Genomic DNA, 72,089 nt, shown 5'->3' on the forward strand with positions numbered 1-72,089 from the left:
AATGTAGAACCTGGAATAGATATAGCCCTTGGTTCACTCCAGACCTGTCTGCCCTTGACCAGCACAAAAACATCCTGTGGCGTTCTGCCTTAGCATCGAATAGCCCCCGTGATATGCAACTTTTCAGGGAAGTTAGGAACCAATATACACAGGCAGTTAGGAAAGCTAAGGCTAGCTTTTTTAAACAGAAATTTTCATCCTGCAGTACAAACTCAAAAAAGTTCTGGGACACTGTAAAGTCCATGGAGAATAAGAGCACCTCATCCCAGCTACCCACTGCTCTGAGGCTAGGAAACATTGTTACAACCGACAAATCCACTATAATTGAGAATTTCAATAAGAATTTCTCTACAGCTGGCCATGCTTTCCACCTGGCTACCCCTACCCCGGTCAACTGCCCGGCACCCTCCACAGCAACCCGCCCAAGCCCCCACCATTTCTCATTCACCCATATCCAGATAGCTAATGTTCTGAAAGAGCTGCAAAATCTGGACCCCTACAAATCAGCCGTGCTAGACAATCTGAACCCTCTCTTTCTTAAATTATCTGCCAAAATTGTTGCAACCCCTATTACTAGCCTGTTCAACCTCTCTTTCATATCGTCTGAGATTCCCAAAGATTGGAAAGCTGCCGCGGTCATCCCCCTCTTCAAAGGGGGAGACACTCTAGACCCAAACTGCTACAGACCTATATCTATCCTACCCTGCATCTCTAAGGTCTTCGAAAGCCAGGTTAACAAACAGATTACTGACCATTTTGAATCACATCGTACCTTCTCCACTATGCAATCTGGTTTCTGAGCTGGTCATGAGTGCACCTCAGCCACGCTCAAGGTCCTTAACGATATCATAACCGCCATCGATAAGAGACATTACTGTGCAGCTGTATTCATCGACCTGGCCAAGGCTTTCGACTGTCAATCACCACATTCTTATTGGCAGACTCAACAGCCTTGGTTTCTCAAATTATTGCCTCGCCTGGTTCACCAACTACTTCTCTGATAGAGCTCAGTGTGTCAAATCGGAGGGCCTGTTGTCTGGACCTCTGGTAGTCTCTATGGGGATGCCACAGGGTTCAATTCTCGGGCCGACTCTGTTCTCTGTATACATCAATGATGTCCCTCTTGCTGCTGGTGATTCTCTAATCCACTTCTACGCGACGACACCATTCTGTATACTTCTGGCCCTTCTTTGGACACTGTGTTAACTAACCTCCAGACGAGCTTCAATGCCATACAACTCTCCTTCCGTGGCCTCCAACTGCTCTTAAACGCAAATAAAACTAAATGCATGCTATTCAACCGATCATTGCCCGCACCTGCCCGCCCATCCAGCATCACTACTCTGGACGGCTCTGACTTAGAATACGTGGATAACTACAAATACCTAGGTGTCTGGCTAGACTGTAAACTCTCCTTCCAGACTCACATTAAGCATCTCCAATCAAAAATTAAATCTAGAATCGGCTTCCTATTTCGCAACAAATCTTCCTTCACTCATGCTGCCAATTATACCCTCGTAAAACTGACCATCCTACCGATCCTTGACTTCGGCGATGCCATCTATAAAATAGCCTCCAACACTCTACTCAGCAAACTGGATGTAGTCTATCACAGTGCCAGCCGTTTTGTCACCAAAGCCCCATATACTACCCACCACTGCGACCTGTACGCTCTCGTTGGCTGGCCCTCGCTTCATACTCGTCGCCAAACCCATTGGCGACAGGTTATCTACAAGTCTCTGCTAGGTAAAGCCCCACCCTATCTCAGCTCGCTGGTCACCATAGCGGCACCCACTCGTAGCACACGCTCTAGCAGGTATATCTCACTGGTCACCCCCAAAGCCAATTCCTCCTTTGGTCGCCTTTCCTTACAGTTCTCTGCTGCCACTGACTGGAACGAACTGCAAAAATCACTGAAACTGGAGATTCCCATCTCCCTCACTAGCTTTAAGAACCAGCTGTCAGAGCAGCTCACAGATCACTGCACCTGTTCATAGCCCATCTGTATACAGCCCATCTATCTACCTCATTCCCATACTGTATTTATTTATTTTGCTCCTTTCGCACCACAGTATCTCTACTTGCACATCCATCTTTTGCACATCTACCATTCCAGTGTTTAATTACCATATTGTAATTACTTCGCCACCATGGCCTATTTATTGCCCTAACTCCCTTATTTGACCTTATTTGCACTCACTGTATATAGACATTTTTCCTTTTTTTTCCTACTGTATTATTGAGTGTATGTTTTGTTCATTCCATGTGTAACTCTGTGTTGTTGTATGTGTCAAACTGCTATGCTTTATCTTGGCCAGGTCGCAGTTGCAAATGAGAACTTGTTCTCAACTAGCTTACCTGGTTAAATAAAGGTGAAAAAAAAAGCTAAGCGTCAGTATAGATACAAAGTAGAGTCGCAATTCAACAGCTCAGACAAGAGAGGTATGTGGCAGGGTCTACAGTCAATCACGGACTACAAAAAGAAAACCAGCCCGTCGCGGACCCCGATGTCTTGCTCCCAGACAAACTAAACCGCTTATTTGCTTGCTTTGAGGACAATACAGTGCCACCGACATGGCCCGCTACCAAAACATGCGGGCTCTCCTTCACCGCAGCCAACGTGAGTATAACATTTAAACGTGTTAACCCTCGCAAGGCTGCCGGCCCAAATGGTATCCCTAGCCTCGTCCTCAGAGCATGCGCAGACCAGCTGGCTGGTGTGTTTACGGACATATTCAATCAATCCCTATCCCAGTCTGCTGTTCCCACATGCTTCAAGAGGGCCACCATTGTTCCTGTTCCCAAGAAAACTAAGGTAACTGAGCTAAACGACTATCGCCCCGTAGCACTCACTTCCGTCATCATGAAGTGCTTTGAGAGACTAGTCAAGGATCATATCACCTCCACCCTACGTGACACCCTAGACCCACTCCAATTTGCTTACCGCCCAAATAGGTCCACAGACGACGCAATCGCAATCACACTGCCCGAAACCATCTAGACAAGAGGAATACCCATTGGGGGAAGTAAGCCAATTGTGTAAGAATGCTGTTCATCAACTACAGCTCAGCATTTAACGCCATAGTACCCTCCAAACTCGTCATTAAGCTCGAGACTCTGGGTCTCGACCCCGCCCTGTGCAACTGGGTCCTGGACTTTCTGACGGGACACCCCCAGATGGTGGGGGTAGGAAAACAACATCTCCACCCCGCTGATCCTCAACACTGGGGCCCCACAAGGGTGCGTTCTCTGCCCTCTCCTGTACTCCCTGTTCACCCATGACTGCGTGGCCATGAACGCCTCCAACTCAATCATCAAGTTTGCAGACGACACTACAGTGGTAGGCATGATTACCAACGACGACGACACGGCCTACAGGGAGGAGGTGAGGGCCCTCGGAGTGTGGTGTCAGGAAAATAACCTCACACTCAACGTCAACAAAACAAAGGAGATGATCGTGGACTTCGGGAAACAGCAGAGCGAGCACCCCCCGATCCACATCGATGGGACAGTAGTGGAGAAGATGGAAAGTTTTAAGTTCCTCGGTGTACACATCACAGAAAAACTGAAATGGTCCACCCACACAGACAGCGTAGTGAAGAAGGCGCAACAGCACCTCTTCAACCTCAGGAGGTTTAAGAAATTTGGCTTGTCAACAAAAACACACAAACTTTTACAGATGCACAATCGAGAGCATCCTGTCGGGCTGTATCACCACCTGGTACGGCAACTGCTCCGCCCACAACCGTAAGACTCTCCAGAGGGTAGTGAGGTCTGCACAACCCTTCACTGGGGGCAAACTACCTGTTCTCCAGGACACCTACACCACCCGATGTCACAGGAAGGCCAAAAAGATCATCAAGGACAACACCCCCCGAGCCACTGCCTATTCACCCCGGCTATCATCCAGAACGCGAGGTAAGTACAGGTGCATCAAAGCTTGGACCGAGAGACTGAAAAACAGCTTCTATCTCAAGGTCATCAGACTATTAAACAGCCATCACTAACATTGAGTGGAAGCTGCCAACATACTGACTCAAATCTCTAGCCACTTAATAATAAAAAAATTGCATGTAATAAATGTATCACTAGTCACTTTAAAAAAATTCCACTTTATATAATGATTACATACCCTACATTACTCATCTCATATGTGTATACTGTACTCTATACCATCTACTGCATCTTACCTATGCCATTCGGCCATCGCTCATCAATATATTTATATGTACATATTCATATTCATTAATTTACACTTGTGTGTATAAGGTAGTTGTTGTGAAATTGTTAGATTAGTTGTTAGATATTACTGCATGGTCGGAACTAGCATTTCGCTATACTCGCATTAACATTGTCACACCCTGGTCAAAGTATTTTGTGTTTATCTTTATTTATTTGGTCAGGCCAGGGTGTGGCATGGGTTTTTGTATGTGGTGTGTATGTATGGGGATTGTAGCTAGTGGGGTGTTCTAGCTAAGTCTATGGCTGTCTGAAGTGGTTCTCAATCAGAGGCAGGTGTTTATCGTTGTCTCTGATTGGGAACCATATTTAGGCAGCCATATTCTTTGAGTTTGTCGTGGGTGATTGTCCTTAGTGTCCTTAGTGTCATTGTTCTGTGTTAGGTTACACAAGTATAGGCTGTTTCGGTTTTCGTTAAGTTTATTGTTTTGGTAGTGTTTAGTGTGTTACTTCATTAAACATGGATTGCAATAGACACGCCGCATTTTGGTCCGACTCTCCTTCTCATATAGAAAACCGTTACAGAATCACCCACCACAAAGGGACCAAGCAGCGTGTCAACAGGCAAGAACAGCCCAAAGTGGAGTACAGTATGGACTATACTTCTTGGGAGGAGATAGACAGGTGGGCGGTCGACCCAGGGAGCGTGCCGGAGCCCGCCTGGGATTCGATGGAGCAGTGCGCGGAAGGATATAGGAGAATGGAGTTTGCGAAGCAAGCAAGGCGGCGCGGACGGAGGCCCCATAGTCAGCCCCAAAAATTTCTTGGGGGGGGGCTCAGGGAGAGTGTGGCAGAGTCAGGAGCCAGACCTGAGCCAACTCTCCCTGTTTATCGTGAGGAGCCGGTGTTGGAGGTGAGCGAAACAGAGACTGTGAAGGAGTTAATGGGGAAATTGGAGGAGAGAGAAATGAGGGAGTTGCTGTGTTGGTGTTTTAAACATGGAATTCGCCCGACGGAGCGTGTCGGGGATTTGATGGCACCTGGGTCAGCGCTCCATACTCGTCCTGAGGTGCGTGTTAGTCGGCTGGTGAAGATGGTGCCAGTCTCACGTACCAGGCCTCCTGTGCACCTCCCTAGCCTTGCACGTCCTGTGCCAGCACCGCTCTCAAGATCTCCAGTACGCCTTCACGGTCTAACCCATCCTGTGCCACCTCCACACCCCAGCCCTCCGGTAGCAGCTCCCCGCACCAGGCTTCCTGTGCGTGTCCTCGGCCCAGTACCACCAGTGCCAGCACCACGCATCAGGCCTACAGTGCGCCTCGCCTGTCCAGCGCTGTCGGAGTCTCCCGCCTGTTTAGCGCTGTTAGAGCCTTCCTTCTCTACAGCGCTGCCGGAGTCTCCCGCCTGTTCAGAACTGCCAGTTAGCATAGAGCTGCCAGTTAGCATAGAGCTGCCAGTTAGCATAGAGCTGCCAGTTAGCATAGAGCTGCCAGTTAGCAAGGAGCTGCCAGTCTGCAAGGAGCTGCCAGAGCTGCCTGTCTGCAGGATGCCGCCAAAGCTGCCTGTCTGCAAGGAGCCGCCAGAGCTGCCAGTCTGCAAGGAGCCGCCAGAGCTGCCAGTCAGCATGGAGCCGCCAGGGCCGCCAGTCAGCATGGAGCAGCCAGGGCCGCCAGTCAGCATGGAGCAGCCAGGGCCGCCAGTCAGCATGGAGCAGCCAGGGCCGCCAGTCAGCATGGAGCAGCCAGGGCCGCCAGTCAGCATGGAGCAGCCAGGGCCGCCAGTCAGCATGGAGCAGCCAGTCAGCATGGAGCAGCCAGTCAGCATGGAGCAGCCAGAGCTGCCAGTCAGCATGGAGCAGCCAGTCAGCATGGAGCAGCCAGAGCTGCCAGTCAGCATGGAGCAGCCAGTCAGCATGGAGCAGCCAGAGCTGCCAGTCATCATGGAGCAGCCAGTCAGCATGGAGCAGCCAGAGCTGCCAGTCGACCAGACTCTCCCAGAGCTGCCAGTCGACCAGACTCTCCCAGATCTGCCAGTCGACCAGACTCTCCCAGATCTGCCAGTCGACCAGACTCTCCCAGATCTGCCAGTCGACCAGACTCTCCCAGATCTGCCAGTCGACCAGACTCTCCCAGATCTGCCAGTCGACCAGACTCTCCCAGATCTGCCAGTCGACCAGACTCTTCCAGATCTGCCAGTCGACCAGACTCTTCCAGATCTGCCAGTCGACCAGACTCTTCCAGATCTGCCAGTCGACCAGACTCTTCCAGATCTGCCAGTCGACCAGACTCTTCCAGTTCTGCCAGTCGACCAGACTCTTCCAGATCTGCCAGTCGACCAGGATCTGCCAGTCGACCAGGATCTGCCAGTCAGCCAGGATCTGGTAGATTCATCATCCTGCCTGAGCTTCCTCTCACTCCTGAGCTTCCTCTCACTCCTGAGCTTCCTCTCACTCCTGAGCTTCCCCTCAGTCCCGAGCTGCCTCAGTCCCGAGCTGCCCCTCAGTCCCGATCTGCTCCTCAGTCCAGTGGGGTTCTGGGTGAGGACTACTAGGCCATGGTCGGCGGCGAGGGTGGACTATCCAGGGACGCGAGGAGAAGGGACTAAGACATTGATTGAGTGGGGTCCACGTCCCGCGCCGGAGCCGCCACCATGGACAGACGCCCACCCGGACCCTCCCTATTGTTATGAGGTGCGTTCGGGAGTCCGCACCTTAGGGGGGGGGTTCTGTCACACCCTGGTCAAAGTATTTTGTGTTTATCTTTATTTATTTGGTCAGGCCAGGGTGTGGCATGGGTTTTTGTATGTGGTGTGTATGTATGGGGATTGTAGCTAGTGGGGTGTTCTAGCTAAGTCTATGGCTGTCTGAAGTGGTTCTCAATCAGAGGCAGGTGTTTATCGTTGTCTCTGATTGGGAACCATATTTAGGCAGCCATATTCTTTGAGTTTGTCGTGGGTGATTGTCCTTAGTGTCCTTAGTGTCATTGTTCTGTGTTAGGTTACACAAGTATAGGCTGTTTCGGTTTTCGTTAAGTTTATTGTTTTGGTAGTGTTTAGTGTGTTACTTCATTAAACATGGATTGCAATAGACACGCCGCATTTTGGTCCGACTCTCCTTCTCATATAGAAAACCGTTACAAACATCTGCTAACCATGTGTATGTGACCAATGACATTTCATTTGAATCTCCCAACCTCATAACTAGCTACCAAGAAGCCATTTCAGGCTATCAATCAAGTTACAGTAGCTAGCTTGTCTATCTTAGCTGGCATACCAGCTAGCAAGGTTGGTAGACTTTAGAAAAGCAAGCAACAACTAAATGAAATGAATAAGACTCACATTCCTTTCAATATTTTACCCAGATTTTAGCAGAGATGCAGAAAAGCACAGCTGGTTTCTTAAAAAAAAAACACCAGTCAGGAGGATAGAGACAGCTCAGAAAAATACACATATTATTTTTTTTTTTTTTTTTACATAGGAGCGTAATGATTATTTCTCTAGATTGCAGGAAAAATCTGTTTCAGGTGTTAGAAACAGACCCATTTGCGACCAAGCTTCAACTTCCTAACTGATGTCTTGAGATGTTGCTTCAATATATCCACATAATTTTCCTGCCTCATGATGCCATCTATTTTGTGAAGTGCACCAGTCCCTCCTGCAGCAAAGCACCCCCACAACATGATGCTGCCACCCCCGTGCTTCACGGTTGGGAGGGTGTTCTTCGGCTTGCAAGCCTCCCCCTTTATTCTCCAAACTTAACGATGGTCATTATGGCCAAACAGTTCTATTTTTGTTTCATCAGACCAGAGGACATTTCTCCAAAAAGTACGATCTTTGTCCCCATGTGCAGTTGCAAACCGTAGTCTGGCTTTTTTATGGCGGTTTTGGAGCAGTGGCTTCTTCCTTGCTGAGCAGCCTTTCAGGTTATGTCAATATAGGACTTGATTTACTGTGGATATAGATACTTTTGTACCTGTTTCCTCCAGCAGCTTCACAAGGTTCTTTGCTGTTGTTCTGGGATTGATTTGCACTTTTCGCACCAAAGTACGTTCATCTCTAGGAGACAGAACACGTCTCCTTCTGACCCACTGGAATTGTGATACATTGAATTGAAGTGAAATAATCTGTCTGTAAACAATTGTTGGAAAAATTACTTGTGTCATTCACAATGTAGATGTTAACCGACTTGCCAAAACTATAGTTTGTTAACAAGAAATTTGTGGAGTGGTTGAAAAACAAGTTTTAATGACTCCATCCTAAGTGTATGTAAACTTCCAACTTCAACTGTATAAAGCCTGTTTTACATCAGCAGATGTCACAACGTGCTTATACAGAAACCCAGCCTAAAACGCCAAACAGCAAGCGATGCAGATGTAGAAGCTCGGTGGCTAGGAAAACTCCCTAGAAAGGCAGGAATCTAGAAAGGAACCAGGCTCTGAGGTGTGGTCAATCCTCTTCTGGCTGTGCCGGGTGGAGATTCTAAGACTACACTCTAAGAAAAAAAGGTGCTATGTAGAACCTAAAAGGGTTCTTCGGCTGTCTCCATTGGAGAACCCTTTGAAGAACTATTTTTGGTTCCAGGTAGAACTCCAGGTAGAACTTTGGACAGCCAAAGAACGCAAGCAGAACAGCTGAAACTTGAGCAGCAGCATAACAAGTTTGACTGGGGACTGGGACAGCCAGGAGTCATCAGGCCAGGTAGTCCTGAGGCATGGTCCTAGGGCGAGAGAGAGATATGGGAGAATTAGAGGGAGCATACTTAAGATCACACAGGACACCAGATAAGACAGGATAATTTCACCAGATATGACAGACTGACCCTAGACCCCTGGCACATAGACTTTTGCAGCGTAGATACTGGAGGCTGAGATAAGGTGGATCGGGCCACTGTGGCCTTGTCTGACGATACCCCGGACAGGGCCAACCAGGAAGGATATAACCCCACCCACTTCCCACAGCTTCCACACCACCAGATGGATATCAACAGACCACCAACTTACTACCCTGAGACAAGTCCAAACAGGAAGATCACATCAGTGACTCAACACACTCAAGTTAAGTATAGCAACAACAACAAAAAACTGTCACGACGCACTAAGGACATCATGAAAGAGCACTAGTAAGCCAGTGACTGAGGTCACGTAATAGGGTCAGAGGCAGAGAATCCCAGTGGAGAGAGGGGAGCCAGGCCAGGCAAAGACAGCAAGGGTGGTTTTGTCTCATCACATACTCTATGATCTATCCCGTTGCCTAGTCACTTTATCCCTACCGATATGTACCTATCTACCTCCATTACCTCGTACCCCTGCACATGGACTCGGTACCTGTACCCTGCGTATACAGCCAAGTTATCATTACTCATTGTGCATTTATTCCTTGTGTTATTATCTTTCTATAACTGATCTATCCTTTGTGTTATTTTTTACTATTTCTGTTTCTGTTTTCTGCATTGTTGGGAAGGGCCTGTAAGTAAGCATTTCACTGTTAGTCTACACCTGTTGTGACAAATTCAATTTTATTTGATCTATTTATTTTGAAAGAGAAAATATTCGGTCTAATAGGTTGTTAACTTAGTAGAGAGAAAACATTACACAATACAGGATCTGGAAAGGAGCCTAGCCTACTTGGCAACTGGCCTTTTATCCTTGTTCAAATGAAGGTTATAATGTCAGACAGTTGGGGAGTGGAATGAGATGGTTTGGCGATTATGTGTGAAAGACACACACACACACACACACACATACATGCAGCCTATAGGAAGAGGGATGTGACAGGCTACTGCCTACTAAAATAATGAAGTTGCCCCTGCCAATATCAGTCATTATCTTTGGGTAGGTTAACACTAAATAAAAAGCCAACCCCCCCAATTTCAATTTCAGCAATAGCATCTAATTTTAGCCAAAATGTGTGATTTCACTTCGCCCTTGGCTTTCTCGTTGATCGTCTGTTTAATTTCGATAACAATAGCTATAGCCAAAGAGGTGCTATAGACTAGCGCTCTACGCCCGTGTCTCTCTTTCAATGCGTTTCACTTGGAAGAGATAAGAGAGGCACATTCTCTCGGCCGCCACATCATCCTCCTCTCAGCAGTAGCTCGACCCTCATCCGTGAAAGTGAACTGCATAGACAGAGTAGGTTAGTATGGAAAGAGAGGCTATACAGGCACGCCTGGTGCTCACATGGATGACGTATATCGCGCAGTGGAAAGTCGTGGGTGGATTCGGTTCAGTCAGTCAAGCTAGTTAATGCTGGCAACAGCAGCGGCATTGTGCTAGCTATGAAGCAAAGGTGTGTTTATATCGATGGGGAAATATGGTATTGGCCACCATCTCTAATTTGTTCCATCCCACTTGATAGCAGCCTACACGATAAATTATTTGTAATAGGCTATTGATAGTAATCATCTGGATGTCACCGGGATAATCTATACTGGTCAATGCTAGGGAGAGTTTGTGCTGCAAACCAACAACACAGCAACACGGGTCACCGTGTCCTTAGCTCCTACTTGCTGCAGTAAATAGAGGGAAGTACTGCAGCTTTACTGAACAAAAATATCAAAGCAACATGTAGTTGTTGGTCCCATGTTTCATTGGTCGCCAAAAAATATCCCATAAATGTTCCAAAAGCTTATTTATCTCAAATGTTGTGCACAAATGTGTTTACACCCCTGTTAGTGAGCCTGACAGGCGTGGCATATCAAGGAGCTGATTAAACGGCACGATCATTACACAGGTGCATCTTGTGCTAGGGACAATAAAAGGCCACTCTTAAAATATGAAGTTTTGTCACACAACAATGCCACAGATGTCTCAAATTTTGAGGGAGCATGCAATTGTCATGCTGACTGCAGGAATGTCCACCAGAGCTGTTGCCAGATAATGTCATGTTAATTTCTCTTCCATGAACCACCTCCAACGTCGTTAAAAATAAATATTTGGCCATATGTCCAACTGGCCTCACAACTGCCGACCATGTATAACCACGCCAGCCCAGGAACTTCACATCTGGCTTCTTCACCTGTTGGATCGTCTGAGACCAGCCACCCGGACAGCTGATGAAACAGAAGTATTTCTGTCTGTAATAAAGCCCTTTTGTAGGGAAAAACTCATTGTGATTGTCTGGGACTGGCTCCCAAGTGGGTGGGCCTATGCCCTCCCATGCCCAACCATGGCTGCACCCCTGCCCTGCCATGTGAAATCCATAGATGAGTGTTTAATGTGTTGCTGCCATGCTATGTTGCCCTGCTATGTTGTCATTTTAGGTCTCTCTTTATGTGGTTTATGTTGTCTCTCGTGTGTGTTTTGTCCTATATTTGTATTTATTTATTTTTAATCCCAGCCCCCATCCCTGCAGGAGGCCTTTTGCCTTTTGGTAGGCAGTCATTGTAAATAATAATATGTTCCTAACTGACTTGTCTAGCTAAATAAAGGTTAAATAAAATAATGAATTCATTTCAATTTACTGATTTCCTTATATGAACTGTAACTCAATAAAATCGTTAATTGTTGCATGGTGCGTCTATATTTTTGTTCAGTGTTGATATTGGCTACACTATCTATCAGGCCAGGGTGACAGCTAAAACATATTTATTGTAGTGATTTTCATCGAAAATGTAGCCTATAAGTACCGCATTATTAACGTCTAACGTAGCTAGCTGGGAAGGGCTCATCAGGAAGACAGATTGAACTGACTGAACCGAATCTGTTCGTCTCCACTCGACTCTCGCTGCACGACAACGTCATCAATTTGGGCACCAGGCGTGTCCATTTAGCTTTCCCAACAGACAGAGACGGAAAAAACGATTGTCATCATAAGCTTAGCTGTTGCTAAGGACAGCGCGTGTGAAAAGAAACTAGAAGACATTGTAACATTTGTGGTGTCTAGGCTATTCATTGTTTTTGACAAGGATATCAACTGTAGCCCATCAACTTGTCGATTCGAGAACTCTTGGAAAATGCTACAATCTCTAACTAGCAATTCGTGTGTGCGATTGATCGAAAGTCACAAATCGACATGGTATTTTTTGTTTTTAGTCCTGGGCTATATTCTGTATCTTATATTCGGAGCTGTTGTCTTCTCCTCGGTGGAACTGCCTTATGAAGACCTTCTACGCCAGGAGCTCCGAACCATCAAAAAACAGTTCCTCCAAGAAAACCAATGTCTGTCGGAAGAACGCCTCGAGGAGTTTTTGGAGAAGGCGCTCGAGGCCAGTAACTATGGAGTGTCCATTCTCAACAACGCATCGGCAAATTGGAATTGGGACTTCACCTCCTCGCTGTTTTTCGCCAGTACTGTATTGTCTACCACAGGTGAGTCAGTCAGTGGCCCATTTTAAGTGTAGACTACTGCTTTTCAGCCATCTCTCGATGGAACGTTGAATGACATACGGGGCTTGAAGGAGGTGATGCAGCCTCCGCGTCAAAAACGCGTTCTGCGTCGGCGCATCGCCCCCAGAAATGAATAGGTGCCATTCAGAAATGTGTTTCTTTTAATAGCTATATTTTCAGAAAAATAAGGGAGTTGCTTGCTTACGTAGTCATGTCTAGTGGTAATATAGTTGATTATTGTCATACGCGTCTTGTTAGGTAGGCACACGACATTCCTGAAAGCAGGTTGGCATTTTTTGTTGTTGCCTGTGACACTGAAATGCACCCTTTCGCGACACTGTACACCCAAGTAACTAACACCTGCCTACGTTACCCGAGCTCAGTATTCTGTCATGATAATATACAGTATGCCTTCAATGTCTGTCTGCCTGCCTGTTCGTCTGTGTTTATGCATTGAGCAAGGGCACAATCTTTCTCACACACTGAACACATTTATCCTTTTAAAAAGCCTACAAGCCTGGGTCTATAGTTTTTGACACTCCCACCAATGATTACCGACTTTAAAAGAACACTATGTCAATTCCGTTTTAGCCTAACTTTTCAAGTTACAACATATGTAATTTTATGTAGGCCTAACATAAGTAATGTTTAGGGATGGGATACCAACATTACATGCTTCAGATCAGACCGCAAAGGCGTTTCTTTTGAATAGGTGTTACGTATAACAGCCTCCTTATCATATAGCCTATTGCGTAAAAGGCCTACATTAGTTTCATGTCTCTGTAGAACTTTGGTCCTAACCCAAGTGATGTAAAGATGCTCAGAAGTTAAGCTATCTTTGACTGTGGTTCCAACATATAGGCCATTTTGAAATTGGTGTCTGAGTTGATGACCTTAAAGTCCCAGGTGGTACATAGGCTTTAGTGTGTGGTCCCATGTAAATAGAACAGAGCCACAAGGATAGGCCTAAAGCTGGGAAATATGGGTGTGCCGATTGCAGACAATCTGGTTTGACAAGATTAGGCACCCATTGTCATTTAATACTTCCATGACATGACTCAAGTCACCAACCACAGTTCCTTCTCAGTCACCTTTTCCTCACACAGGCATCTGTAATTTTTTTTAATTGCAACAATGAAACACAATAAAATATACAGTAGTCACAATACAGCCAGAGAGATCCATGAAAAAGTAAAGTACAAGGGAAGCTATGGTGTCGCGGTATTCATTTCACAGGTGGTATAGAAGAACTCTCTCAGTTCGGGTCCTTACAATCCACCACATTGTGTTCTGTTGCTCCTTCCTATTGTTGTGAACAGCTCTAAAACCAGCAACAGGCGATTGTCATGACTACTGCCTTGTAGATGTGGAAAAAGATGATAATGTTGGAAGCATATAAAGCTTTACTAAAGAAACAAAGACTTAAGCTACTGACAATAGATATCTTGTTTTGTGGTTCAGAAACGGATTCATCAAAAGGAAAGGGTGCAGCTCTTCCTTTTGTCTAAGCAGTTTGCTGATAATCTGAAGTTTTCTCTAAAGGGCAGCACTTTCACTAATTGGGTGTGTGTGTTATAGAGGTCGACGATTAATCGGAATGGCCGATTTTTAATTAGGGGCGATTTCAAGTTTTCATAACAATTGGTACAATCGGTATTTTTGGATGCCGATTTTGCCTTTTTTTCCACCTTTTATTTAATCTTTATTTAACTAGGCAAGTCATTTAAGAACACGTTCTTATTTCAATGATGGCCTAGGAACAGTGGGTTAACTGCCTTGTTCAGGGGCAGAACGACAGATTTTTACCTTGTCAGCTCTGGGATTCAATCTTGCAACCTTACGGTTAACTAGTCCAACGCAATAACCACCGGCCTCTCATTGCACTCCACAAGGAGCCTGCCTGTTACGCGAATGCAGTAAGCCAAGGTAAGTTGCTAGCTAGCATTAAACTTATCTTATAAAAAACAATCAATCATAATCACTAGTTAACTACACATGGTTGATGATATTACTAGTTTATCTAGGGTGTCCTGCGTTGCATATAATCGATGCAACGCTGGGGGATGATTTAACAAAAGCGCATTTGCGAAAAAAGCACAATCGTTGCACAATCATTGTACCTAACCATAAACACCAATGCCTTTAAAAAAAATCTATACACAGAGGTATATATTTTTAAAACTGCATAGTTAGCTACAAGAAATCCAGGTTAGCAGGCAATATTAACCAGGTGAAATTGTGTCACTTGTCTTGCGTTCATTGCACGCAGTCAGGGTACATGCAACAGTTTGGGCCTCCTGGCTCATTGCGAACTAATTTGCCAGAATTTTACATAATTATAACATAACATTGAAGGTTGTACAATGTACAAGAATATTTAGACTTAGGGATGCCACCCGTTAGATAAAATACAGATAAAATAAAATACCGAACGGTTTCGTATTTCACTGAAATAATAAACGTTTTGTTTTTGAAATGATGGTTTCTGGATTCTACCATATTAATGACCAAAGGTATTTCTGTGTGATATTATAATTAAGTCTATTATTTGATAGAGCAGTCTGACTGAGTGACGGTAGGCAGCAGCAGGCTCATAAGCATTCATTCAAACAGCACTTTAGTGCGTTTTGCCAGCAGCTCTTCGCAAGCACAGCGCTGTTTATGACTTCAAGCCTATCAGCCTAATGGCTGGTGTAACCGATGTGAAATGGCTAGCTAGTTGGCGGGGTGCACGCTAAATGAGTTTCAAACGTCACTCGCTCTGAGACTTGCAGTAGTTATTCCCCTTGCTCTGCAAGGGCCACCGCTTTTGTGGAGCGATGGGTAACGCTGCTTCGGGTGTGGCTGTTGTCGATGTGTTCCTGGTTCGAGCCCAGGTAGGGGCGAGGAGAGGGACGGAAGCTATACTTTTGAACTGGCAATACTAAAGTGCCTATAAGAACATCCAATAGTCAAAGGTTAAGGAAATACAAATGGTATGGAGATAAATAGTCCTATAAATACTATATTAACTACAACCTAAAACCTCTTACCTTGGAATATTGAATTCTCATGTTAAAAGGAACCACCAACTTTCATATGTTCTCATGTTCTGAGCAAGGAACTCAAACATTAGCTTTTTTACATGGCACATATTTTTCATGGCACATATTGCACTTCAACACTTTGTTTTTGCATTGTTTAAACCAAATTGAATGTTTTATTATTTATTTGAGGCTAAATAGATTTTTATTAATGTATTATATTAAGTTTAAATAAGTGTTCATTCAGTATTGTTGTAATTGTCATAAAAAAATGAAGGAAAAAAATCGGCCTATTAATCGGTATCGGCTTTTTTTGGGGGTCCTCCGATAATCGGTATCGGTGTTGAAAAATCATAATCGGTCGACCTCTAGTGTGTAACAGTATAGCTTCCGTCCCTCTCCTCGCCCCAACCTGGGCTTGAACCAGGGACCCTCTGCACACATCAACCACAGTCACTCACGAAGCATCATCGCGCCACAAAAGCTGCGGCCCTTGCAGAGCAAGGGGAACAACTACTTCTAGGTCTCGGAGCGAGTGACGTCACCGACTGAAACACTATTAGCGCGCACCACCACTAACTAGCTAGCCATTTCACATCGGCCACATGTGCAATTGGCATATTTTTGGCTTTGTTAAGAACCAGAAATCCTTTTAAATGTGAGTTTTCTATAGGATACATTTCCATTGCTCATTATCTCAACTAACCTGTCCATGTCCCTTTGTTTCAACCAGGATATGGCCACACCGCTCCACTCTCCGATGGAGGCAAAGCCTTCTGTATTGTCTACTCTGTGATCGGCATCCCCTTCACCCTCCTCTTCCTCACCGCCGTGGTCCAACGCATCATGGTCTTCAGCACGCGCCGTCCAGTCATGTACGTGTCGACCCGCTGGGGCCTGTCCAAGCCTCTCGTAGCCGTGGTCCACGCCACGCTCCTCGCCATCCTGGCTGCTTCCTGTTTCTTCCTCATCCCGGCGGCCATTTTCTCCTCCCTAGAGGAGAACTGGAACTTCCTGGAGAGCATCTACTTCTGTTTTATATCACTAAGTACCATCGGACTGGGAGATTACGTACCAGGGGAGTCCTTCAACCAGAGGTTCAGACAGCTCTATAAAGTCGGAATAACTGGTGAGTTGGTATTGTATTTATATTGTATTTATTTTTTAAGAACATCAGAGGGGTGTACTACTAAGCATGATCAAGGAGTTAGCTAACTTTGATAAATAACCAGAAATAACTGGATATTGTATGTTCAGCTGTTTGAAGCTGATGTGAAAGACGCAAAAACGAAAATTAATGGGTAGTATAGAAATAGCTCACATAGCACAGATCTACCGCTTCTTAAACATGCTTTCAATGAGATAGATATGTCAATGTGAATTTGGTCGGGTTGCCCAGAAGGTTACATATTTCAGCTTTAAGAAAGCTCAGCTTAGAAATGTTGTTTGAGTAAATTAGACCATGTCCATTTCAAGATTATATAAAAATAAATGTTTTACAATATTTAGGCAAGTTAGCTGGCTAACTTTTTGATCCTGCTTTGTAGTATACCCCTCTGTTTAACTCCATTGTTTGTAAAAAATGTCTTGGTGCTGAAGCAATACATTGTTTAATATCATGTTGATTTTATGGACTGTCAGACAGTCCTTACATCCATAGCGTAATCTACGAATTTGCGAGAGGTTACATTTCTCCAACTGTGTCCCTCAGCTCTATAGTGAAAAACGTGGTGGGGCTGCTGTTGACCGGATCTCAGATTCATCGCTTTAAAGTTTGATGAATGATACCATATTTGGTTGCCTTTGATGTAAAGCAAACCAACATCCAGACAAATAGAGAGAGCAACAACATCTCGAGGCTCTGAATTCTCTTGGACAGTTTCTCATTCTGTTTAGAAGCTTCAGGCTTAAGACACCTTGAGGCTAAGAATAGAGAAAACAACTGATTTTAACTTAAAAGGGTGTCCTGTATATTTGATGTGAATTGCCTTCAGTACTGGCATGTTTTGTTAAGTTTGACTCTGAGAATCTTCACATATCTTTCTTTAAAATGATATTTCTCGATCAGTATAGTTGGCCACATTGGAAACACAGGAAAGGCTTGGCAAAGCCTATTGTGTAGATGTCAAACTTCATGTAGTGTATCTACATTTTAGTTCAATAATAATAATGATTATGATCAGTGAGGGGAAAACCAAAACCGTTCCACTTCATGCTGATAATTGTGATCAGCAGCTCACTCCCCCCTAGTGGTAAGATTAGGTCACAGCAATAGAAAAACGGATACTGTGAGGTTATGTTTTCCATGCTAAGAGTCATCACTGGCTCATTGAGAGTTAGAGAAGAGGAGGAATGGAGAACTGCAGACGGTCTATTCAGTAGTGTTTGTGTGGTGGATTGTGGGAGCAGGGGGCATTGCATTCCAGAATGTGTTTGTAGCGGACTGCTTTGAAGGAACTACTACTCTCTCCTGTCACTAGACAGACACCTCTCACTGACGTAACTGTTTCTCTCTATATCATGCTGCATGACATACTGTTTAATAATACTATGCCCCTGGGCCCCACACACTCACTTATCTCTCCTACTCCCCTTAACATTTTATTTATTTATTAGGATCCCTATTGGCTGGCGCCAATGGCGACAGCTAGTCTGACGAAAAATGAAAAAGATATTAGACTACAATTGACATGATTTGTATTTAAGTGTGTGTGTGCACTCGTCCATTAGTTACATACTGTACATGTCAGTACATACACACAACTAGGTCACAAAGGGGAGAGGTGTCGCTTTATTTGCTGTTCACTTGCGCTATATAAGATGGAAGGGAGTTCCATGTACTCATGGCTCTGTATAATACTGTATGTTAACGTGAATTTGTTCTGGAGCTAGGGACAGTGAAAAGACCCCTCGTGGTATTTCTGATGGGGTAAGTGTGTGTGTCGGTGCTGTGTGTAAGCTGACTGCAAACAATTTTGTATTTCCAACACAATGTTTCTTTCCTCAACTCTTAGCCAAGAGAAACTGGCATACATAGTATTAATATCTAATTACTATGACGAGCAAGACGTGAAAACCCTTCTGAGTTCTATTAGATTGCCATATCGTGGATTCAGTGCTGAGGTTGAAAAGCCATAACACATACAATACCAGTCAAAAGTTTGGACACATCTACTCCAGGGTTCTTCTTTACTTTTACTATTTTCTATATTGTAGAATAATAGTGAAGACATCAAAACTATTAAATAACACATGGAATCATGTAAACTCAGCAACAACAAAAAAACTGCCCTTTTTCAGGACCATGTCTTTCAAAGATAACTCGTAAAAATCCAAAATAACTTCACAGATCTTCATTGTAAAGGGTTTAACCTCTCTAGGGTGTGATGCCAGGACAACAACCTCCCCCTCAATGTGAGCAAGACAAAGGAGCTGATCGTGGACTATAGGAAAAGGAGGGCCGAACAGGCCCCCGTTAACATTGACGGGGCTGTAGTGGAGCGTGTTGAGTTTCAAGTTCCTTGGTGTCCACATCACCAACAATCATGGTCCAAACACACCAAGACAAGTCATGAAGAGGGCACGACAACACCTTTTTCCACTTCAGGAGACTGACATTTTTTGTCATGGGTCCCCAGATCCTCACATTTATACAGCTGCACCATCGAGAGCATCCTGACTGGCTGCATCACCGCCTGGTATGGCAACTGCTCGGCATCCGACCTTCAGGCGCTACAGAGGGTGGTGCGTACGGCCCAATACAAAACTGGGGCCAAGCTTCCTGCCATCCAAGACCTACTAGGCGGTGTCAGGGGAAGGCCCAAAAAATTGTCAGACTCCAATCACCCAAATCATAGACTTTTTCTCTCTGTTTCCGCATGGCAAGCAGTACCGGAGCACCAAGTCTAGGTCCAAAAGGCTCCTTAACAGCTTCTACCCCCAAGCTATAAGACTGCTGAATAATTAATCAAATGGCCACCCAGACTATTTACTTTTTATTTTTTACTTTAGTTTATTTTCTTAACTCTATTCCTTGAATTGCATTGTTGGTTAAGGGCTTCTAAGTAAGCATTTGGGCGCATGTGCAAAACAAAAACATTTTTACCTGTTGGTTTATCTGTTCAGGGTTTCTGACACTCCCAGGTTGATCAGAAGCGGGTCTGGGTCAATTAGTCTCCAGAACTTCAGAGGATCCCAAAAATTCCACACCAATAACCATTCAAGTTAGAGCGTAGGGCAAAGCAGTGGAGTAGTGTTAACTCACATGGGGGAGGTATCAGGAAATATGCTATGTAGCTTAGTTTTGGAATAGTCTGTCTTGATTTGTGTGAGACGATGTCTGTAGTTAATTGAGCAGGTCTAGATATGCTCCAAGCTCTCTTCCCAGTCTGCTACAGAAATGTCAGTGCCTAGCTCTTCCTCCCATGTTGCCTTAATGACATCTGTAGAAGGTGTGCTAACAGATTGAAAAGCGTGATATAGATTAGATCTGTTTGCCTGAGGTGGGACAACTTTTTATGCATCTGTCAAACATGGAAGGTTTAGCATTTCCAAATGTAGGAACATGTTTTCTAACAGTCTTTAATCCGTAGGTATCTGAAAAAGTTACTTCTGGGAAGATTGTATGTTACCCTCAACAAATCAGAGGCCAAAGATCCCTTCTATATATAGATCCCCTATGTTATTGATCCCTAGCTCTCCCCATCTCTCAAATGTGTTATCAAGGTTAGAGGGGGCAAAGGAGGGATTCCTTGTAACAAGGAGCAGGAATGAAATTGGTCAAAATGGACCTTTGCTTTCAGATACGGACTGTGCTATGTATAATAGGATTGTTACAATAACGTGACATCTCCAAATTGACAGGGGACAAAATCACGGCCAAATGGTGCCCAAAACTTTTATTCATGAACTTTTAGTCATTGTTCTCCGATTTTTATTTCTGTGTGCTTCTACATTTCTACTCCTTTCAAAATGTTTCAGAGTAGATCCCTGCCCTATTAAAAATAAGTTCAGCATTTTGTGGCAGGGCAGGCACTTTGTTGATGTTCAGTTATAGAACTGTTTTTATTATTGGTTCTAAATTATCTATTTTAACATTGCTCCGGGGACTTCTATTTAGTGAGATCGGGCACTGATGTTGGGCAATTAGGCTTGGCTCACAGTCAGCATTCCAATTAATACCAAAGGTGTTTGATGGGGTTGAGGTTAGGGCTCTGTGCAGGCCAGTCAAGTTCTTCCATACTGTTGTTGACAAACCCTTTCTCTCTGGACCTCGCTTAATGCTCAGGGGCATTGTCATGCTGAAACAGGAAAGGGCCTTCCCCAAACTGTTGCCACAAAGTTGGAAGCACCGAATCGTCTGAATGCCATTAGTATGCTGTTGCTTTAAGATTTCCCTTCACTAGAACGAAGGGGCGGACCATGAACAACGGCCATAAACCATTTATTCCTTCTGCACCAAACTTAACATTTGGCACTGCATTGGGGCAGATTCAGCCGTCAGACTGCCAGATGGCGAAGTGTGATTAATCACTCCATAGAACGCTTTTACACTGCTCCAGAGTCCAATGGCGGCGAGCTTTATACCACTCCAGCCAACGCTTGGCATTGCGCATGGGGATCTTAGGCTTGTGTGCGGCTGCTCGGCCATGGAGACCCATTTCATGAAGCTCCAGATGAACAGTTCTTGTGCTGATACTGTTTCCAGGGGCAGTTTGGAACTCGGTAGTGAGTGTCGCAACCGAGGACAGACAATTTGTATGCGCTTCAGCACTGTGGTCCCATTCTGTGAGCTTGTGTGGCCTACCACTACACGGCTGAGCCGTTGTTGCTCCTAGACATTTCCGCTTTATAATAACAGCAGTTACAGTTGACCCGGGGCAAAACTAAGACCGTCGCCGAACCGAAGACTGTTCAGCAGAGTTGTTCGAGGAATGAAAGATAGGAAGGTGCCACAACTCTCATTTGAGTGTTTTACCTACTTATTTTCTGATTTTATTTTAGCTATTTGTAGCTTGTAGTGTGTGTGTTTTCTATCCCAGTTCACTATTCTCCCTGTAGACTTTACAGACGCACCCCACCCCTTGGTTGCAACCTTTCTAAATTAGTGTACCCTGCGCACACAACCCATGTGGAATTCCTGGTCTCTGGCAGCGTTGGAACTGCCGATCTAAAGTCAAGAACGCAGATTTCATCTCAGCTTATGCTGCCCCTCCGTCCCTTGACTTTTTTGGCCCTGATGGAGACCTAGATCACCCCAGAGTGCACACATACTCCAGCTGCTCTCTCTTCATCTGACTATGTTTTCCTTCATAGTCCGAGAGCATCTGGTCATCGCAGTGGTGGCACAGTGAGATTAGTAGGCGAACAGCCTCATTTCTCCTAAATGGAAATGTTCTCTTTTCTCCCTCACCTGTCCATCTCTTCATTTGAATTACATACAGTCACATGTCCACTCAAGTGTAACATAGATGACAACAGTCACCCACCAGGTGCGCTTAGATTTGGCTCTTTTTTTAAAAATTCCTCAATGAGCTTGACACCTTGATAAGCTCATTTTCTGATGATGGCTCAGATGACTCTTCGTACTTGGCGACTTCAACCTCCAGACGGTCTGCTTTCGATTAATTTCTTTCCAACTCTCTTTCCCCTGCTTGCCTCTTTTGAACTCACCCTTTCCCAGTCCCCTCCCACTCACAAGGCAGGTAATATGCTTTTCTGTCCTCCAACCCTAGCCACAGGCCCTATCCAGATGGTCAAAAGCTGTCACAATCTTTGCTCTCCTCTTCTATCCTCTCTCCATTCTGCTAAATCCTTCTCCCTCCTGTCTCCTTCTGCCTTTTCAACCCTACTCTTCCCTTTCCGCATCCTATGACTCACACTATCCCCTTTCTGGCTTCCCCCCTGCTCTGTGGCTGAGTGATTCATTGCAAACTTACATAACAGTTCTGCTGGCAGCTGAGCGAAAATGGTGGAAAACACCATTTCTGCAGGACCTATCATCCTTCCACTCCTCTCCACCTTCTCTTCCTCTGTATCTGCTGCTAAAGTCACACTTTATATCACTTTAAATTTCAAGCTAACCCTAGTAAACACTTTCCCACCTTCTCCTCCCTCAATCCTCCACCCCTCCCTCTCTGCAGATGACTTTGTCAACCACTTTGAAAAGAACGACATCCGATTCTTGTGAATTTGGATTTGTGAACTAAACGCGCAAACAAAAAGGAGGTATTTGGACATAAATGATGGACTTTATTGAACAAAACAAACATTTATTGTGGAACTGGGATTCCTGGGAGTGCATTCCGATGAAGATCATCAAAGGTAAGTGAATATTTATAATGCTATTTCTGACTTCTGTTGACTCCACAACATGGCGGGTATCTGTATGGCTTGTTTTGGTCTCTGAGCGCTGTACTCAGATTATTCCATGGTGTGCTTTCACTGTAAAGAGTTTTTGAAATCTGACACAGCGGTTGCATTAAGGGGAAGTATATCTTTAATTCCATGCTTAACACTTGTATTTTCATCAACATTTATGATGAGTATTTCTGTAAATTGATGTGGCTCTATGCAAAATCACCGGGTGTTTGGAAGCGAAACTGAGATTTTTGGCTATAAATATGAACTATGAGTGCCATCTGATGAAGATCATCAAAGGTTGGTGATTAATTTTATCTCTTTCTGCTTTTTGTGACTTCTCTCTTTGGCTGGACTATGCGCTGACCTAACATTGGTATGGTGTGCTCTTGTCGTAAAGCCTTTTTGAAATCGGACACTGGTGGGATTAACAACAAGTTTAGTTTTAAAATGGTGTATAATACTTGTATGTTTGAGGAATTTTATTATGAGTTTTCTGTTTGAATTTGGCGCCCTGCACTTTCACTGGCTGTTGTCAAATCGATCCTGTTAACTTCTTACGGCTGAAATCCCGTTAACTACTTTTCTCCTTCCCCCTTCTGACACCCACATGGCAACACGCATGCCTGGCAGATATCACCGCTTGAATGTTGCCCCGCCTCCTCAGCCTCGACAAGACTGAGCTGCTCTTCTTCCTGGGAAGGCCCCATCCCAGAGTGATAAGAACCTTGCCATGACCTTGGACAACACCCTGTCATTCTCTGCAGATATCAAAGCAGTTCATGCTCTACAACATCTGTGATGACCCTACCTCACATAGGAAGCGGGCGCAGGTCCTAATCCAGGCATTGTCATCTCCCATCTGGACTACTGCGACTTGCTGTTGGCTGGGCTCCCCGCTTGTGCCAACAAACCCCTGCAACTTATCCAGAATGCTGCAGCCTGCCTGGTTTTCAACATTCCCAAGGAAGCTCACATCCACTACAAGACCACGGTACTTGCTTACCGAGCAGCAAGAGGAACTGCCCCTCCCTACCTTCAGGCTATGCTCAAAACATACAACCCAACCTTAGTACTCCATTCTACCACCTCTGGTCTCTTGGCCCTCGCAACCCTACCCGGAGGGCAGCTCCCGCTCAGCACAGTTCCAAGCACTTTTCTGTCCTGGCACCCCAATTAGTCCCTGCCCATCTTCTGAAAACATCTGAAACACTACCTCGTTAAAGATAATCTTTAAAAAGTCCTACAGCACCCCTTTTGTGAACTAACACACACATTTTGTTTTCTCTTACTAGCTTTGACTTTGCTTAGAGCTACTTTGAGGAAAAATGTACTTACTGTGATATGTGGTTGTCCCACCTAGCTATCTTAAGATGAATGTACTAAGTCACTTTGGATAAGAGCATCTGGTAAGGTCACCTCCTCTCACCTAGTGTTGCTTACACTTCTAAGGTCACATCCTTTCTCCATCTCAGCTAGTCTTGGTTTAACTCATCTCTCCCTCTCAATTAAATGAGCATCATTGGCATGAAATCCATGAGTAAATATTGCTAAAGATTTATTTTAATGAAATGCAACATCACTCTCTCCGTCTCTGCCGCCCCCCTCAGTCTACCTGTTGTCCGGCCTGATTGTGATGCTGGTGGTCCTGGAGGCCTTCTGTGATTGATAATGGTTCCTCTAGTAACCCCTTGTCTGTATTATTCCTTTTCTCTCTCCAGTCTACCTCCTCCTGGGCCTGGTTGTGATGCTGGTTGTCTTGGAGACCTTCTGTGAGCTGCAGCAGCTGAAGACCCTGAGGAAGATGTTCTATCTGAAGAAGGAGAAACCACAGGACCGCCTGGCAATACTGGAGCACGACCATCTGTCCTTCACCTCCGTGTCCCACCAGACCAACTCCACCTCGCTCAAGGGGGACAAGACTAAGGACGTACCCTCCGTTAGTGTCCCTGTGCTGGCCTCGCCTGGTGGAGATGACCCCATGATCAACTAGAGGGGGGGGAAATAGTTAAAAATGTTGCGGTGAAATAGGCAGGAAACTAGAGAAGGAAAAGGAGAGTACTGAAGGGGGGATGGTGAAACCAAGTTTGCATCCCATTTTGCTATCCTTCTTTTGAAGTGTACACTGCCTATCATGAATTTTCTAGGAGAAACTTTACCGTTAGCTGAAACTCTCTCCCCAGTGAATGCTTACACCTATTCAATGTTTTTTAATGAAAAGGCTAGAGAATTGGGATGCAACCTATGGGAGGGTGATACAGAGGACTCTCGTAGAAGGATATTTGTGACTACATTATAACTTAAGCTTCAGCATAAGGATGCATTTTAAAAACAAAAGCTCAACTTCAAACCATTGTTAGTAATGTTGAAATTGAACGATTGTCTTTTAGCCCTTTACCATCCATGAGAAACTTAACTATCACTCTCTTAATGATGAAAAATGAGCCTATTGTGCTATACTGCATTAACAAGATCTGTATTCACTGACATAGGAAAAACTTAATATAGCCTTCATATGTATAACTGATGTACGCTGGTTAACTTAATGATAAGGGAAACGCCTGCTTTAGCTTTGTTCATTGTCAAAGTCCTCGCTCAGAACAGCCATGCTATCAGCTGTTCTCATGGATGGAATAACATTAAGCACATACTGTATCTATAATGCATTATGAACTCGCTCATCGCAAGTTATAAGGCAGTCGTAATACATAAGCACAGATATGGGCTTCATAGAACTGACTTGACAATAGCACATTAGGGAACCTTAAATGGGACATCCACCTTGTAAAATGTAACTGAATATCACATTGTGCCGTAATGTCTGTATACCTTAAGTACTATTTTACAGGAGTTTAATGGAACGCATGTATTCAGGTTAACTGTATCAGGTATACAACAGTAGCACATTTCATTGTTGTAAATGCTCTGTGTATTAATTACAGTAAGACTTGTTTGATGCTAGTTTAAAGTACAACTTGCAATGTTATTTTAAGGTAGTTAAATGTGTCATGTCTCGCGCTGTACTGTGTATTTTTCATGTTGATTCGTCTAAAAGAAAGGGATTTACTGTGTAATATGGTTTATTGAACGTTCGTGACAATTATGAAAGCTTTTTTTAAACTTTAAAGGGGGAACAAGAATGAGGCAGACCCCAAGTAGGGTACGCTGCTAGAAGAAATGCTGCTATTTAAAACAAAAAAGGTTCAGTTGCTCATATCATGTCCCTAAAAAAGATTATGTATAGAACCACAAAGCACCCTTCATTATTTTTTTGCAGTGTATTTTCATAAAATATTTGAACACAGCAGGTTACTGTTCATCTTATGTGACACCACTCGGAAATGGGAAATTACTGGGTTGAATATTTTGTATGAAAATAATTGGTTCTGGAAAGTACAAAAGTAATTTCCCGTACCTCAGATTTAAAGCTGCAATATGGAACGTTTTGGGCGACCTGACCAAATTCACATATAAATAAGTTATAGATCTTTAATTGAAAGCAAGTCTAAGAAGAATTGTTCTATGTGTGCTATTTCTATGCTTCCTGTTAAGTTTAGTTTTACTTTTGGATTTGTATACCAGCTGCTTATAGCTGAAAATAAACATTTTGGTTATGGAAATGATACATAATTTCACAGTGGTTTAGATGGTACAATGATTCTCTTCACTATACTTGCTTGTTTTGTCACCATATAAACTGAAATTAGGTGTACTGTCTGAATTTTGCCAACAAAGAAATGGGGGATCGATTTCTGCATAGTGCATCTTTAAGTGAGAGGACAAAGAGGGTTAACAACTGAATTCATAAGTAATGTTAGTAGGCTGGCAGTTTGTATAAAACTTCAGGACTGCTTTGTGACACAAGACATTATTTGATACTGGAAATTTCTATTTAAAGATGAGAATATGAACTGTTTTTGAACCAAATTTAAAAAGAGTCTAGTATTTTTGGAGGATGTAAAGTGGAGTGTTTACAAATGTGTATTTATGATTTATGCAGATGATGATTTCAAGTGAAGGTACTCCATGAGAGTCATTGTGAGAGAAACTTGAAGATAGGAAACACTGATTGACAGACAGGACTGCTTTACAGTGCAATGCAGTCAAAACTCAAACTGATTTTCAATAGCTGCATAATGAGTTATCTGACATATATTGTCCAAAGATCTACAAAAAATGTACTATATTAACATTTAAGTTAAGATGTACATCAAGGAACATTAATTTATTTGCTTGTACATATTTTTTCTGACTTGATGTCATTCTGTATTTGGAAGTAATTTGCTTGTAGCCTACAGTACAAGCTGATTTGCTTGTGTACATACTGGTAATATTATTTATACATATTTAGGATCTTAATTTGATTACCCTTTTGTTTCAGAGAATTTGAAGATGAGCTTTGTGATTTACATAAATTCGCTGAAAACCCACACTAACACGTGGTTATATTAACAGTATTGCACTTTTTATGTAGCCTACTTTTAGCCAGCTAATAGCCTAACCACCGATCAAGCAACATTATGGACTAAACGTTCAAATCCTGTTGCTGCAGGATTATTTTGCTGTGACAATATAGATCAAATTAAGATCCTACATATGTAGGACAGACTAGCCTATATCATACACTACTCAATCATACTATATGAGTACCTTTTTCAGATGGGACAGACTTATTTTATAGCACCAAATCCTACCTGATTGTATTGTACCAGACAAGAAACTGCTGTCCATTCTTGAGAATGTAGACGTTTCATTTTCAACATATGGTTGTGTTGTGCAGAATTATGTTTTCTAGATCATCTAAGAACGTTTCAGGGTTTTTGTTTTGACTGTAGTTCTTTCCACAAAACTCTTCTACATCGCACAATGACAGAATGAGTAGAAGCCTTTAACATTGTCAAGAATGTTTTGTTTTGAATACCAGTTTAGCAAACAGAGGAATTGCATGTAATCGTGTTGGTACTTTTGTTAGTTGGCCAAAAGGGAGAATGACAATCTCCCCCTGGCTAAGGGGACTTGACAGTTGCAGTGATATTTTTACTGTTATAAATATTTTGTCTGAAATGCATTGGTCTATTCTTTAAATGATTTATATATATGCCACATTGGTCTTATAGCACACAAAACTGTCGACGTCCTTGTCAATCCTTGTCAGTGTTATTGTGTGGTGCATGCGCTATTTCAGTCGCCTGTGTATCTGTGCAATAACAACAACTGTATATTATTGTGCTCTGTCTAGTTTCTCATAGAAATAAATGCAGATTTAGACTCCCATAATGCAGCGTGGAAATTTACTGTTAAATTGTTTTGAAAGCTATTGCTCTATTTTCAAACCATTACATATGTAGAGAAACACCAACATGCTCTCGTCATGACTTCTTTATCATCGTGCTACGATGATTGTCATTGCACTCCACTCTGACATCTACATAAGTGATAAAGCCCGAGAAGCCGGTGTTTAGAGGATATATTGGCACAGGTGTTGTTAGGTCCGAGACTAAGTGGAGGGCCGGCAAACCTCGCCAATATATCTTCCAAACACCGGCTTCTCAGGCATTATCACTTTTATACAACATATTCAAATATTGATTGACATTTTCATAAAAATGTTATTTTGATTATTTATATTTCATCCTTCCACAAGATATCGTCCCAACCCAAATCTAGCGTTGCTACCTAAGCCGGCTGGTCGTTTGTTTAATCGGGTCGGTTGTCAGAGACGTGACCCAGTCGTTCAGTCTTTTTGTTCTGAAGCCTATGGACGCGACCCAGTCGTTCGATCTAAATGTTCCATACTGGCTGACAATTTTCTTATCCCTTGCTTGCTAGCTAGCCAACCACGGCTAACTTACAGTCACGTCAAAAAGTGCAGCCCAATAACAGCAAAGTAGGTGCTTTTGCATAAGCTGTTTCTTAGTGATTTATTTGCCTACATACATAATGATATAATGAGCCGTGATTTCACCTGGCAAAGAAAATGTGCTCACTCATCAGGACACTGTTGTTCAGAGGAGCAAGCCAACAACACAGCTAACACAATTTTCAAACTGAAGCTGGAAAGACTGCGAACTAGCTGCACTTCGTTTCGTTTGACCTTTTTTCAATTTACATTTCTTTGTGTGTATATATATTATATCCATAAAAAATGATGCCAGCTGATTCATGAGGCTAAGAAACGCTGCCTGCCTGTGTCTCGTCCCGACACGTTCATTACTATGGTACAGCTGGAGATCGAATTTGAATATTGAAACGATGTTGCAAATGTCGCGGACAGCAAGGTTTATACAAGTCTTTGCTGTTGAAAACAATGTTAGGTAATGTCTAGATGCTTTTTATAGTGGAGATCAACTTATTAAATTGCTTGGCTGGGCTGATGAGACAATGGATTCCGCAGTCAGATGGAACAGAGTAAATAGGCAATATTAACTGGCTGGAATGCGGTTTTAACCAATCCGTATCATTAAGTAAGCTCTGTTAGTCAGACTCAGACAAGCATATTCTATTTCAGAGCTACCATTTGTTAGCCTGGGTGCCTAGACTGGCACCTAGGCTAAGCCTCTGTTTTAAAGCAGGTTATACAATCTGAAATATAGCTGCGAGCAGCAATGAATGGGGTTCACATGATGAAAGAAAGGACATGATCAATTGGATAAAGCAAGCACTATAATGTAGGAAAGAGTTTCAAGTTGATAAGTCATTGTAAAGTAGATTTAAATGGACATGAAAAACCGGATTGACTGATTTCTCAATAACAGCCGTCTCTTAACCCAGTGCTTCCCAAACTTTTTTGGGTACGGGGAAGTAGGAGTTGAACTCACTGTTGAGTTTGGATAAATGTGAGCTTACTATTTGCACCATATGATCTCCGTCAACGTCACCTGTAAAAAGGTAGGTGTCAAGTTGCTGGAAACAACTTATATCCCCATCACATTTCCTCTCCCAGAGTTTGAGCTTCATGAATCCACACATTTTGTCATACATGTACATGTTTAGAATGTGTGTTTTGACCTTGCACAGTTAGATTCCGGTTGTTCAGTTTGCTGAACGCATCAGCAAGATAGGCAAGGCGGCCTCCCCAGTCTGTGTCCTTGAACACAGCCACAAGGGGGTGTGAGTGCTCAGACAGAAAATCCCTTGGGCACGCAGCTCAAAAAGCCTCTAGCGTTTTCCCTCTGGTTAGACAATGGACGTCGGTGTGAAGCTGTAGCTGCTGGTGCTCTTTCCAACTGTCATCACAGAGCCTTTCAAACAGTTCAGAGGTCTGGATTTATGATGATGAAGTTCATAACTTTCACTGCATCATTCAAAACATAATGTAACTCAGGACTCATTCTCTTGCTGGCTAATGCCTCTCTGTGAATGATACAGTGGGATTTACTTTATGTGGACAATAAATAATTTCACTCTCCCAGGCGTTGATGCAGCTCCATCCATGCACACATGAACACAGAATTTCCAATCCAAACACATCCTCACTTGTAGTTTTCACCGTTAGCTTCTAGCAGAACAGAATGTGCTCATTAATTGCCAAAATGTCTCTATCGCACAAACGCAATCAACTGGGCTTCCCCACTGACTTCAGTCGATTCGTCCAACTGCAGAGAAAATGGACAGAAATTATCATTTTTCAACCATATCAACGCCCATGTCGTCGATCCTACGGTACAACATGTTATTTGACAATGATACAGTCTTCAGTGCATCAGTTGCTGTCTTATCAGTCATAATTTCTGTGAGGATAACAGCAGCAGGCACTCGAAGCGAGGAGCAAAGGATCACGGACACTTGGCACGAGCAGAGGATCAAACTTTGTGCCAACGGGCGGGCAGAGGCCAGGTAGACAGAGTAATGTGCACACACACAAACTAAAGTAAAAACGTGGGTCCATAAACATATAAAATAACTAGAGATTTCACACCAGTGACCAAAATTGTTTTCCTGCCTGTTAAAATGTAAGTATACGGCTTAACTTAAAACACAGTCACAATACATATACTCACTAAAACAATACAAAATATCAATACATTACATCCAATAATATATCATTCTAATGACAACAACACTATCATCATCATCTATCATCGTCTTACATATGAGGAACCACAGATAACTCGTGTACAGGTTTGGATAGATTTGAGCCATGTTTTCAAAGTAAATTTTAAAGTACAATAATCAGTGCAGCTTCTCAAGTCCACGGGCATTGCATCCCAGTATATTGTAGTTCTAACAGAGAAGACTGATTGACCAATTTTAACGTGTCGAAAAGGGACAACGCAATCCCCTCTAGTTACTGCCCTTGGAGGTGCTTTCCTTGAGCATGATATGCCGGCATAGGGGTGGAGGGGCAAGACCATCCAGGATCTTAAAGACAAGGCTTGCATCTTCATACTGCTTAAAGCTATCCAGACTAAATAAATAATGTTTGTAAATTATATGACAATGGTAGTAACGGTTTGGTTTGTTATCAAAGATCTTAGGTGTTCGTTTGTAGAGGGATTCAATTGGTTTCAGAATAGTAGCTCCTGCTTGTGAGGCAATATCTCAGATGTGAGAAGATCATAGCATGCATACAGTATATAGTTTTGTGGCCTCCAGAAGAAGGAAATGTCTTATAAACCTAAAGTTGGATAATCCATATTTGACCGTGTTAATCACCTTCACGTTTCTTAAATGTCAAGTTGGAGACCAAAATGACACCAAGATACCTGAAGTTAAACACAACTTTCAGATTCTCTCCATTAACAAGAACAGCTCGCTGGGAAGAATCAATGGATTTCTTGGAGAAGTACATACAAACAGTCTTGTTGACATTTAAATGAATGCAATAATTAGTCATCCATTTAAAAACATACTATAGCTTCAGTTAACAGCTAGTTGTCTATTTTTTGTGTACATACAGAACTGTATCGTCTGCATTCATCTGCATGTTAACTTGTGGGAGATCATTTATATATAATGGTAAACAGAAGGGGGCCTAATGTTGAACCTTGTGGGACCCCAATGTTATAGTAAAGAGAGTCTGACTGAGTGTCCCCCAGACAAACCCTTTGACTTCTGTTTGCCAGATAAGAATACATCCAACTAATGACGTCAGTGGACACAGTAAGGGAAGATAGTTAGGATACGAGGACCTAATGATTCACAGTATCAAAAGCCTTTTTAAGCTCCAAAAAGACTGACTTCACCACCTAGGTCCAGATTATATTTAACTTCTTTGGGACTGGGGGGCAGTATTGAGTAGCTTGGATGAATAAGGTGCCCAGAAAATTGCAATTGGCTGTTTTGGTAGAATTGTTAGTTCTGAATCCAAATGGCATTTGATGTATTGAGTTGCCCTGAAGGAGGTGATCAGTCAGATGATCATCCACCCATCTTTCAGTTACTTTTGATAGCATTGGAAGAATGCTTATAGGTTGGTAATTTTCCACCAGTGTTGGGTCACCAGATTTTAAAACGGGTATCACTGCAGCAGACTTCCAAGATTTGGGGAAGAACCCATATATGATGGACAGATTAACTTCTCTGGGATATTTACAGAAATACTCATAATAAACATTGCTAAACGATACAAGTGTTATGCATGGAATTTTAGATCAACTTCTCCTTAATGCAACCACTCTGTCAGATTTCAAAAAAACTTGATGGAAAAAGCACACCATGCAATAATCTGAGTACAGTGATCAGACACAAAACAAGCCATACAGATATCCGCCATGTTATGGAGTCAACAGAAGTCAGAAATAGCATTATAAATATTCACTTACCTTTGATGAACTTCATCAGAATGCACTCCCAGGAATCCCAGTTCCCCAATAAATATTTGTTTTGTTCGATAAAGTCCATAATTTATGTCCAAATAGCTCCTTTTTGTTCGTGCGTTTAGCCCAGTAATCCAAATTCATGAGGCGTGACACTAGGTCCAGACGAAAAGTCAAAAAGTTCCGTTACAGTCCGTAGAAACATGTCAAACGATGTATAGAATCAATCTTTATGATCTTTTTAACGTAAATCTTCAATAATGTTCCAACTGGAGAATTCCTTTGTCATTGCAGAAATGCAATGGTCGCTCTCACCTGTGCGCGTGTGATCAGCTCATGGCACTCTGCCAGACCCCTGACTCAATCAGCTCTCATTCCCCCCTCCTTCACAGTAAAAGCCTCAAACAAGGTTCTAAAGACTGTTGACATCTAGTGGAAGCCTTAGGGAGTGCAATATGACCCCATAGATACTGCATATTCGATAGGCAATGAGTTGAAAAACTACAAACCTCAGATTTCCCACTTCCTGTTTGGATTTCTTCTCAAGTTTTTGCCTTCCAAATGAGTTCTGTTATACTCACAGACATCATTCAAACAGCTTTAGTAACTTCAGAGTGTTTTCTATCCAAATCTACTAATTATATGCATATATAGCTTTAATGGCTGAGTAGCAGGCAGTTTACTCTGGGCACCTTTTTATCCAAGCTACTTAATACTGCCCCCCAGTCCCAAAAAAGTTAAGGCCTTTAGCTGCCCCGAGACTACGATTGCAAATGATCTTTTGGCTAACCCCGGCACATTTACATGGATGTTGCATTATTGAAATATTGATGTTGATTAATGTGCGTTGTCCCCTATATAAAAAATGACTAAATGCTGAATTTTCCTTTGATATAGATAGAGTGAGACTGAGAGATGGGCTCTCTCTCTCTCTCTCGTCTTTGTAGAGAAGTACACCTCAGGCAGTGATATCTTACTGTACAGTTAGTCATCTAAATCTAGCCATTATTTCAATCGTGTCAATTGTGCTTTTCATGTCCATTTTCTTTGTTCCTAGTTACGTAACGTACAGTTATGAATATCACAACTGTTCCTTGAAGGAAACGAGGTATAACGTACCATGGGGATTCAACGATCAATCACATTCACCTAAAGAAAACTGAAATCACACCCAAAGGTCCAATAAATTCAGAGCCCGCCCTCAGAAGCCTCGTTTCCTGGCGATAATACCGGGACGAGCATTAATTTCCTCAATTCAGTATTGCTCTTTAGCGAGCCCAAATCACCCGATTGTGTAGGTCCAAAATATGTAATACCTCATTCCCTCCTTCAGGGAACAGTAGTTATAACTGTACTTTCCCTTTCAGTTTATCACTCGTTATAACATACTATGGGGACAAACAATCACACCCCAAGCCAGGTCAGAGGGTACCAAACTAGGAGGCCCGTGGCAGCCCAGGCACGCAAAGGTTCCACTGGCTCCAAAAAGGGATTACAGAAGCCACCTTTTCCCCCAAAACGTACCCGAGAAGCATGAACTGTCAGAGCCCCATATAGGGAACAAGAACCTGCTGCAACTTGGCTATGCGCACTGACAAGCTGCCACTGCAACCCAAGTCCATAAACCCCACGGTTCCAAGAATAATACTTACCTTGCGAGCCTGAAATGTCAGAACTTGTAAGAGGAACTGCAAGCCCAAAACAATAGAACACCTGTTGTGACTTGGTAAAGTACACATGTGCCCTGCATAGCATCGACCAGAGTCAATGAACTACAGCAGCACAAGGCTCAAACCCACATGTGCCCTGCATAGCATCGACCAGAGTCAATGAACTACAGCAGCACAAGGCTCAAACCCACATGTGCGCTGCATAGCATCGACCAGAGTCAATGAACTACAGCAGCACAAGGCTCAAACCCACATGTGCCCTGCATAGCATCGACCAGAGTCAATGAACTACAGCAGCACAAGGCTCAAACCCACATGTGTGCTGCATAGCATCGACCAGAGTCAATGAACTACAGCAGCACAAGGCTCAAACCCACATGTGCCCTGCATAGCATCGACCAGAGTCAATGAACTACAGCAGCACAAGGCTCAAACCCACATGTGCGCTGCATAGCATCGACCAGAGTCAATGAACTACAGCAGCACAAGGCTCAAACCCACATGTGCCCTGCATAGCATCGACCAGAGTCAATGAACTACAGCAGCACAAGGCTCAAACCCACATGTGCCCTGCATAGCATCGACCAGAGTCAATGAACTACAGCAGCACAAGGCTCAAACCCACATGTGTGCTGCATAGCATCGACCAGAGTCAATGAACTACAGCAGCACAAGGCTCAAACCCACATGTGCCCTGCATAGCATCGACCAGAGTCAATGAACTACAGCAGCACAAGGCTCAAACCCACATGTGCCCTGCATAGCATCGACCAGAGTCAATGAACTACAGCAGCACAAGGCTCAAACCCACATGTGCCCTGCATAGCATCGACCAGAGTCAATGAACTACAGCAGCACAAGGCTCAAACCCACATGTGCCCTGCATAGCATCGACCAGAGTCAATGAACTACAGCAGCACAAGGCTCAAACCCACATGTGCCCTGCATAGCATCGACCAGAGTCAATGAACTACAGCAGCACAAGGCTCAAACCCACATGTGCCCTGCATAGCATCGACCAGAGTCAATGAACTACAGCAGCACAAGGCTCAAACCCACATGTGCGCTGCATAGCATCGACCAGAGTCAATGAACTACAGCAGCACAAGGCTCAAACCCACATGTGCCCTGCATAGCATCGACCAGAGTCAATGAACTACAGCAGCACAAGGCTCAAACCCACATGTGCCCTGCATAGCATCGACCAGAGTCAATGAACTACAGCAGCACAAGGCTCAAACCCACATGTGCGCTGCATAGCATCGACCAGAGTCAATGAACTACAGCAGCACAAGGCTCAAACCCACATGTGCCCTGCATAGCATCGACCAGAGTCAATGAACTACAGCAGCACAAGGCTCAAACCCACATGTGCGCTGCATAGCATCGACCAGAGTCAATGAACTACAGCAGCACAAGGCTCAAACCCACATGTGCGCTGCATAGCATCGACCAGAGTCAATGAACTACAGCAGCACAAGGCTCAAACCCACATGTGCCCTGCATAGCATCGACCAGAGTCAATGAACTACAGCAGCACAAGGCTCAAACCCACATGTGCCCTGCATAGCATCGACCAGAGTCAATGAACTACAGCAGCACAAGGCTCAAACCCACATGTGCGCTGCATAGCATCGACCAGAGTCAATGAACTACAGCAGCACAAGGCTCAAACCCACATGTGCCCTGCATAGCATCGACCAGAGTCAATGAACTACAGCAGCACAAGGCTCAAACCCACATGTGCCCTGCATAGCATCGACCAGAGTCAATGAACTACAGCAGCACAAGGCTCAAACCCACATGTGCGCTGCATAGCATCGACCAGAGTCAATGAACTACAGCAGCACAAGGCTCAAACCCACATGTGCGCTGCATAGCATCGACCAGAGTCAATGAACTACAGCAGCACAAGGCTCAAACCCACATGTGCCCTGCATAGCATCGACCAGAGTCAATGAACTACAGCAGCACAAGGCTCAAACCCACATGTGCCCTGCATAGCATCGACCAGAGTCAATGAACTACAGCAGCACAAGGCTCAAACCCACATGTGCCCTGCATAGCATCGACCAGAGTCAATGAACTACAGCAGCACAAGGCTCAAACCCACATGTGCCCTGCATAGCATCGACCAGAGTCAATGAACTACAGCAGCACAAGGCTCAAACCCACATGTGCCCTGCATAGCATCGACCAGAGTCAATGAACTACAGCAGCACAAGGCTCAAACCCACATGTGCCCTGCATAGCATCGACCAGAGTCAATGAACTACAGCAGCACAAGGCTCAAACCCACATGTGCGCTGCATAGCATCGACCAGAGTCAATGAACTACAGCAGCACAAGGCTCAAACCCACATGTGCCCTGCATAGCATCGACCAGAGTCAATGAACTACAGCAGCACAAGGCTCAAACCCACATGTGCCCTGCATAGCATCGACCAGAGTCAATGAACTACAGCAGCACAAGGCTCAAACCCACATGTGCGCTGCATAGCATCGACCAGAGTCAATGAACTACAGCAGCACAAGGCTCAAACCCACATGTGCCCTGCATAGCATCGACCAGAGTCAATGAACTACAGCAGCACAAGGCTCAAACCCACATGTGCGCTGCATAGCATCGACCAGAGTCAATGAACTACAGCAGCACAAGGCTCAAACCCACATGTGCGCTGCATAGCATCGACCAGAGTCAATGAACTACAGCAGCACAAGGCTCAAACCCACATGTGCCCTGCATAGCATCGACCAGAGTCAATGAACTACAGCAGCACAAGGCTCAAACCCACATGTGCCCTGCATAGCATCGACCAGAGTCAATGAACTACAGCAGCACAAGGCTCAAACCCACATGTGCCCTGCATAGCATCGACCAGAGTCAATGAACTACAGCAGCACAAGGCTCAAACCCACATGTGCCCTGCATAGCATCGACCAGAGTCAATGAACTACAGCAGCACAAGGCTCAAACCCACATGTGCCCTGCATAGCATCGACCAGAGTCAATGAACTACAGCAGCACAAGGCTCAAACCCACATGTGCGTTGCATAGCATCGACCAGAGTCAATGAACTACAGCAGCACAAGGCTCAAACCCACATGTGCCCTGCATAGCATCGACCAGAGTCAATGAACTACAGCAGCACAAGGCTCAAACCCACATGTGCCCTGCATAGCATCGACCAGAGTCAATGAACTACAGCAGCACAAGGCTCAAACCCACATGTGCCCTGCATAGTATCGACCAGAGTCAATGAACTACAGCAGCACAAGGCTCAAACCCACATGTGCCCTGCATAGCATCGACCAGAGTCAATGAACTACAGCAGCACAAGGCTCAAACCCACAGAAAACTGTGGTAACCCTTATAATGAGCACTTCACATGCTGCTGAAGTCCAAGCCTCAAACCCACAGGGAATAGTGGTAACCCGGATAAATATGTAACCTGCCCGCTGCCTGAAACATTGTGGCTCAAGAACATTATGAGCCACACTGGGAAACAGTTATGTCCTAGCGATAAAACCTCACAAAGCTAAACCTCACAAACCCCAACTCGCTGCAGCACAGATATCACCAATATATCAACAAGCAGCCGCCACACCTCTAGTGGAGTGAGCACACACACTGCTAGGCAGCCCTTGTCCTTCACTGTCGTACACCAGGGAGATCTACAATCTAATATGAAAGATGCTGTTTCGAAAGTGCCCAACCCCTAGCTGAATTAGCGAAACAGACAAAAAGCTGGTCACATATGTGGATATCCTTAGTCCTATACATATACACTGAACAAAAATATGAATGCAACATGCAACAATTTAAAAGATTTTACTGAGGAAATCAGTCAATTGAAATACATTCATTAGGCCCTAATCGATGGATTTCTCATGACTGTGAATACAGATACCTTAAAAAAAGGTAGGGGCGTCGATTAGAAAACCAGTCAGTATCTGGTGTGACCACTGTTTGCCTCGTGCAGCGCGACATACTGTATCTCCTTCACATAGAGTTGATCAGGCTGTTGATTGTGGCCTGTGGAATGTTGTTCCACTCCTCTTCAACGGCTGTGCGAAGTTGCTGTATATTGGCAGGAACTGGAACATGCTGTCGCACATGTCGATCCAGAGCATCACAAACGTGCTCAATGGGTTACATGTTTGGTGAGTATGTAGGCCATGGAAGAACTGGGGCATTTTCAGTTTCCAGGAATTGTGTACAGATCCTTGCTACTTGGGGCCATGAATTATTGTGCTTAAACATGAGGTGATGACTGCGGATGAATGGCACGACAATAAGCCTCAGGATCTGGTCATGGTATCTCCGTGTTTTCAAATTGTCATTTATAAAATGCAATTGTATTTGTTGCTTATGCCTGCCCATACCATAACCCCACCACCTCTATGGGGCATTCTGTTCACAACGTTGACATCAGCAAACCGCTTGGCCACATGACCCCATACACACTGTCTGACATTTTTTTATTTTACCTTTATTTAATTAGGCAAGTCAGTTTAGAACAAATTCTTATTTTCAATGATGGCCTAGGAACAGTGGGTTAACTGCCTTGTTCAGAGACAGAATGACAGATTCTTACCTTGTCAGCTCGGGGATACAATCTTGCAACCTTTCGGTTACTAGTCCAACGCTTTAACCACTAGGCTAATCTGCCCAGTACAGTTGAAAACAGGATTCATGCATGAAGAGCATACTTCTCCAGCATGCCAGTGGCCATCGAAGGTGAGCATTTGTCCACTAAAGTCGGTTACGATGCCAAACTACAGGTCAGGTCAGGTCAAGACCCTGATGAAGATGATGAGCACGCAGATGAACGTCTCTGAGATGGTTTCTGACAGTTTTTGCAGATATTCTTCGGTTGTGCTAACCCACAGTTTCATCAGCTGTCCGAGTGGCTGGTCTCAGATGATCCTGCAGGTGAAGAAGTTGGATGTGGAGGCCCTGGGCTGGTGTGGTTACATGTGGTCTGCTGTTGTGAGGCTGGTTGGATGTACTGCCAAATTCTCTAAAATGATGTTGAAGGCGGCTTATAGTAGAGAAATTAACATTCAATTTTCTGGAAACAGCTCTGGTGGACATTCCTGCAGTCAGCATGCCAAATGCACGCTCCCTCAAAACTTGAGACTATCACATTTCAGGTATTACCCAGATGCAGACAGTGTCGAAGAAACAACGTTTATTTCTAATACAGGGGCAGACAAAGGACAGGTCAAAGGGGGTCAATAATACAGAGAGGATGCAAAGGGTCCAGAACAGCAGGCAGTCTCAGGGTCCAGGCAGGCAGGGGTCAATAATCAGATAAGGTGGGGTAAGGTACAGAACAGCAGGCAGGCTTAGGGTCAGGGCAGGCAGAACGGTCAAAACTGGGAAGGATTCGACAACGGGAGCAAGAAACAGGCAGGAGCAGGGGAACAAACGCTGGTAGGTTTCACGAACAAAACAAGCTGGCAACAGACAAACAGAGAACACAGGTATAAATACACAGGGGATAATGGGGAAGATGGTCGACACCTGGAGGGGGGTGGAGACAAGCACAAAGACAGGTGAAACAGATCAGGGTGTGACAGAGACATTTTAGAGTGACCTTTTATGGGACCTTTCATTTCAGCTCATTAAACATGACACCAACACTCTGATTTTTGTTCATTGTACTTGTGTAAAGCATGCACCGGACACAGGCCATTCAACCTCTGTTGTTCACTGGAAACAAATGGAGGAGGTGAGAAGGGGAACAGCTCGAATACCCGGCACCTGTAAGACATAGGCAAAACCTTGGGAGCACAAGCTGCATAAGCAGGTAACATCACTTTGGAGTAACCATCGGTGAACTCCAAACAGAAAGAGTGTACTGATCGCACGCAAAGATCCCCAACGTGCTTGGCCGACACCAAGGCCATGAGCAGGGCAGTCTTGCAGAAAAGGACCTTCAGATCCACAGACTCCAATGGTTCAGACGGAGGCTCACACAGAGCGTTCAGGACCAAAGCCAGGTCGGTACCATAAACTTAGATACGGGTCTTTGTCGATGCACGCCTTTCAGGAACTGTACCACCAGAGAATGACACCCGGGGTAGAGTCGTCAATCCCTTCATTACACGCTGAGATGTCTGCTTTATAAACCTTCAATGTGGAAAAAGAAAGGCTCTGCTTAAAAATCTCTTGCAAGAACATCAAAATGTCCACCAAATAGCTCTGAAAAGGAGAAGCTCATTTAACCAACTGTATAGTCATAATCACATTCAAGAGTAAAGAGTAAACCCCGTCAAATTCAACCTTCAGGGGCCAAACCCACAGATCCCATGTCTGCGGTTGTCGGTGCCAAACTCTCCTGTGTGGCTGGGACAATAGATCCTCAATACTGTCAGAATGGCAGGCTAAGGGCCTAGTTTTCTGTGACATTTTTTTTGTGGCATAAAGCATGGACAGGAAGTGCTGACAGGAGGCCCCACTCACACACCCACACACAGAGCACAGAGGAGAATGAAGGTTGAGAGAAACTGACAATGACCATAGAAAATAAGAAAAATAAATGAATTGGAATTTAGAAGCAATAAAAATGATAATGAAATGTTGAATATGTTAAATGTTGGAAACATTGGGGAATGTTAAAGGGTGACTGTAGTAATATAGTAAAATGGTTTAGGATGAGATGTTTACTTGTTTTAGGGTACATTTGGACTATGTCTATCGGGCTTGTAGGAGATTGATAGTGAAATGTTAGAATGAAATAATAGGATGATGGGATGTTGAATGTTTAAGATGTAACTGGAGTAATAACTTAGATTAGAATTGAGTGAAATTATAATATTAAAGCTTGATTTGAAGGGAATAGGAAGTGTTAATGTTTAAAACTAGTAGTGATGATGATGTTTAGTTAGAGGTATATTAAAGATGCAATATGCAGAAATCGCTCCACCGTTTCCTGGTTGATAAAATTATAATAGTTTGCCTAATTTCAGGTTGTGACTAAACAAGCAATTATAGTGTAGATAATCATTGTACCATCTAAACCGCTGTGAAATATGTTTTACATTACCAAAAATGTTGCATTTTCAGCTGTTTGAAGCTGGTGTACAAACCCAAAGTAAAAGTTGCAAAAATCAAGCTTTAACATGGGGAAGCATAGAAATAATGCACATAGAACATATCTACTGCTTCATAGGCTTGCTTTCTATGAGAATGACAGATCAATGAAAATTGCATATCTATAACTCACGTGAACTTTGTCAGGTCGCCCAAAAAGTTACACATTGCAGCTTTAAGGGTGCTAGCTAGACCTAGAATAACCCCATGTCAGACTAGTTAGGAGAGACATAAAAGGAGTGGTCAGGAAAACCTGGTCATACGTGGCTCGGATCGTTATGAGATGAGGCTTGTATCATTTGGTATTGGAACCTGCATCATTCTTGGTGGGTTAGGGGTTACTTGCGTCAGAGCTCGCTAGAGCCTGGTTTTAGAGAGCATAGGGTGTGGTTAGTGGTTGGCTGACAAAGCCCCTTTAAGGGTCAGGAGCGAGTTTGCAGGTGCAAGATTTTGTAGAGGCGTCTGCAAAACCACAAGGGTTTTTAGGTGAGGAGTAATGAGGTAGGCCATTAGAGCAGCTGGTGTTAACCATAAATGCATCATTAGGACAAGCATTAGGATATAAAAGATGCAGGAATTGTTTGTTCGGAAGAGTATTTTGACTTGCTAAATGAACCCATTGTCTGCTGAATAAGAATTTAGCTGTAGCTTTTTAGCTTATATATATTTAGATTTTTATTACTTCTTTAAAAATGTTCAAGTAAAGTTCTAGAAGGAATCCTTGAGGTTACCTTATTGATAGAAGTTATAAGTAGCTATTAGAATTTTGAATCACCAACTGAGATACTGATCATCCTTAGGGGGGCCGACAAAATACTGTTTATAGTTGTAGAAGGTAAGAGACCGTTTTTCTTGTTATTAAATGCTGTCTTCTCATAAAATTGTATTAGACAAAAAATATTGCATTGGCAGCCTAATAGGGGTTTAGATAAGGGTGCTGGAGGTATCTAATCCATGGTTAATTTTTGCTTATCATAATTGCTTGTGTGATTATTAATTTGTGATATTTATTGATTGAGCTGGGACCTTTTATGGCGGTTTCTGCAATTTTTAGTCATACAAGTGCATGTCGTTTTACTCTAGGTTTCTGAAATTGACTTGATTGATTGAGGATTTAGCTTGACACGACACGGAACTCCCCCCACTCAACAGGAGGATGATCTCTGCCAACCAGGGTTGTCTGGGCCAATGGGAAGCCACCAGAATCAACAACAGACCCTCCTAATGGACCCTCTCCATGGTGGCATGAATCAGGAAACGCATAGAGCGACAGGAAATGCTCACTGCTTCAACAAGCAGGGCCAGGTTTAGAAGAGAGAGTGTCACACCCTGATCTGTTTCACCTGCCTTGTGCTTGTCTCCACCCCCCACCAGGTGTCTCCCATTTATCCCCATTGTCCCTTGTGTATTTATACCTGTGTTTTCTGTTTGTCTGTTGTCAGTTCGTCTTGTCTCGTCAAGCCTACCAGCATGTTTTTTCGTACTCCTGTTTTCCTTGTCCCTGTTTTCTAGTCCTCCAGGTTCCGACCATTCTGCCTGCCCTGACCTCGAGCCTGCCTGCCGTCATGTACCAATCTGACTCTGTCCCAGTTTACGAACTTCTGCCTGTCCTCAACCTGTCTCTTGCCTGACCCTAGTCTATTAATAAATATCAGAGACTTGAATCATCTGCTTCCTTTGTCTGCATCTGGGTCTCACCCTGTGTTGTTATAGAGAGAGACCCCCCCCCACCGTTGTCCTGTTGTCGTACCTTACCAACATATGCTGGCTCCCCAACATCAGAAGGATATGCCTCAGTGCCAGCAAAACAGTCTGTAGCTCATGCTGGCCCTCCAACATAAGAAGGAAACTCCTCTGCTCTAGCAAAACAGTCAGTAGCTCTAGGTAATTGATATGCAGTGACCTTTGCGCTGTTGACCAAATCCCTCTTTCCGAGTAGCCCACACACAGTGTCCCTGTCCCAGTAAGGATGCATCTGTTGTGATCACCCTGTGGAACAATACCCGACCCATGAGAATCCCCTGCAACAGCAGTCACGGGTCCTTCCAAGGAGTCAACACCCTTAGGCATGACAGGGAAACCTTGAACAACCGATGGTAGTGGCGAGATGCACCCAGAAGTGTTGCAATCACCCAGCGCCGAAACAGAAGTCCCAGAGGCCATCAGACCCAATAACCACAGGCACCACTGTAAAGGCACCGAGTGCCCCAGCTGAAACTGTGCCAGACAGAGCCGCAATGTGACCCTCCTCCGTTGGGACAAAAACGCATGATTCAGAACCGAGTCCAGAACGAGACCCAGAAACTGAATGCGTTGAGCTGGATTCAAACAACTTTTCTTGTGATTCACTGTGAATTTCATAGACAGAATATGGGAAACCAGCGTAGAAGTGTGGAGCTCAACCTTTCCCTCAACTCCACTATGACCAGCCAATGGTCCAGATAGGCCAATACTCTGACCCCTGGCACTGCACCGGAGCCAAGTCGGGAGTGGGGTTGGTAATAACAGGCACCTGGGGTTGTCAGGTGCCTGTTATTACCAAGATCCAAAACATCTAAGTCGGAGCCAAATCTCGTAGTCTTTGTGTGCTTGAAAAGTTTGTAAATTGCATGAGACGTTCTTCCTTCAGGATAGCTGTAGAGCGAAGAATTGAGGAAATTAATGCGAGCCCCAGTATTATAGCCAGAAAGGCAGGAATTCTGAGGCATTCATTGGCCCATTGGGCGTGATTTCAGTTTTCAGGTGAACATGATTGTTTGTTGACTCCCCATAGTATATTATACCAAGTGACCGACTGAAAGGGAAGTCAGTCTCTCTCTCTATCTGTGCATGGGACAGGTGCCTGTTATTACCCTGAATTATAGGTAATGCAACTGGTTCACCCACTACCGGAATCTTCAGTAACTTTGGTAATTAACAGATCATCTATGGTAACTTTGATAATTTATGCCTAAATAACTTTTTAAAAATGTATTAATATATACTGTATACTATTAATGCTGTATATCTGTGTCTATATTGTCCATGATACCTGCATCGTTCATTTAATTTACTTTGCCATCATTATTATCTATTCTAACCATGTTATCATTAATACCGTTGTTTTATGAAAACCATGAGGACTACTTTTGCAGCTTATCCTTTGCCTCCTGCCTGCCTGCCTGTCCATGAGACATGTATATCTCTACGCAGAACCCAACTGACGTTCCTCCAACTACATAGACCAAAGTCAGGGATTTTTTTTGCCTTAAATTATTGTTTTAACACAAAGCTTTGGGTAGAAGTTGCCTTGGCCTTACCAGAGGGCGTATTAGGAGAAACTCACATAATGACATAGATGATGTAGGGAACTCGGAAAAGTACTCTGGTTCCACCTAGTGACGACAACCTCATCCTACTTCAACAGGGAAGTCTAACTGACTGTCCAGCAGATGGTAGCAGATACCAACTCCAGACCAAAGATGAGCATTGATAAAAGAAGAGGAGGTTGCACCAACGTTTGTGGATCGGGGGTAAATGAATGAATGAACCCGAACAAATTAAGTGATTAACAAATTATATGTATATTTTCAATATCTCCCAAAGACACTGCAATTCAATTCAGTAGCCTATTCAGTAGCCTATTCATTAGCCTATTCAGTAAATCACCAAATGGTAACTCTGCAAATAATTCTACATAATTCAGTACTGCACATTGTGGATTAAAAACTGCTGTTGTATGTATTCAAAGGCATACATCATGGTGGTATTGTGTTCTCTCCCGTAAATCATAGGTCAAAGTTCCACCTGATTCAGGGTTAGTTACAGGGTCAGAGTTGTCGTCTCTCTAATGGTTAGGATTAAGGTTAAGTAAGAATTGTGTGAGCCAAAACGACCCATAGGGCATCTAGCATCTCCTGTTTTTGTAGCGTGACACAGTTTGATGTAGAAGTATACCCCTGGACAGGACATAAGGTTAGGATTAGGGGTAATCCCAGATTTGTGATTAGGGGAAACTTTGTGCATTATATTATTAAAGTACCATATGATATCATGGCAGTACAGTTTTGCATCCATAAGGCCATAAGGCTCTCGTCAAAGTAGTGGACTATATAGAGAATGGGGTGGCATTTGGGGCACCTTTGATCCAAACGAGAGCCAGGTAGAGCTGAGACCCGGTACCTTTGCTTATGGGAATTATCTAATGAAAACTTGTCCACTTTTAATTTAAGGGCCAAAAACACGAGTAAATAACAGCAAAATCAGACAACACCATAGCAGAATAGTTTACAAATTCAATTATTCAGCCTGTCATATTCTAAAGGGATACGAGGAGTGTTCAAAATGTGAGCACGGCACAGGGAGAGCAATATGCATGCTGAGTCATTGTAGGGAAGACATTGGGTTTATTTAACAGGTAGGGCTACGTTGTATTTACAGTACATGATCCATGGTTGGCTGAGTGCCAGTGGAAAGTTTTTAGTTTTTTTTCTTTCTAACCAGCAACAAGATGGCCTCATGTTTACACTTAAGAGTTTGTGATCTAGCTAATTATTAGCCCAATGGGGTAAATACAGATGGGAACCACTCAGCCTATTTATTTATAGCCACTATGCTGCATCAGATGGGCTACATAAGGTGATAATGAATATTGTTAAATAGCATACTGATAACATGAACCAATATGTTAGTGGGCTCATTTCTGGATGGGAATATTGTTTTTGCGCTATGCAGAAACAACTCCACCATTTCCTGGTTGCAAAAAAATAGAATAGTTTGCCTAATTAGTTTATGTGTAGAGAATCATTGTACAATCTAAACCGCTGTGAAATATTTTTTCCATAACCAAAAATATTGTACAGTGGGGAGAACAAGTATTTGATACACTGTCGATTTTGCAGTTTTTCCTACTTACAAAGCATGTAGAGGTCTGTCATATTTTTTATCATAGGTACACTTCAACTGTGAGAGACGGAATCTATAACAAAAATCCAGAAAATCACATTGTATGATTTTTAAGTAATTCATTTGCATTTTGACCTCTACATGCTTTGTAATTAGGAAAACCTGCGAAATCGGCAGTGTATCAAATACTTGTTCTCCCCACTGTATATTCAGATGTTTGAAGCTCGTGTATAAAACCAAAAGTAAATTATGCAAAAAATCTACTTAAAAAATGGAAAGCATAGAAATAACAGACAGAACAGATCTACCGCTTCTTAGACTTGCTTTCATTGAAGAATGACAGATCTATAAGTCACATGTGTTTTTTAAATTTTTATTTTCAGCGTTTTGGAGTAGAAAGAGTGTCTGCTAAGAGGAATTTATTATTACCACAACAGTATCATGTGGTCTTGTGTGGATCAGTTTGTAAGAACATGGGGTCAGCAGCATTATGGGGTCCGATCCTATAAGGAACCCAGACATAGAAATGTAGGATATGCACTCACTGTCATATAAGCCACTTTAATAAAGAGTGTCTGCTCAGAGGCATCCCACTGGGCACAGACGTCAGTTCAATGTCTAGTTTTGATTTACATTTGGTTGAGTTGTTAGCTAACATCAATTCAACGTGAAATCAACAAAAAAAGCCACCGTGTCATTGGATTTAGGTTGCAAGTTGGGTGAAGAAAATACACAACTCACTTATGTTGATGACTTTTTGCAAATCCCAACCGTTTTCCACATTGATTCAATGTCATCACATTGTTGTTTTTTCGGTTGAAATGACATGGAAACATTGTTTATTCAACCAGTTTTTGCTCAGTGGGATGTGTTATTATATTATCATGACAGTATGTGGTCCTATGTGGCTAAAATGGATGAAATAAAAAATGTTCCTCGTCAATCTACACTCAATGGCCCACGCTCACTCACTATTAAAAATGTGTAGTTTTATTAGACCAGTTAAAGATGGGGAAAACCTTCCAGAAGGACAACCATCTCTGTAGCACTCTACCAATCAGGCCTTTATTGGTAGAGTGGCCATAAAGCCACTCCTCATTAAAAGGCACATGACAGCCCGCTTTGAGTTTGCCAAAAGGCACCTAAAATACTCTCAGACCATGAGAAACAAGATTCTCTGGTCTGATCAAACAAAGATTGAACTATTTGGCCTGAATGCCAAGCGTCACCTCTGGAGGAAACCTGGCAGCATCCCTACGGTGAAGCATTGTAGTGGCAGCATCATGCTGTGGGGATGTTTTTCAGCGGCAGGGACTTCGAGACTAGTCAAGATAGAGGAATGGAGCAAAGGACAGAGGGATCCTTTATGAAAACCAACTCCAGAGCGCTCAGGACCTCAGACTGGGGTGAAGGTTCACCTTCCAACAGGACAATGACCCTAATCACACAGCCAATACAATGTAGGGGTGACTTCGGGACAAGTCTCTGAATGTCTTTGAGTAGCACAGCCAGAGCCCGAACTTGAACCTGATCAAACATCTCTGGAGAGACCTGAAAATAGCTGTGCAGCGACACTCTCCATCCAACCTGACAGAGCTTGAGAGGATCTGCAGAGAATAATGAGAGAAACTCCCCAAATACAGGTGTTCCAAGCTTGTTGAGTCATACCCAAAAAGACTCGAGGCTGTAATTGCTGCCAAAGGTGCTTCAACAAAGTACTGGGTAAAGGGTCTGAATAAATGTGATATTTTCATTTTTTTTTTTATGCATTTGCAAAAATGTCTAAAAAACTGTTTTTGCTTTGTCATTATGGGGTGTTGTGTGTAGATTGATGAGGGAAAAAACTATTTAATCCATTTTAGAATGAGGTTGGGGCCTGGATACTTTCCGAATGCACTGTAAATGTAGTTCTCTACACTGATCATGGTTAATGCTACTGTAGATTGTGGCACAAACCAGGACAGACTTAACTCTGCCTGACTTCTCAAACTGTACTGCTGTAACTCAACTTTACAATCAGTTGCTAAAAAAAGACGTCAGGGTCTCCAATGAAACGTGCTAGCACAGTACTAGGTGGCTGATATAGGGTTAGAACTATTTATGGTATGTAATTTTAACTTTATTGTACATAATGGATATTAATTTTAAAGAGAGACTTGGTTGGACATTGTCAGTACACCATATCAGTTACAAAATATATGAAATAGCAGTGAATGAAATGACAACTGTATTAATGTTAACGGGTTATATTTTACTTTCAGGCTGTACATTTTATTTCAAAATTAAAGTGCTGAGGGTCTGGTTGTTGACAAATGCAACAAGAGATCGACAGATTAATCGGCATGGCCGAATAATTAGGGCCGATTTCAAGTTTTCATAACAATCGGTGACCAACATTTTTGGATGCCAATTATGGCTGTTTACATTGCACTCCGAAGAGACTGCGTGGCTGGCTGACCACCTGTTATGCGAGTGCAGCAAGGAGCCAAGGTAAATTGCTAGCTAGCATTAAGCTTATCTTATAAAAAACAGTCAATCTTAACATAATCACTAGTTAACTACACATGATTGATGATATTACTAGTTTATCTAGCTTGTCCTGCGTTGCATGTAATCGATGCGGTGCCTGTTAATTTATCATCGAATCACAGCCTACTTCGCCAAACGGGTGATGATTTAACAAGCGCATTCGTGAAAAAAGCACTGTCGTTGCACCAATGTGTACCTAACCATAAACATCAATGCCTTTCTTAAAATCAATACTCAAGTACATTTTTTAAAACCTGCATATTTAATTAATATTGCATGCTAACATTAATTTATTTTAACTAGGTAAATTGTGTCACTACTCTTGAGTTCTGTGCAAGCAGAGTCAGGGTATGTGGAGCAGTTTGGGCCGCCTGGCTCGTTGCGAACTATGTGAAGACCATTTCTTCCTAACAAAGACCGTAATTAATTTGCCAGAATTTTACATAATTATGACATACAGTGCCTTGCGAAAGTATTCGGCCCCCTTGAACTTTGCGACCTTTTGCCACATTTCAGGCTTCAAACATAAAGATATAAAACTGTATTTTTTTGTGAAGAATCAACAACAAGTGGGACACAATCATGAAGTGGAACAACATTTATTGGATATTTCAAACTTTTTTAACAAATCAAAAACTGAAAAATTGGGCGTGCAAAATTATTCAGCCCCCTTAAGTTAATACTTTGTAGCGCCACCTTTTGCTGCGATTACAGCTGTAAGTCGCTTGGGGTATGTCTCTATCAGTTTTGCACATCGAGAGACTGAATTTTTTTCCCATTCCTCCTTGCAAAACAGCTCGAGCTCAGTGAGGTTGGATGGAGAGCATTTGTGAACAGCAGTTTTCAGTTCTTTCCACAGATTCTCGATTGGATTCAGGTCTGGACTTTGACTTGGCCATTCTAACACCTGGATGTGTTTATTTTTGAACCATTCCATTGTAGATTTTGCTTTATGTTTTGGATCATTGTCTTGTTGGAAGGCAAATCTCCGTCCCAGTCTCAGGTCTTTTGCAGACTCCATCAGGTTTTCTTCCAGAATGGTCCTGTATTTGGCTCCATCCATCTTCCCATCAATTTTAACCATCTTCCCTGTCCCTGCTGAAGAAAAGCAGGCCCAAACCATGATGCTGCCACCACCATGTTTGACAGTGGGGATGGTGTGTTCAGCTGTGTTGCTTTTACGCCAAACATAACGTTTTGCATTGTTGCCAAAAAGTTCAATTTTGGTTTCATCTGACCAGAGCACCTTCTTCCACATGTTTGGTGTATCTCCCAGGTGGCTTGTGGCAAACTTTAAATGACACTTTTTATGGATATCTTTAAGAAATGGCTTTCTTCTTGCCACTCTTCCATAAAGGCCAGATTTGTGCAATATACAACTGATTGTTGTCCTATGGACAGAGTCTCCCACCTCAGCTGTAGATCTCTGCAGTTCATCCAGAGTGATCATGGGCCTCTTGGCTGCATCTCTGATCAGTCTTCTCCTTGTATGAGCTGAAAGTTTAGAGGGACGGCCAGGTCTTGGTAGATTTGCAGTGGTCTGATACTCCTTCCATTTCAATATTATCGCTTGCACAGTGCTCCTTGGGATGTTTAAAGCTTGGGAAATCTTTTTGTATCCAAATCCGGCTTTAAACTTCTTCACAACAGTATCTCGGACCTGCCTGGTGTGTTCCTTGTTCTTCATGATGCTCTCTGCGCTTTTAACGGACCTCTGAGACTATCACAGTGCAAGTGCATTTATACGGAGACTTGATTACACACAGGTGGATTGTATTTATCATCATTAGTCATTTAGGTCAACATTGGATTATTCAGAGATCCTCACTGAACTTCTGGAGAGAGTTTGCTGCACTGAAAGTAAAGGGGCTGAATAATTTTGCACGCCCAATTTTTCAGTTTTTGATTTGTTAAAAAAGTTTGAAATATCCAATAAATGTCGTTCCACTTCATGATTGTGTCCCACTTGTTGTTGATTCTTCACAAAAAAATACAGTTTTATATCTTTATGTTTGAAGCCTGAAATGTGGCAAAAGGTCGCAAAGTTCAAGGGGGCCGAATACTTTCGCAAGGCACTGTATATATATAATATATATATATATATATATATATATATATATATATATATATATATATATATATATATATATATACACACACACACACACTCAGCCGATTGATCGGTATTGGCTTTATTTGGTCCTCCAATAATCGCTATCGGTATTGAAAAATCCTAATCTGTCGACCTCTAAATGAAACCATGTGAGACGTTTCTTAGTTTTATTTCTGCCTCTTGGCTGAATGTGTTTGTGTTAACGCCTCAAGATTCTGGAGACAAAATGGAAGTTACTAAAAGCACATTTCCGCAAACATGTCCGCAGAGGTCTTTATGCTGTACTCCTCTCTCTGGTTTCACAGACAAATAGTCACAGTTGAGATGGCGCTGGTCTCTTCCCACAGAGGTCTTTATGCTGTCCTCCTCTCTCTGGTTTCATAGACAAATAGTCACAGTTGAGATGGCGCTGGTCTCTTCCCACAGAGGTCTTTATGCTGTCCTCCTCTCTCTGGTTTCATAGACAAATAGTCACAGTTGAGATGGCGCTGGTCTCTTCCCACAGAGGTCTTTATGCTGTCCTCCTCTCTCTGGTTTCATAGACAAATAGTCACAGTTGAGATGGCGCTGGTCTCTTCCCACAGAGGTCTTTATGCTGTCCTCCTCTCTCTGGTTTCATAGACAAATAGTCACAGTTGAGATGGTGCTGGTCTCTTCCCACAGAGGTCTTTATGCTGTCCTCCTCTCTCTGGTTTCATGGACAAATAGTCACAGTTGAGATGGTGCTGGTCTCTTCCCACAGAGGTCTTTATGCTGTCCTCCTCTCTCTGGTTTCATAGACAAATAGTCACAGTTGAGATGGCGCTGGTCTCTTCCCACAGAGGTCTTTATGCTGTCCTCCTCTCTCTGGTTTCATAGACAAATAGTCACAGTTGAGATGGCGCTGGTCTCTTCCCACAGAGGTCTTTATGCTGTCCTCCTCTCTCTGGTTTCATAGACAAATAGTCACAGTTGAGATGGCGCTGGTCTCTTCCCACAGAGGTCTTTATGCTGTCCTCCTCTCTCTGGTTTCATAGACAAATAGTCACAGTTGAGATGGCGCTGGTCTCTTCCCACAGAGGTCTTTATGCTGTCCTCCTCTCTCTGGTTTCATAGACAAATAGTCACAGTTGAGATGGCGCTGGTCTCTTCCCACAGAGGTCTTTATGCTGTCCTCCTCTCTCTGGTTTCATAGACAAATAGTCACAGTTGAGATGGCGCTGGTCTCTTCCCACAGAGGTCTTTATGCTGTCCTCCTCTCTCTGGTTTCATAGACAAATAGTCACAGTTGAGATGGCGCTGGTCTCTTCCCACAGAGGTCTTTATGCTGTCCTCCTCTCTCTGGTTTCATAGACAAATAGTCACAGTTGAGATGGCGCTGGTCTCTTCCCACAGAGGTCTTTATGCTGTCCTCCTCTCTCTGGTTTCATAGACAAATAGTCACAGTTGAGATGGCGCTGGTCTCTTCCCACAGAGGTCTTTATGCTGTCCTCCTCTCTCTGGTTTCATAGACAAATAGTCACAGTTGAGATGGCGCTGGTCTCTTCCCACAGAGGTCTTTATGCTGTCCTCCTCTCTCTGGTTTCATAGACAAATAGTCACAGTTGAGATGGCGCTGGTCTCTTCCCACAGAGGTCTTTATGCTGTCCTCCTCTCTCTGGTTTCATAGACAAATAGTCACAGTTGAGATGGCGCTGGTCTCTTCCCACAGCCTCTGTATTTCTGATCAACAGTCTGGTAAGTGGCACTTTTTTTTTTTGCATCTCGAATGGCACCCCATACATCATCCCCTTATTCCCTACACCATATTCCCTATTCCCCATAGGTCTCTGGTTAAAAGTAATGGACTACATAGGGAAGAGGTTGCCATTTGAAATGCACCAAATGATGGCGCCACATGAAAGTGTGATTTAGTCTCTTCTCTCCTCCCTCGGAGTTAACTGGTCACTATAAATGAAGAGCTGTAAATTACAACAGTTGCTGCGCCCCCCCACACACATATACACACATACAGTGCCTTGCAAAAGTATTCTTGCACCTTGCCGTTTTTCCTATTTTGTTGTATTACAACCTGTAATTTAAAAGGATTTTATTTGGATTTCATGTAATGGACATACACAAAATAGTCCAAATTGGTGAAGTGAAATGAAAAAAATGACTTGTTTCAAAAAATTCTCAAAAAATGTCAAACTGAAAAGTGGTGTGTGCATATGTATTCACACCCTTCGCTATGAAGACCCTAAATAAGATCTGGTGCAACCAATTACCTTCAGCAGTCACATAATTAGTTAAATAAAGTCCACCTGTGTGCAGTCTAAATGTCACATGATCTGTCACATGATCTCAGTATACTACACCATGTCCGGGCAAGTAGAAATTCTGTTTGTGAGGAAAAAAGTTAACGTTGGACCATGTCATAGCCTACGAATAGTACCCACAGTTTTACCCGACGAACTCCAGGCCCAAAGAAAGACACATACGGAGTTGCCACACCACTTTTGAAACTGGGGTGCCACCTCTCTCTCGCTCTCTCTCACACACACACACACACACACACACACACACACACACACACACACACACACACACACACACACACACACACACACACACACGCACAGAGATATGTGCTGATGCTACAGAAATCATATATGTATCTCTGGATTAGCTTCACCTGTTCTCAATAAACACTGCTCATAAAAACAGGACATGGACGGACACACACGCACAAACACAGACCTAACATTAGACCGCTCCTATGGTGAGAAGGTGCACTTGATACTGGATATACATCCATTGCAGGATCTCTCCCTCTATGATGCTTGGCTACTCTCTGTTTGTCTCTCTCTCTCTCTCTCTCTCCCCCTACCCCATCCCTCTCTCTCCCCCTACCCCATCCACTTCTCTCTCTCTCTCTCTCTCTCTCTCTCTCTTGGTCTCTCACTCTCTCACCCTCTTTTCTTTCTCTCTCTCGCCCTCTTTTCTCTCTCTCTTTTTCCCCCTCTCTCTGGTAGTGTCCGAAAACCTGACCTTGCGTTGTAAATAGTAAGCTTTTTCGGTATACATTGCTATGCTATGCTATTGCTATACATTGCTATGTATTGCTATGCACTTCTCAGTAGTTGGTATTCAGACTTACCTTATGCAGGTGCGCAACATTTCTACTTAATAGTATGTTCTAAATAGTATGCTGCATGATTAGTACACAGTACAGTGCCTTGCAAAAGTATTCATCCCCTTGGCGTTTTTCCGATTTTGTTGCGTTACAACCTGTAATTTAAATAGATTTTTATTTGGATTTCATGTAATGGACATACACAAAATAGTCCAAATTGATGAAGTGAAATGAAAAAACCAACCACCAAGCAAGCAGCACCACCACCACCAAGCAAGCAAGCAGCAAGGAGCTCTCCAAAGAGGTCAGGGACAAAGTTGGGTAGAAGTACAGATCAGGCTTGGATTATAAAAAAATATCAGAAACTTTGAACATCCCACGGAGCACCATTAAATCCATTATTAAAAAATGTGGCACCACAACAAACCTGCCAAGAGAGAGCTGCCCACAAAAACTCACGGACCAGGCAAGTAGGGCATTAATCAGAGAGGCAACAAAGAGACCAAAGAGAACCCTGAAGGGCTGCCAAGCTCCACAGCGGAGATTGGAGTATTATAGAGACGTACCAAGAGACTTGCAGCTGTAATTGCAGCAAAAGGTGGCTCTACAAAGTGTTTTTTTTGGTGGGGGGTGAATAGTTATGCGCGCTGAAGTTCAGTTTATTTTCTCTTACTTCTTGTTTGTTTCACAAACAAAATATATTTCATTTCCAGGTTGTAAGGCAACAAAATAGGAAAAATGCCAAGAGGGGTGAATACTTTCGCAAGCCACTGTATGTCGTCTTAAAAAGTAGTATGCAAGACACAGCCTCTCTGTCTCTCATCTCAGAACCGCGATACGTTTATACAACACGCTAAAACAGATCAATGTTGTTCAGGTCAGCTATATAGAGACAAGGTCAAGTGATATTTTATCCTTCAAAAGGTCTCTTTTCCTCACTGACCCACTTACACACTGAAACACGCTCTCCTCCTCCCTCTGGCCTCCTTCCAGACAAAAGTGCATTGATTGTGACTTGTAAACATTGTAAAGCTCTGGAAATGAACATCAATCTGTGTTTGATAGGAAACAGCAAATTTAACTATCTCCTTAAATCTCTCTCTCTCTGTCTATCTCTCTCTCTCTCTGTCTCTCTCTCTCTCTGTCTCTCCATATCACGGATTCCCCCGGTACTGCTACTCATTCCGTGCACCAGCTCCGGAGGTCTACGTCACCGGCCTTCTAGGCATCACTGAACTGGATCATCACCACCAACCCCGGACTGTCTAATCTCATTACACACACCATTCCCCCTGATTAGCATGTGTATATATGTGGCCTCTGTTCCCCATTGTCCTTGTTGATTATTGTTCCATGTCCGTTGGTCTTGTGAGGACCTGTGCTCTGTTGTATCAGCTTTCGTGTTACTGTATGTATCAATGTATCAACCCCCACCTTAACCCCTAACTCCTGAACCTAACCCTAACCCTAATTCTAACCCTTTCCCTAAACCTAACATCTAAGCCTAAAATAGTATTTTTCCTTGAGCGGACTGGTGAAATGTCCCCACTTTTCCTTGTTATACTATGTTTGTGAGGACTTCTGGTCACCACAAGGATAGTTAAACCAAACGCACGCATACACACACACATACACACACACTCACCACTCACACACAGCAGCCAAGCCCCTTAAGCTTGTCTGTTTTCTGCACGGATGACACTTACTGTAGCACTGTGACTTTCTCTCTCCATCTCTCAAGCTCTCTCTCTCTCTCCTCTCTATCCCTTTCCCCCTCTCTCTCTCCCTCCCCTACTCTCACTCTCTCTCTTTCTCTCTAACTTTTCCCTCTCTCTCTCTCTCCCCCTTTTTTGCTCCCTCTTCCTCTCTTCCTCCAGACCAGTATTGGCTCCAGACGTCCAGTCTGCCTTGGCTGGTGGTTTGATAAATGGTCCTCTATCTCATCTCTGTTCATTGTCATTGTCATTGTCAAGTGTGCGTGTTTCTCTGCGTCTGTGTGTGATTATGTGTCCGTCCTTGCTAGTGTGTTCTTGTTCGTGTGTAATTCTACATTCATTGTCTATGTTTTGAAGTGTTTGGGTTCCTCTCAGAAGGTTGCTGTCACTGCGTTCCTCTTAGAAGGGTAAGGGTTTGGGTTAGAAGGTTGCTGTCACTGTGTCTCTAAGAATCTATAAGCATGTAACAGTCCCACATTGTCAAAGCAGAATACACATCTATACAGTTTGAAAAGACAGTATTGAGAAATGATAAAAACAGCATGGCAATCTATCACTACATTTAGTAGAAATGACAGGTGAGGTATATATGTTTAATAACTAGGCAAGTCAGTTAAGAACAAATTCTTATCTACAATGACACCAGCCAATCCTGGACATTGCTGGGCCCATTGTGCCCTGCCCTGCCCTATGGGACTCCCTATCCCTATCACAGCCAGTTGTGATACAACCTGGATTCGAACCAGAGTGTCTGTAATGACACCTCTAGCACTGAGATGCAGCGCTTTAGACCGCTGCACCACCCTGGAGCCCGTCATATTGAAAATGAAACATTTGTCAGTCAGCCCAACCCCTCTCCTATAATTATTTATTATTTATTTGTGCTTAATGTTTCTTATATTTGATTGTGATTCAGAGTCACTGGGATCAGCATTTTTTTTTTTGACCAAGAATCCTTTTTTTTTCTAAATCAGAAAATCATCACTGCATGTACCTACCTATAAGCCTACATTTGGCTGATAATACAATGAATATACATATTAGGCATTGCACATGTAAATTGCTTAGAAATTACATTTTAGAATTCACCCTCTTTCTTTCACTCCCGCTCTTTCTCTCTGCCCGGTTGTTTCTCTCTCTCGCTCTGTCTCAAGGTGCCCTGAGCATGGACAAATTGAAACAAGTTTGACAGACACAGAGCTCACATTAACAGCATTAAAATTAATAACACATAGGCAGCTTTATTTCAATGTAATTCATTATTTATGACCAACGTTTATTGAAGCTTTATGCAGGTTGACAGATAGGTAGGTAGTTAGATAAATAGAAACATTTTTACTCTTGGGGTGTCAGAGCTCGCCATTGCGCATTCTATGGCGTGACACTTCATAGTTTTTTTTCTTTCTCCTTTTCTCTTTTTCTCTTTCTCTCTCTCTCTCTCTCTCTCTCTCTCTCTCTCTCTCTCGCTCTCTCTCTCTCTCAGAGTAGCACTTTATGTAAGATGATACCTGCGCGTGTGGGTGCACTGTACTGTAGCCTATTAGCTCGAGCTCCCACTCCCTCTCCTGTTCCCGTTACCCGGTGAATGATATCAACAGAGCGTTTTGCCTGTTCCCTACTGAGCGAAAGAGCACGCTTGAAAGGAGAATAACATCAAACCGCACATCTGAACGACAGCCAGAGCGCATGGAACCAGAGAAAATATAGGCTACCCACAGCAACGGCGAGAGCACATTGACAGGACAACGGGAGGACTGTTTATTCAAGTTGGACGGATGATTTAGCGAACACAATTGAGTAGACTGCCCGGCGGATGATAAGCGTCCGGGACCGGTGCTGTCGATTGTGCGAGGAGGCAAGTTAACGTTACCGGAAGAAGAAGGTGAGTGAGAGTGAAAGTTTCAGATGGTGGTCCAATTGATTAATTAGCCTATAGTATCAACTAGAATATACAGCCATGGGTCTGAGGTAGTGGGCTACGTAATGTTTAGCATCATGTTAACAGTTATTTGTAAGTGGTTGGTTGGATTGGCTTACGGTTTAGGAATTGTTGAATTTGTACAACGTTGGATCGGTGAGCTTGTTGGTCATGATAATACCGTAAATCACCATAGGCTATGACAGTGTTGACGGTCTTGGCTCAGTCCGTTAGTCATACAGCAGGTGTCTGTTTGACGAGCAGCAGACTATTTTCAGTTGAAATCAATGTCACTGACACCAGTAGGATTTGATTCATTACATGTATCACAACACGGGCCTATGTTTGGAGATATGAGTGATGCGGTTTTATATAGGTCTATCTCACATGGTGAGTTAGTTTGGCACCCGATCTAGAACCGAGATTGTGATGATGGCCTCTCCAATTTGACTTGACGCTGAGCTGTTGCTCTCTGGGTGGAATGAAGTTGCCCAGTGATCTTGTGTCAGATTTTGTGTGGTTGAAATCCGTGATATATATAGGGATACAGAGGGTGTGCACTTCTAAACCCATGTAGCCAAGCCTACCCATCTTTTACTGTGCGATAGGGTTTACCCACCTATTAGTAGGGAGGGCAAATTGAAAGGGCAGCTGCAAAGTCACTATTAGTTGATCTAAACGTCCATCGGAATGGCAAACTAGCACGTGATAGCCGTTGATCCGATGGTCCATTGAAATCCGTTCGACCAACCTTTACTTGGTTAGGATATACTTTTTTCGTTGTCGATATATATACTTTTTCCCGGTGTCTTATACGCTCCTGTTTCCAGTTGCAGGTGGAACTGCAAAAAACAGAACATTTCAGAACAATATTACATTTTGCGTTTCCCTTTCCATTTTGTCAACCTCCAATCAAAATCCAACACTCCAAAATGTTGGAGGCTGTTCTGCATGCAGGTTGTCCTCTAATCAGAAGCCGACTATGCTCAACTCCATCGTAAATCGTGGAGTTAATTAATCGGCAATCGAACCAGTGATGTCCAGATTCCGTGTGGTTTTTGAGTTGTGTTCGTTTCAACAGGGCACAAAACTGGATTCACCACAAAGAGATGAGTGATTAATTGCATATGCTTATGCAGTTCACAGTGCCTTTGGAAAGCATTCAGACCTCTTGATTTTTTCCCACACATTTTGTTACATTAAAGCCTTATTCTAAAATATATTAAATTGTTTTTCCCCCTCAGCAATCTACACACAATACCTCATAATGACAAAGCAAAAGCAGGTTCTGACATTTTTGCTAATTTATTCAAAATAAAAACTGAAATATCACATTTACAAAAATATTTAGACCCTTTACTCAGTACTTGAAGCACCTTTGTCATCTGTTACAGCATCGAGTCTTGGGTATGACGCTACAAGCTTGGCACACCTGTATCTGGGGAGTTTCTCCCATGCTTCTCTGCAGATCCTCTCAAGCTCTGTCAGGTTGGATTGGGATCGTCACTTCACAGCTATTTTCAGGTCTCTCCAGAGATGTTTGATCGGGTTCAAGTCCAGGACATTCAGAGACTTGTCCTGAAGCCACTCCTATGTTGTCTTGGCTGTATGCTTAGGGTCGTTGTCCTGTTGGAAGGTGAACCTTCACCCCAGTCTGAGGTCCTGAGCGCTCTGGAGCAGGTTTTCATCAAGGATCTCTCTGTACTTTTCTCCGTTCATCTTTCCCTCAATCCTGACTAGTCTCCCAGTCCCTGCCGCTGAAAAACATCCCAACAACATGATGCTGCCACCACCATGCTTCACCGTAGGGATGGTTACAGGTTTCCTCCAGACGTGATGCTTGGCATTCAGGACAAAGAGTTAAATCTTTGTTTTATCAGACCACAGAATCTTGTTTCTCATTGTCTGAGAGTCTTTAAGTGCCTTTTGGCAATCTCCAAGCGGGCTGTCATATGCCTTTCACTGAAGAGTGGCTTCCGTCTGGCCACTCTACCATAAAGGCCTGATTGGTGGAGTGCTGCAGAGATGGTTGTCCTTCTGGAAAGTTCTCCCATTTCCAAAGAGGAACTTTAGAGCTCTGTCAGTGACCATTGGGTTCATGGTCACTTCCCTGACCAAGGCCCTTCTCCCCCTATTGCTCAGTTTGGCCGGGCAACTGTGTTCTTGGGGACCTTCAATGCTGCAGAATTTTTTTGTACCCTTACCCAGATCTGTGCCTCGACACAATCCTGTTTCTAATTCTACGGACAATTTCTCCGACCTCATGGCTTTGTTTTTGCTCTGACATGCACTGTCAACTGTGGGGCCTTATATAGACAGGTGTGTGCCTTTCCAAATCATGTCCAATCAATTGAATTTACCACAGGTGGACTCCAATCAAGTTGTAGAAACATCTCCAGGATGGTCAATGGAAACAGGATGCACCTGAGCTCCATTTCGAGTCTCAGAGCAAAGGGTCTGAATATTTATGTAAATAAGGTATTTCTATTTTTTATTTTCAATAAATTTGGAAAATATATTAAAAACCTGTTTTTGCCTTGTCATTATGGAGTATTGTGTGTAGATTGGGAATTGTTTTTATCTAATCCATTTAAGAATAAGGCTGTAATGTAACAAAATGTGGAAAAAGTCCAGGCATCTGAATACTTACCGAAGGGACCGCATAAGGTTTAACATTTATTTAACAAAAATAGCCAGCAATACAACTACAAATCCGATAGCTATTGTGGCACATGTATGTGTCGATAGCAGGCTACATTTTGTGTTTCTGTTTTCAATATATCACAAACTGTTTCTGCATATTGATTATTGATTTGGGCAATTTATCATAAGGTCTTGACAATATGAAGCAAATCAAATAAAATCAAATGTATTTATATAGCCCTTCTTACATCAGCTGATATCTCAAAGTGCTGTACAGAAACCCAGCCTAAAACCCCAAACAGCAAGCAATGCAGGTGTAGAAGCTAGAGGTCGACCGAATATGATTTTTCAACGCCGATACCAATTATTGGAGGACCAAAAAAGCTGATACCGATTAATCGGCCAATTTTTTAAAATTGTAATAATGACAATTACAACAATACTTGAATTAACACTTATTTTAACTTAATTTAATACATCAATAAAATCAATTTAGCCTCATCAACCATGTGTAGTTAACTAGTGATTATGATCATTTTTTATAAGAGAAGTTTAATGCTAACTAGCAACTTACCTTGGCTTAATGCATTCACCTAACAGGCAGACTCCTTGTGGAGTGCAACGAGAGAGAGGCAGGTCGTTATTGCGTTGGACTAGTTAACTGTAAGGTTGCAAGATTGGATCCCCCGAGCTTACAAGGTGAAAATCTGTCGTTCTGCCCCTGAACAAGGCAGTTAACCACCGTTCCTAGGCCGTCATTGAAAATAAGAATGTGTTCTTAACTGACTTGCCTAGTTAAATAAAAGTATTTTTAATAAAAAAATGTAATCGGCAAATCGGCGCCCAAAAATACCGATTTCCGATTGTTATGAAAACTTAATCGGTCAACCTCTAGTAGTGGCTAGGAAAAACTCCTAGAAAGGCAGCAACAGCATAATGTTCAGTTAATGTTTTAGAAATATAAATGGAACTTTCAACATTCATTTCCAATAGTATTCTACTCAATCAGGTAAAAACTGCTGAATGAGTCCAAAAACGCTCTGTGATCACCACAAATCATGAAAACGGGTATGATGTGCCTTTTTGCGTTAGGTTTCTCTGTCGTGTTGCATTTGATCCCACGAGTTGGTCTGATACCAGCTAAAGCATGTGCAGTGCTCTCACACACTTACTTAAACAGCCACACAGGCATGCAACTACACACACAGAGGGAGAGAGATGCATCTGTCACTAAGCCAGCTACTGAAACAGCTGTAGAGTCAACTTTTTATCTGGAGAGATACAGAGATACACCTGCCGGCTAAATCCTTAGGCTTAAAAATTCATAGAAATGTGTGTACACAGCTCTCATGACCTGAAGTGCTAGTCCCACACGCACAATTGCTTGGAAGCACGCAGGAACACACACACACACACACACACACACACACGCACGCATGCATGCACGCACGCACACACACACATACTCAAACAGATATGCTGCTTCACACAAGGACAGCCACTTTAACAGCAGTAGAGAAAGAAGTGATGTTTTGTTTTCGTGATTTATTTTTTAAATACAACTATTTGAATCTGCTTTCAGCCAACTGGTACCTAAGTAATTGATCCAACAGTCACTTCTGTGTTTATTGACTTATGCCCTCCTGGTTAGGATTCTCCTGGCTGCAGTTTGGCTGTCGCTATTATTGTGGTGCTGAACTTGGGGACGCCGATTCCTTTGCTGTCCACATTAGTGGTACTGACTAGCTGCTCTTATGCAGTACTTTAGCATCGGACCTTTTACTCTTGTGGCAAACAATCTGAGCACTTTTCTAGTTTCGAGGCCGGTTTCCCAGACACAGATTAAGCCTAGACAAAACTCTTTCAGTGGAGCAGCATAGCTTTAGTCTAGGTTTTGGGAGTAAACAGCACTCCCACTTGACTTTTTTCCCCCCTTACTAGCTCTGAATTTGCTGATAGTTACTTTATTGAAGAATGATGCACTTACTATGACTGTGATATGTGGTTGTCCCACCTATGTGTGATATGTGATATGTGGTTGTCTTCTGAGTGCAATCATATGAAGATCATCAAAGGTAAGTGAATAATTTTATCTCTATTTCTGACTTGTGTAACTCTTCTACTTGGCTGGTTACTGTTTGTAATGATTTGTCTGCTGGGGTATGTTCTCAAATAATCGTAAGGTATGCTTTCGCCGTAAAGCATTTTTGAAATCTGACACCGTGGTTGGATTTACAAGAAGTTAATCTTTCTAGCGCAGGCGTTCCGCTAGCGAACCCCTCAACATTATTCCGCTGAAAAGGCAGTGCGCGAAATTCCAAAATATTTTTTAGAAATATGTAACTTTCACACATTAACAAGTCCAATACAGCAAATTAAGGATAAACATCTTGTTAATCTACCCACCGTGTCCGATTTCAAAAATGCTTTACAGCGAAAGCACAACAGATTATGTTAGGTCATAGCCAAGTCAAAAAAACACACAGCCATTTTTCCAGCCAAAGGTAGGAGTCACAAAAAGCAGAAATATAGATAAAATGAATCACTAACCTTTGATGATCTTCATCAGATGACACTCATAGGACATCATGTTACACAATACATGTATGTTTTGTTCGATAATGTGCATATTTATATACAAAAATCTCAGTTTACATTGGCGCGTTACGTGCAGTAATGTTTTGATTCCAAAACATCTGGTGATTTTGCAGAAATACTCATAATAAACATTGATAAAAGATACAACTGTTATTCACATACTTAAAGATAGACTTCTCCTTAATGCAACCGCTGTGTCAGATTTCAAAAAAACTTTACGGAAAAAGCATAATCTGAGAACGGCGCTCAGAGCCCAATCCAGCCAGAGAAATATCCGCCATTTTGGAGTCAACAGAAGTTAGAAATAACACTATAAATATTCACTTACCTTTGATGATCTTCATCAGAAGGCACTCCCAGGAATCCCAGTTCGACAATAAATGACTGATATGTTCCATAAAGTTCCATAAAGTCCATCATTTATGTCCAAATAGCCACTTGTTGTTAGTGTGTTCAGTCCAGTAATCTTCATGAGGCGTGAGCACTTCATCCAGACAAAAAATGGAAAAGTTCCGTTACAGGTTGTAGAAACAAGTCAAACGATGTATGGAATCAATCTTTAGGATGTTTTTAACATAAATCATCAATAAGGTTCCAACCGGAGAATTCCTATGTCTGAAGTAAAGCACTGGAACAAGAGCTAACTCTGTTGGGAGCGCAGGGAGGTTTTAATTAACCCAAACATGTGTTAGGTCAAGCAGCCTGTGGAGGTATAGAGCCAGCTCTGTCGGTGTGTTTGGTGAAGTTTCCAGTTTAAGGGTAAAGGTTAGGATTGGGGAGGGGAAACTGATCCTAGATCGGCACCTAAGGGAATCTTATCCTGGAGCGTACTCCTGGATGTACACGATTGACTACTATTGACCAACAGGTGAAACTGACTGTATATATTGTTTGTAGTCTATTTATTTGTCAACAAAAGGGTTAGAATGTATTTCACAGCCCTGATACCCCCATTTGATAAATTCAACAATTAGGGGGGAGAGGACAGCAACAGAATAGAACAGAATAGAATAGAACAGAACAGAATAGAACAGAACAGAAATGTTACATCTGCTCCTGCCACACCCTCTACTTTTCATCATGGACCTCCCTAACCTGCCACCACTCCCCCAGTGCTCTCTCTCTATCCCTCTCTCTCTGTGTGTATGTGATTGTGTGAGTGGAGACAGGTGTGCTAGAAGCTGAGCGGATTCCCACCAGCTGCAACCTGTTCCATAATCAAGAACCCTACAAATACTCAGTCCTGCCACTTCCACGCTGCCAGATCGTAGCCTCTACTCAGTCAGTCTGGATTTCTAGCTGTTTGTTCCTGCATAGATTTTGTTATCCTGTTGTGCCTGTTTTTCCCTAGCCTCGTGCTGCTTTTTCCCTCCGCTACAGTCCCGTTTGCTTTGACTCTGGTACCTGTCTCCAGTCCCTCGTCTTCTCAGTCCTGCTTTCCTGCAGGAAAGCAGGCACAACACCACCCTCACCTCCACCTCTGATCCATTGAAATCCTGAGGCAGAGGCAGCATTCCTGGAACTCAAGTATCGCTTCACTTCTTCCCCGGTCCTCACTCTGCCCGACCCAGAACTACAGTTCATCGTGGAGGTGGACGCCTCTGACGCTGTTCTGTCTCAACGTTCCCCCTCTGATCAGAAGGTCCACCCACGTGCATTCTTTTCCTGTAAGCTCTCACCTGCAGAGAGGAACTTTGACATCGGAAACCGGGAACTCCTGGTATTTAAGCTGGCTCTTGAGGAATGGCGTAACTGGCTGGAGGCCTTGTACACCCCACCTTCATCGCGTGGACTGACCATTTAAAAATCTGTCCTACATCCAGACTAGAAAATGTCTGAACTCCCGGCAAGTCAGATGGGCATTGTACTTTGGAAGATTCAATTTCACACTCACTTATCGCCCCAGTTCGAGGAATACCAAGCCTGATGCCCTCACCAGTTCACCACTGACAACACGGGTACCAAGCCAGAAGCCATTGTGCCATCCCCTTGCATCATTGCCGCCGTTGCCTGGGAGATCGAGTCCTGGTTCCGCCAGGCTCAGCAGAACCAGCCTAACCCGGGTAACGGTCCTAGTAATGTTCTGTTTGTTTCAGATTGTGTTCGCTCTGTTCTTCGATGGGTCATTCTACCCATCTCACCTGTCACCCTGGTATTAATCCGGACCCTTGCCTTCCTGCGTCCAGCGCTTTTAGTGGCCCACCATGGAGAGGGATGAATGGAAATTTGTCTCAGCCTGCTCGGTATGTGCCCGGAAACAAAACCTCCACTAAACCCACTTAGGGTCTGCTTTGCCCTCTTCCCATACCCAGTCGCCCCTGGTCACACATAGCTCTGGACTTCGTCACTGGCCTTCCCCCATCTAACGGTAACTCCGTCATCCTCACCATTATTGACAGATTTTCCAAAGCGGCTCACTTCATTCCCCTCCAAGCTCCCGTCCTCCAGGGAAACTGCAGACCTGCTAGTATCCCATGTGTTTTGTCTGCATGGCATTCCCACTGACATCATTTCCGACAGGGAACCCCAGTTTACCTCCCAGGTATGGAGATCCTTCTGTTCAGCTCTTGGTATCAATGTCAGTCTTCTGGATATCACCCCCAAACAAACGGCTGGACCGAATAGGCCAACCATGAGATGGAGACTGCCCTACGCTGCGTGACTTCTGCTAACCCTTTTTCCTGGAGTGCTCAGCTACTCTGGGTTGAATATGCCCACAACACCCTCACCAATGCCTCGTCAGGTATGTCACCTTTTGACTGTGCTTTGGGTTACCAACCCCTCCTCTTTCCCCGCCCAAGAGGTCAAGGGCCCCTTTGTCCTTGACCATCTGCACTGCTGTCATCGTACCAGGAGGAAGGCTGCGCTTTGTGCCTCTGACAGGACCCAGTCCCAAGTCAACCGTCGCCGGGCCTCAGCCCCAGTTCTCCCCCTCTGGTCAAAAGGTATGGCTCTTATCGAAGGACCTGCCATTGAAGGTGGCATCGAAGGAACTTCCCTTAACCCCTCTGCTGTGCGCCTGAAACTCCCAGCCTCTCTCAGGATCCATCCTACCTTCCATGAATCCCTGATTAAACCAGTCTGCTCCAGCCCCCTGTTTCCTCCTGCAGCAGCCCCCCCCCCCCCCATCAGGGTCGCGGCTGGCAGTACTTGGTGAACTGGGAGGAATATGGGCCTGAGGAGCGCTGCTGGGTGCCCCGCTGTAGCATTCTGGACCCCTCACTCTTACGTGATTTTCATACCCTACACCCAGATAAGCCCAGTCGGATGCCAAGTGGTGTCCGTACTGTTACATCTGCTCCTGCCACGCCCTCTACTTCTCATCCTGGACCTCCCTAACCTGCCACCACTCCCCCAGTGCACTCTCTCTCTCCCTCTCTCTGTGATTGTGTGAGTGGAGACCAGGTGTGCTGGAAGCAGAACAGATTCCTACCAGCTGCAACCTGTTCCATAATCAAGAACCCTACAAATACTCAGTCCTGCCACTTCCACGCTGACAGATTGTAGCCTCTACTCAGTTAGTCTGCATTTCTAGCTATTTATTCCTGCATAGATTTTGTTACCCTGTTGTGCCTGTTTTCCCTAGCCTCACGCTGCTTTTTCTCTCCGCTACAGTCCCGTCTGCTTTGACTCTGGTACCTGTCTCCAGTCCCTCGTCTCCTCAGTCCTGCTTCTCTGCCCTGGATCTTCGCTCTACTGCTTCATTGGATTCCGCTCCAGACCTGCTTACCCGGTTCCTAATCTCCTTGCACTCAGCCTCAGTCCAGATTCCCTACTACCCACCCAATATTCCCTTGGACTGCACCCTATCTCCTCTCCTGCTTTTCAATAAAAATATTGGTTACCTGTCCTTGTATCCTCATATGAGTCTGCATTTGAGTTCCCCTGCTCCGCCCCGCGTAACAAGAACAGAAGAGAAAATACTAGAATACAGTATAATAGGGGTCTTGTTAGGGATTAAATATGATAGGGGTTAACTGTAAAGCATGCCCTCACGTCTATCATCCAGTGCCTTTACTTTTCTATCTCTGTCAATATGCCTTTTTGCCCTTTTAAACTTCTTGGGGAGTCCTCCGTTTTCTATAGTTGCATATTTTCTACCTGGTCAGGCATGATAACGAGTGCAATAGAGGGTAGACATACGTAATTTTACTCTGTTCTTCCACTTTCTTCATCCATAGCCAATTATATCAATGCATTTTATCCTTTCAAACGCTCAGACAAGTCTAGGAAAGGCCTCGGTTTGTGCATGATTACATGTTCTCCACGGGCACATTATGTATCTGTCTCTCCCTCCCCCTTCTCTCCCTCCCTCTGTGCTGTAAGTCAGGTGTGATGGACAGTAGAGGGGTTACACAGCCATCTCTGCTCTCCACTGATGAAACACAGAGGGCCACGGATACATACACACACACACACACACACACAAACATACAGACCCGAGGTGCTAGATTGCGAGGGACTGTGGAGAGAATCTGATTACCCGACTGGCATAATTACTGTGGCCTAGATGTATAATCAGGGTAGGGATCTTGTATTTGAAAAGTGTCTGCCACACGCACACACACACACACACACACAAGGCTGGCACAATTACTGTGTAATCGTGTAATCGGCGATTATGGATGAAGACCGTCATGAAAATAAAATAACAGGCCATAACCGTAAAACATACACCGAACATACACCACACACACACTGAGACACTAACACACACAGTCAGACCGGCCAGTAATCTTGTTCTTGAAAAGTGTCTGCTGTCATTATCATACTGTTGCTCTCATTACTCTAACTGGTGTCCCACCTACTGTTCATGTGTCTGCAGCACTCTCATTTGTCTAAGACTGCTCCATGGCAACAAGCAGCATCTTCTGTCTGACTATCTATCACACACAGCGTGGGGTGACCTTTTATGCAGTGTGTTTGTGCGTTTGTGTGTGTGTATTTGTGTGTGTATCTGTATGTGTATGTGACCTTTATCTCTGTGTATCTACATTAATTGCTTCTTTCTGGCTAATGGGGAGCAAGGTGCTACATCTCTCTGTCACTATAACAACACTCATCCACGCATGCACGCACGCACGGACACACACACACACGCACACACACGCACGCACGCACGGACACACACACACACACACACGGTACCATACCTGCAAGCTTGAGTTTCACTGATTTATGATATTTTATATAAAAAATAAGTCAAGGTCATAGTGGTACATTTGAAGTAGTACTGTATCTGAAACAGTGCATTCTGAAAGTTTTCAGACCCCTTGACTTTTTCCACATGTTGTTACGTAACATCCATTCTAAAATGTATTCAATTGTTTTTTTTACCCCTCATTAATCTACACACAATATCCCATAATCACGAAGCAAAAACAGGCTTTTAGATTTTTTTGCAAATGTATATAAAAAGCTGAAATATAACATTTACATAAGTATTCAGACCCTTTACTCAGTACCTTGTTGAAGCACCTTTGGCAGCGATTACAGCCTCAAGTCTTCTTGGGTATGATGCTACAAGCTTGGCACACCTGTGTTTAGGGAGTCTCTCCCATTTTTCTCTGCAGATCCTCTCAAGCTCTGTCAGGTTGGATGGGGAGCGTCGCTGTACAGCTATTTTCATGTCTCTCCAGAGATGTTAGATCAGGTTCAAGTTCGTGCTCTGGCTTGGTCACTCAAGGACATTCAGAGACTTGTCCCAAAGCCACTCCTGCATTGTCTTGGCTGTGTGCTTAGGTTCGTGGTCCTGTTGGAAGGTGAACCTTCGACTTCAATGGCAAACATTTATAAAAACCTGTTTTCACTTTGGCATTATGGGGTATTGTCTGTACATTTATGAGGAAAAAGATGAATTTAATGTGGAAATGGGGATGGGGTCTGAACACTTTCCGAATGCGCTGTATGTCAATATAGATGTGTTATTGTGATAATATCGCTGTTATATTAATAATAGGGTACACACACACACACACACACACACACACACACACACACACACACACACACACACACACACACACACACACACACACACACACAAATTGTTGTGTTTGTGTGTGTGTGTGTGTGTGAGTGTGTGTGTGTGTGACCATCATTACTCTATCTCTCAGTGATGTAACTATTTTTACCCCAGCAGCTCTCACACTGATCCACAAGGCTAACAAGGAGTTTTATTCTCATAACTTGCACAGTGTGATACACAGTGTGATCTTGACGTGTGTGTCCACATGTATGAGTGTAGTCTGTGCACGTGTGTGAATAATGTGCGTATAATAATAAGTGTAACAGGGCGTAAGTGTAACAGTAACTAGATCTGAGAGGAAGTGACATCACCGTTGTTGTTTTTTTCCCACCTCTCTTTATAGAAATGTATCCAAAGATTTCTTTCAGTCATGTTTTGAAGCTTTTTCAAATAGCTCCAAGTTAACAATTACAAAAAACAGTCATTAAATGGTGATAAGCAAAACAACTTTGTTGTTTTTAAAAGTAACCATATTCATAACATACAATTAGTAATGGATTTCTTTAAAGGGTTATTCTTATTATATATTGGACACATCTACTCATTCAAGGGTTTTTCTTTATTTGTACTATTTTCTACATTGTAGAATAATCGTGAAGACATCAACACTATGAAATAACACATATGGAATCATGTAGTAACCAAAAAAGTGTTAAACAAATCAGAATATATTTTATATTTGAGATTCTTCAAATAACTACCCTTTGCCTTGATGACAGCTTTGCACACTCTTGGCATTCTCTCAACCAGCTTCATGAGAAATGCTTTTCCAACAGTCTTGAAGGAGTTCCCACGTATGCTGAGCACTTGTTGGTTGCTTTTCCTTCACTCTGTTGTCCAACTCATCCCAAACCATCTCATTTAGGTTGAGGTCAGGTGATTGTGGAGCTCAGGTCATCTGATGCAGCACTCCATCACTCTCCTTCTTGGTCAAATAGCCCTTACACAGTGTTTAACACTTTTTTGGTTACTACATGATTCCATATGTGTTATTTCATAGTTTTGATGTTTTCACTATTATTCTACAATGTAGAAAATTGTCAAAATAATGAAAAACCCTTGAATGAGTAGGTGTGCCCAAACTTTTGACTGGTACTGTACGTTCCAACAGAACAGGGACCCCAAGCATACAGCCTAAGCAATGCTGGAATGGCTTCATAACAAGAATGTGAAAGTCTTTGCTCGGTGGCAGGTAGCCTAGCGGCTAGAGCATTGGGCCAGTAAACAAAAGTATTTTAGCACTACACAGCTGATTCAAATAATCAACTAATGATCAAGCTTCGATAATTTGAATCAGATGCGTAGTGCTAGGGCAAAAAACTAAATATGCTCCCCTTGGCGTCCCTAGGACCGAGTTTAGGAAACGGTGCATTATGGGGTATTTCACAGCAAAATGTGAAATAAGTCAAGGGGTATGAATCATTTCTGTAGGGACTGTATCATACAAAAATGGATGTAGCAACCGCAGATTGCCCCTTTAAGGCATTATAAATGTTGTTTATTTCTCTCATTACTCCTACCATTAGAAAGGCCTCTTAGTCCCATTGCAAAGCATGCACAAATGCGAGGACACACACACATACACACCCACACACACATACATACACACACTTTCCAACAGTGATGCAGTGAAGAGGGGAGGCAGAGGAGAGGATGGAGGGATGTTTAAAGAGATAAAAGAAGGAGAGGACTTTGATAGAAAACCTCCAGGCTTCACTACCACCTGCTGTTTTCTCTCTCTCTCTCTCTCTCTCTCTCTCTCTCTCTCTATCTCTCTCTCCCTTTTTCTCTCTCTCTCTCTCTCTCCCTTTTTCTCTCTCTCTCGCGCTCTCTCTCTCTCTCGCGCTCTCTCTCTCTCTCTCTCTCTCTCTCTCACATGCTCTCTCTTTCTTTCTCTCGCTCTCTCTTTCTCTCTCTCTCTATCTCTCTCTCTCACATGCTCTCTCTCTCTCTTTCTCTCTCTCTCTCTCATGCTCTCTTTCTCTCTCTCTCTCTCTCTCTCTCTCTCTCTCTCTCTCGCGCTCTCTCTCTCTCTCTCACATGCTCTCTCTCTTTCTCTCTCTCTCCCTCTCTCTCTCTCTCTTTCTCTCTCTCTCCCTTTCTCCCTTTCTCTCTCTCTCTCTCTCTCTGTCATATGCTCTCTCTCTTTCTCTTTCTCTCTCTCTCTCTCTCTCTCTCTCTCCCTTTTTCTCTCTCTCTCTCTCTCTCTCTCTCTCTCTCTCTCTCTCTCTCTCGCTCTCTCTCTCTCTCTTTCTTTCTCTCTCTCTCTCTCTCTCATGCTCTCTTTCTCTCTCTCTCTCTCTCTCTCTCTCTCTCGCGCGCTCTCTCTCTCTCCTTCTCTCTCTCTCTCTTTCTCTCTCTCTCCCTTTCTCTCTCTCTCTCTCTCTCTCTCGCGCTCTCTCTCTCTCTCTCTCACACACATGCTCTCTCTCTCTTTCTCTCTCTTTCTCTCTCGCTCCCTCTTACAGCTAAGGCTCTGAATGTTGCTAGGGACAATAGTTTTGTATTGGAGGCTATACTGAGTTCTTCGTCTTTCAAAAAATGTGTGCAGTCCACTTTTTAACGTGCAGTACAATTCAGGATATTACCTCACCTAGATAAGCACCCCATGTCCTACATAATTTTTTTGGTGGTGTCTGCAAACTTTTATTTTCCATTTTTCAGGGTCACAAAGTGAACAAGTCTGGGAACCACTGTTTGCAATGATATGGACAGTACAGTATTTCACACCATTTAAGGTGAAAGTTGTTTTGTGCAGTACAGATACTGAGTGTGTGAACCTCCGCAGAGGAATGAAGCAACGTATCTCAACACTCTCTAAAGAAACACTGCTTCTTCTTCCCTGAGTAGCCACTTACTGTTATTAATATGAAATATTTAATATCTATTAATATTTAAATGTGGTGAAAAAAAGACCCAAACTTTTCCCATTTATCAGACAGAACAAAAGGGACATTCGGTGTGTGTGTGTGTGCATGCGTCTGCCTGCGTGCGAGTGTGTGTGACGGTTTAGTCAGGAGTTATCTGTCGATGTGGTCTTGAAACAGAATACTATTATAGTCCATTCAGTTCCCAGATGCCCAAGGCCCCAGGGGGACTTCTCCTCTTCCACTTGTCTTTTAGTTGTTATTTAACCAATTCATTGAGCAGTC

General features: G+C 43.4%; 2 protein-coding genes across 2 annotated transcripts in view; both read left to right on the plus strand.

Annotated features, from left to right (window-relative positions):
- Window positions 1-11,887: 11,887 nt before the first annotated feature.
- kcnk1b (potassium channel, subfamily K, member 1b) lies at window positions 11,888-28,162 on the plus strand. Its single transcript, XM_021576416.2, has 3 exons — window positions 11,888-12,485; window positions 16,260-16,655; window positions 24,607-28,162. Exons 1-3 carry the CDS (start codon window positions 12,131-12,133, stop codon window positions 24,876-24,878), a joined length of 1,023 nt encoding a protein of 340 aa, XP_021432091.1. The 5' UTR covers window positions 11,888-12,130; the 3' UTR covers window positions 24,879-28,162.
- Window positions 28,163-57,249: 29,087 nt separating this feature from the next.
- Window positions 57,250-72,089, plus strand: part of LOC110499334 (zinc finger matrin-type protein 4) — a 184,901-nt gene continuing 170,061 nt past the window's right edge. Inside the window, exon 1 of the mRNA XM_036956195.1 lies at window positions 57,250-57,632. The gene's annotated coding sequence lies outside the window, so the exon portion shown is untranslated. The remainder of the gene's footprint in view (window positions 57,633-72,089) is intronic.

Source organism: Oncorhynchus mykiss, chromosome 20 (assembly GCF_013265735.2).
Source record: "Oncorhynchus mykiss isolate Arlee chromosome 20, USDA_OmykA_1.1, whole genome shotgun sequence".
Taxonomy (NCBI): Eukaryota; Metazoa; Chordata; class Actinopteri; order Salmoniformes; family Salmonidae; genus Oncorhynchus; species Oncorhynchus mykiss.

Excerpts from the sequence above, each read along its gene's own strand:
- kcnk1b (XM_021576416.2), top strand. The coding sequence starts at position 12,131 with ATGCTACAATCTCTAACTAGCAATTCGTGTGTGCGATTGATCGAAAGT. Across the intron at positions 12,486-16,259 it reads TACTGTATTGTCTACCACAG|GATATGGCCACACCGCTCCA; the intron begins GTGAGTCAGTCA and ends TGTTTCAACCAG. Across the intron at positions 16,656-24,606 it reads CTATAAAGTCGGAATAACTG|TCTACCTCCTCCTGGGCCTG; the intron begins GTGAGTTGGTAT and ends TTCTCTCTCCAG.